At 39.1% G+C, this 65,098-nt stretch overlaps 4 protein-coding genes, 1 long non-coding RNA gene and 1 pseudogene across 10 annotated transcripts in view; 4 read left to right on the top strand and 2 right to left on the bottom strand.

Moving 5' to 3' along the window:
* Positions 1 to 1,881, top strand: part of LOC128197580 (pentatricopeptide repeat-containing protein At3g09040, mitochondrial-like) — a 5,111-nt pseudogene extending 3,230 nt beyond the window's left edge.
* Positions 1,882 to 22,982: 21,101 nt separating this feature from the next.
* Positions 22,983 to 27,788, bottom strand: LOC128197400 (pentatricopeptide repeat-containing protein At3g62890-like). Of its 5 annotated transcripts, none has more exons than XR_008249926.1 (2): positions 24,452 to 27,787; positions 22,983 to 23,691 (listed from the first exon to the last, which is right to left on the bottom strand). XR_008249926.1 is itself a non-coding variant. In XM_052879157.1 (2 exons), exons 1-2 carry the CDS (start codon positions 27,564 to 27,566, stop codon positions 23,642 to 23,644), a joined length of 2,325 nt encoding a protein of 774 aa, XP_052735117.1. In that variant the 5' UTR covers positions 27,567 to 27,788; the 3' UTR covers positions 22,983 to 23,641. The 5 variants fall into 5 exon arrangements, 3 of the variants coding, with proteins under 3 accessions (XP_052735117.1, XP_052735118.1, XP_052735119.1); XR_008249927.1 differs by having other exon boundaries at positions 22,983 to 23,629; XM_052879157.1 differs by having other exon boundaries at positions 22,983 to 23,707; positions 25,308 to 27,788.
* Positions 27,789 to 28,472: 684 nt separating this feature from the next.
* LOC128197401 (ribonuclease 3-like protein 2) lies at positions 28,473 to 29,379 on the top strand. Its single transcript, XM_052879160.1, has 2 exons — positions 28,473 to 28,790; positions 28,893 to 29,379. Exons 1-2 carry the CDS (start codon positions 28,525 to 28,527, stop codon positions 29,065 to 29,067), a joined length of 441 nt encoding a protein of 146 aa, XP_052735120.1. The 5' UTR covers positions 28,473 to 28,524; the 3' UTR covers positions 29,068 to 29,379.
* A 6,622-nt stretch (positions 29,380 to 36,001) lies between these two features.
* On the top strand, positions 36,002 to 38,243 carry LOC128197433 (uncharacterized). The gene is made up of 2 exons (XR_008249982.1): positions 36,002 to 36,038; positions 37,863 to 38,243. It is a non-coding gene; the product is annotated as an uncharacterized LOC128197433 (long non-coding RNA).
* Positions 38,244 to 38,399: 156 nt separating this feature from the next.
* LOC108346689 (uncharacterized) lies at positions 38,400 to 45,988 on the top strand. 2 transcript variants are annotated; one of them, XM_052879302.1, is made up of 2 exons: positions 38,400 to 39,589; positions 45,541 to 45,988. In XM_052879302.1, the coding sequence occupies exons 1-2, from the start codon at positions 38,422 to 38,424 to the stop codon at positions 45,612 to 45,614; spliced, it is 1,242 nt and encodes a 413-aa protein (XP_052735262.1). In that variant the 5' UTR covers positions 38,400 to 38,421; the 3' UTR covers positions 45,615 to 45,988. The 2 variants fall into 2 exon arrangements, 1 of the variants encoding a protein (XP_052735262.1); XR_008249964.1 differs by lacking the exon at positions 38,400 to 39,589 and adding an exon at positions 43,680 to 43,716.
* Positions 45,989 to 64,739: 18,751 nt separating this feature from the next.
* LOC128197538 (uncharacterized) overlaps positions 64,740 to 65,098 on the bottom strand; it is a 597-nt gene continuing 238 nt past the window's right edge. The window contains exon 1 of the mRNA XM_052879594.1: positions 64,740 to 65,098. This exon is cut by the window's right edge and continues 238 nt beyond it. Within this exon, the coding sequence (XP_052735554.1) occupies positions 64,740 to 65,098 (359 nt within the window).

The raw sequence follows: 65,098 nt of genomic DNA, 5'->3' as shown, positions 1-65,098 counted from the left end.
TCATCTACTTTTAATGGGGAACTTTTGTACACGTTCTTCTCTGCTTGCATCATGTTACAAGCGTTGAATGACATCTATGTGTCTTTCAAACTCAACTCTTTGGATAGATTAAACAGTTTATTCTGTAAGTTAGCCCCATAAACAATTATTTGCTGTGATTTGTCCAAGGAAGGATTGATGGAGGAGGATCAACAGACCAGGTTAGACTCTTATTCTCTTATTATAATGAATACCTCTATAGGTTATACTTTATTAGAGAGTCTGTGAAGATTTACATTGCTCCTAATTCATGTTAGACACACAATTATATGTTTCTCTCTTTCTTCCTGTTAGAGTTCTTTGCTCTTGTTTCTCATCATCTGTGTCCCTCATTTAAATGATCGTGTATGTTCTGCAATCTTAGTTATTCTAAATTATCTTGTATTTGGGACTGCAATTGAATACCAACACAGTCATTGCCTTTGACATTTGAAGTCATGGATGATTATGCCTATGCCTATGCCGTTATCACAGTTTGTGTTTCATTCTCTTTGGGAATACTAATATACTGCATCCCTGTCTGGACAAAGGGGTTTAACATTGACACGTAGCAATTGAATAAGGCAACCTTGTTTAGGCAACGGATTTTCTTTTTCTTTTTTGCTGAGAATGGGTTGGCAGTTCAGAGAAGCAGAGTAATGTGTCTATGCTATTCTTCATAGTGAGATCTGTCAATTTTATGATTGGCTGTTAAACGGGAATTTGAGCAGATAGGTCACTTCTTACTAATATAGATGCCATTTTCAATCCTGTAAGAAATTCATCATTAACTTGAGTTTTCACAAAATTGTGGTATTGTAGGAGTAGATACAGCTGAATGGAAGGTGTTCATGGAATCCGTATTGTTGACTATTCAATCAATTTTTCTGCATAATTAGCAAAGATGCTACAAGTGCCAATCATTCTTTGTTGGATCGTTACAATAATATCACAGGCTTTGATTAGTGCCCAAGAAATGTAATGGTATTGAGATATTACAATCCAAATGAATGAGAAATATTTGAATCACTAAAAATATGCATAGATGAATTAAGAACTGTCAAACCACGGTAGAATGATCAAATCTGCACTCAAAACCCAGAACTGGACAGCACCAGTCCAACTCTAGCGTGACAGCTTTGACAGTAAGGGTGTTCGTGTGGTCTGATATGCAGAATGGCTTTATATGCTATGCTATGGATTGAATCATGATATGAACATGCAAATAGGTTTATAACAATGCTAATGGTACTTTAAAACAGAATTTAACGAAAAAACCAAGTGCAGACTTCCTAAATTCAGAAAATCATCTAACCCAAAAAACTGGAAAATTGAGTACTAATCCTAGAATCTAATGTAGAAATAACCACAAAACATAGATTGAAACTATAAATAAGCAGCAAAAACTAAAATTGAACATTTAAACCAAAGCTAGAGCCGAGTGGCGCGAGAGTTAACTGTAAAAATTGATTAATCTGAACTAAAACTGAAATCTAATGATTGGAACAAATTTATTATTACGAAAGGAAGTAGAGGAATGCAAATTTGATGAAAAACATATTAAAGAACCAAAAATCACAAAACAGGTTGAACTTCAGCGTAGCTAAGTGTTTGCTCTAAACCAGAAAGTGAAAATCCTATTCAAGTTCATTTAACTCTCAATCTTACTTGCTAATGTTAATTTCTGAAATCCTTGGAGTATAGAAATCACTTTGGATTCACCAGTATCTCAGCATGGATCCATAACTGTTAGGACCTTGAGGGTTTATGAAAGGAGAAAGATAGTAGAGAAATAAAGATGAGTACTTAACTGTTGAGCAGTTAAGGGGGCGGGAAAAGGTCTATAAAAAGGACATCTTTTGTAGTTACAAGGAACAGTGATTTTACTCTTGAGTTACAGACTAGTTTAGACTTGGTGAGGGAGGTTAAGCTCCTGGTTTCCCAATTGTATTCTTGATTCTTTGATGTGAATACAAATCATTTCTTTTACAATTGCTTTCTGTTAGAGTAATGAGGTGTGAGAGTAAGAGAGATAGATAGGATTCTTACAAAGGGTCCTAACAATAACCGAGGCTAGTAAGGTGCAAGAATGAAAATCAAATGTTCAAGAGTAGAAAATTTATATTCTGACTCAAAAGTAAGGAAACACATCCGAGACATTGAATTACAATTGCAACTGAGTAAAAAGCATTAAGAGATTAATATGATTGAATTGCATATCAGAAAACAATGCAAAACTGAATTAAAAGCAAAATTAACTTGAATTGAATGAAACTTGATGCGAACAGTACAATCACCGAAGCCCTTTGGTGTCTAGCTCATTTTGGAGTCTTAGACAACCAGAAATCTCCAGAGAAAACTATTCTAAAAACTGAGAAATCTAAAAATATGATTCGTCCCTCTTTCAAGTTTAAGATCCAAGCCTTGTATATGCTTCTAGAAGTCCAAGCCTATAAAACTGGAAAACAGCCTAGAACTGGTCATAGGAACTGCCAATAGCAAGTAAAAATTATGTACAAACTACCTAGCCTAGCCTAGCCTAGTCTAACTATACAAGTAACTAGAACAGTACAAATCACCTAAGTAGCAAGTAACTAGAGCAGCTCTCCTCAAAAGCTACTGGCTGGCACAGGTTTCTTCAAAGTGCATAATCTGTCTATTGGAGTTCTTGACAGCTGGTAGCAGGTCATCACTTCAGGATCAGCAGGTTGCAAGTCTTGGTTAGCTTCTCTGCTTCAAAATTACCTCTGCCAACACGTTTCTCTAACAAGTCCAAACTCCAGCAGGTTAAAGCTCCCATGGCAAGCTTCTCATGTGAGCACATTCAAATACAGCTGGTCAGGTTCAGCACACTTTCTTCAACAACTTACATCACCGGAAGACTGCTCACTGTACATACTTTCATAGAATCAAAACCACCAGCTGGACATATCGTCTCAAATGTACTGCACCTTCAATTATCAGCACCTAAAATCTCAATTTAAACAATTGAATTCTACGTAAAAAATAGAAGTAAAAGCTGGCTTGAAATACTCATATTGACTAAAAAAAACACAAACTAAAATCTACATTAAAGATTAAGAATCAAATCTAACTTTTACTATTTATAAGACTACAGAAATCTATTAATTCAGAAACTAACTATCTAAAACCAGTGAGTTCAAACACTAAAATCACCAAGCTGAAAAATGATGAAAGGCTATCAAAACTAAATTCTACTAACCACAGAACTGAATTCTACAATTGCAATTAAAATTGAAGCTAAGCTAAACTGAAAGCTACACTATATTACTTACAAAGACTAGAAGTCTACCAATTTAGAAACTAAACTAAAACTCCTATCTACAAACACTTATTTAACTCATTTTAAGAAAAACTAAGAATTAAGGGAACGAAACTAAATCTGATCTAAAACTAAGAAATTAAAGACAAAAGGTAACATAAAGAGATGCATCAAACCGAGACTCATCAGCCTGTCCACAAAATTGTTGTTTAATCTTTGTTTATTTTCATCTAGTGTGTCGCAACCGGAATCGCGACGGGACGACGATCCAATAAAAGAAGCATAAATATAATTTTGAAAAGAGATTTTGGAGTCGCCACCATAGTTTATTCTGGAAAACTACGGAAAAACCATAAAATGATAAGGCATGGTCAAATAGAACCAGATTCTTGGTTCGGGAGTCGGTTACGTGTAGGGAAGGTATTAGCACCCTACAACGCCTGCCCTAAGGCAGTACCTTTAACTAAATGCGCGAATATGGATGTGGTTTTCAAAGTGTTTAACATTCCCTTTAAATAAAATTCTAAAGAAACAAACAACATTTTTTAGCTTTTTGGGCCCGACAAGGATTGACCTTGCTCCTACGTATTCTCATGCAGAATGAGAAATCAGGGTTCCGTAGTTCATTTAGAAAACTGCTTGAGAAAATTGTTTGGAAAATTGTTTGAGAAATTTGTTTGGAAAATTGTTTGAAAACTTGTTATGGATAATTTGGATTTTTGGGGAAATGAACCTGACAAGGACTGGCCTTGCTCCTACGTATCTCCACTTTTGATGGAGAATCAAGGATCACGTAGTTCTGGCAGCGATATTGTTTGAGTTTGAAAAGTAGATGTTTTTGGTTTTTGAGGATTTTTATATTTTTTTTTTGGTATTTTTTTATTTAGGAAAAAAAAGAAAGGGAAAAGGTTTTTGGCACAAGGACGATGCGTGCGATCACACATGTGCCTAAACCTTTAAAACGTATTTTTTGGTATTTTTGAAGAAAGAGAAAAGGTTTTTGGCACAAGGACGATGCGTGCGATCACACATGTGCCTAAACCTTTAAAACATATTTTTTGGTATTTTGATGTAAGAAAGAGAAAAGGTTTTTGGCACAAGGACGATGCGTGTGATCACACATGTGCCTAAACCTTTTAAAACATATTTTTTTGGTGTTTTGATGTAAGAAAGAGAAAAGGTTTTTGGCACAAGGACGATGCGTGCGATCACACATGTGCCTAAACCTTTAAAACATATTTTTGGCGTTTTGATGTAAGAAAGAGAAAAGGTTTTTGGCACAAGGACGATGCGTGCGATCACACATGTGCCTAAACCTTTAAAACGTATTTTTGGGATTTTGTCAAATTCATTATTTATTTTATTTATTTATTTTTTGTAATTTTTGTTCATTATAAAAAAAAGGGTGCGTAGTGTTTAGCAAATAAACAAGACAAATACAGTACAGAGGGATGGGGGTTACTTTACAAGGGGATTACACGATATAAATTAAAAACCAAACAAATAATAATAAAATTAAGAAACTAAAGCGTAAAAAACAAAACAAGAGAAAATTAACAAAATTAAGGGTACAGAGATAAAACCAGGATTGACGTGTGAAATTGAAGCTCCTTTGCAACTGCCAGGGGTGTAAAGATGAAAACTGGAGGAGATGCATCTGGTGAATGTGTGCCCAGGTCCAATTCTTCTTTTTTTTGTTTATTTTACTGGCAGAAAGGCTTAAACCCAAATGAAAGGGGGTTGCGGGTGAGAACCGGGGGGGGGGGGGGGGGGGTGCGGAAGGAGAAATTGTATTTTTTTTTTATTTTTATTTGTAAATATATTATATGTATTTTTTTTAAGTGAAAGTAGGATCAGAGGCAAAGGCCCAGGCCTTTTCGTTCCTTGGCTCAGGAAACCCTTAGGGGTTCTTCCATTTTTTACCTTTACTGAAACCCAGGATCTCCTTCTCTCTTCTGCCTGGCATCCTCGCCGCCGCTGCCACCGGTGACTGCATCACCGCTTCTGCGAGCAAGCTTCCGCGCCACCACCTCTTCCGCGGCGCCGCTGCCTTCCCGTCTACTTCCTCGCTGCTAGTTGCGGCCAAAGACACCGTCAGTGCATCAATCGTCGCCACAGACTCTGCCGGTTGCCACCTCCAAAACAGACCAGCCATCGCGATAGAGATGGCCACCGCTTCCTCGATCTCGTCTGCTCCCTTAGCCATCGGCAACCCAGGCCGCCACCTTCTCTTCTTCGCGCGCCAGCAGGAACACTTCTTCTTCTTCTTCGTTGCTCGAGGGATAGAGACACCGTGCTCCTTCACGTCACGACTCCACCACCACGACCAAATTCATCCTCCGTCATTGGCGCATGACTCCTTCCTCTCCCTTTCTTTCTTTCTCTCTATCTCTGTTCTGCTGTGGATTGATAATGAAAAATGATCAAATTTGGGGTCCTTTTCTTCTCTGTTTAATTGATGTATGTATTCTACTGCATGTGTGATGAACCGGAAGACAGGATTTGATGTTTCAAGAATTTCAATGGATGAAGCCAAATGATAAACTCAGTATGTGATGGAGGCAAATGGGTTGCGGTCTTTGCTTGAGTTGAATTTCTGCAGATAAAGGAGTATGTGGTTACATGTGATAGTTGTGGCAAGTGAATATGGTTGAACTGAATATGGTTGATTATTCAGGGAAGGAGACCCAATATTGAGGTTAGGCCGTGTGCTATCAGGTGTTGGAGATGAAATGTTGGAAGTGAAATGGAATGGTTGTTGGGATGGTTACGGGTGAAGGTCGAGTGTTGGAGGTGAATGAAGAGATGAAGATGATGGGCTGTTGGACACAAAGGCTCCTCCAGAGTTTGGAGTTCGGCTCTGGTTCACGGTTAAAAGGTGGATGAGGAATCAAGAGTAATGGTTAGAGGAAGTTGGCTGTGTATCCACGATGATGGCCGAGAGGTGTAGGAAATGTAGGGAATGTGGAGGTCACGGGTGAAGAGGTGAAGGAGAGTGGCTAGAGGTGAATGATGAATGAAGATGATAATGGTCGTGAGGGAAAGAGGGAAGGGATCCGTGGGCGTGAGCTTATTTGAAGATGGCTGTGACAGTGGGGAATATGGATGGTAGGTTGGGAGCCGTGAGGTAAGGTGAAGATGGAAGGGATGTGTTCATCACAGGTGTCTCCCCCAGATGATGGAAAGTGTTGGTTGTGTGAATGATGATGGTCGTAGTGTATGGGAGGATGGGTATTTAGCCGTGAAATGGTATATGGGTGAAGAAAGATGGCCGGAGATGAAAGATAAGCTTGCTGGCTAGGATGGTGATGGGTGAAGTCACTAGCGTCCCGCTCCGTTTCCCTGATGAGTGAAGAAGAAACAATTTTTATAAAAAAAAAACTTCAAAACCCGTGAGCCTCTCCTCCTGTTCAGAAATAATCCGTGAGTACACATTCCATTGCATGCTGAGCAACAGTCCTTGGGCGTGAGGAAATAGGGTAAGGGCCCCTCCATCTTGTCTTCATCTTCATACTGTGGGCATCCTTCTGTGCGTGTGGTATCCTGGATGGTGATGTTCTCGGTGATGGGTTCAAAAAACATTGGTTTATTGGTTTCGAATGGGTACTTGATGGATGGAACAAAAGGATGGAAAGGTGATGAAGCAACGGAGGATAGCACGAATTGCTCATTGAGAGGATAAAGAGGTGTTGGAGATGAAGGCCGTGAGGATAGGTTAAAGATGAATCCTGGAGGTGGTACCAGGCTGAGGATAACGATGAGCTCTCGGGAAGAGATAGATGTTGGAGGTGGTGTTCGAGATGAATATCCCGAGGTTGGAAAATGAGGATGATGATCTGGAGATAGTGCTGTTCTTTTTTTCTTTTTGCATTGGGGTTGAGCGGTATTTAAGGGGTGAGGTGGACGAGCGCTCAGGACGAGCGTTGTCTGAGGGGTGAGGTGGACGAGCGCTCAGAATGAGCGTTGAGAAAGGGGTGTTGTGAACGAGCGCTCAGGACGAGCGCTCTGGACGAATGGTAGAAGAGAAATAGGACGAACGTTCTCGCAACAAGAGAACGAACGCTCAAAGAACTCAGGACGAGCACTCAGAGGGTTGAGGTGGACGAGCGGCAGAGGATGGGAGTGATTAGGACGAACGGCTTACCACTTTCTTTGACGAATGATGTTTGCTGCTGGGCCGAACGCTAGACGAACGAACGCTGAAGACAAACACATGGAGACCGAACGTTCAAATGAGACCGAGCGTTCAAGTGAAGACCGAACGCTCATTAAACAATATAAACCGAACGCTCAAAATCAAACGTACACCAATAACGAGCCCCCAAAACCGAACGCTAATAATCAATCACACACCAAAAACGAACGTTCAAATGAGTGTAAATAACTTCAAAACCGAACGTTCACTAACACAAAACCGAACGGTAACAAATATGACCGAATGCTTGATGAGGAGGACGAACGTCCAAAATGATCAAATGGCCGAACGGTCGAATAGTGAACGTTTGATGACCGAACGGTTGAAGATGAGGACGAACGTCCTAAAAGAAACGAAATGCCGAACGGTCAAACAGTGCAATGGACGAACGGTCGAATCAGTGCAAAGGACGAACGGTCGAACAGTGCAAAAAGACGATCGGTCACTGTTCGGACGAACGGCAACAGCAACAATGGGGAAGGACGAACGGTTACTGTTTGGACGAACATCCGTAGTATCAGAGGACGAACGTCTGAACAACAGTTGGGAAGGACGAACGTTTACTGTTTGGACGAACGGTTGAACAATGGGCAAGGACGAACGGTTCAACAGTGGGGAAGGACGAAGGTCACAACAGTGGGGAAGGACGAACGGTTCAACAGTGGGGAATGAACGAACGGTTCAACAGTTGGGGAAGGACGAACGCTCACTGTTTGGACGAACGTCTGATCTTTTTTTTTTTCTTATTTTTTATTATTTTATATTTTTTTTCTTTTTATATACACACACATTTTTTTAATTTTTCCTTTTATGAGGATAAAACAATAAAACAAATTATTTAGTCAATCCGGACGAAATTGAGTGTTGACAGCTGCCCCTCTTTACTTAGATTTTACTAGATCATATGATAAACAATGTTTTCATATTATCAGTGTAAAAGATAAGTAAAGATAGAAATACTAATTTCGTCTGGATTTCAAGATAAACAAGAAACAAATATAGAACAAAACAAAACAAACAAAACTGAGAAAATTGAAATGTGACAACCTCGTGGAAGGTCCACCAATGCTACAGATGCAGTGAACGAGGAAATATTTTTTTTTTTTTTTTTTTTTTTTTTTGATAAAAGTAAATTTATTAATCAACCCGAACGAAATTGAGTGTTGCCCCTCTTTACTTAGATTTTACTAGATCATATGATAAACAATGTTTTCATATTATCAGAGTAAAAGATAAGTAAAGATAGAAATATTAATTTCGTTCGGATTTCAAAATACAAAAGGAAAAACAGAGAATTTTCAATGAAAAAGAATCAGGAACAAACAGGGAATTTTTTTTATTCATTTTTTTTTGAATTAATTAAAATTTTTTTGTTTTTTTTTTTTTTTTTTTTGTTTTTTTTTTCAAAATTAAAATCAACAAGATTAAATGAATGAGAAATTTGAATTTGATTGGGTTCGACCATTGCCATGCAGATGGTCGTTTGAAAAAATTAAAATCTGTACCTGACCATTGCCATGCAGAGGGTCATTTGAAAAAGTAAAATTTGACTTGACCATTGCCATGCAGAGGGTCGTTTGAAAAAGTAAAAATGGGCTCGACCATTGTCTTACAGAGGGCCGAGACACCAGTGACAGAAAGTAAAAATTGGGCTCGACCATTGTCTTACAGAGGGCCGAGATACCAATAGTTGAAAGTAAAATTGGGCTCGACCATTGTCTTACAGAGGGCCAAGATACCAATGACAACAAGCAAAATTGGGCTCGACCATTGTCTTACAGAGGGCCGAGATACCAATGACAAAAAGTAAAATTGGGCTCGACCATTGTTTTACAGAGGGCCGAGATACCAATGACAGAAATCAAAATTGGGCTCGACCATTGTTTTTTGTTTTATTATTTTTTTTTGGTGAAATCGGATCATCCAAGAAGTCTTGAATTGGGCCGGATCGACCCAACAAAACCCTACCCGTTTTCAGATTTTCAAAATTTTTTATTTATTTATTTTTTTTTTAAAACTCAGAAAGAAATCAGACCGACACCAGACGGTTGCAGTGACCGGAACTGTAGCTACAGTGGACAAAATTTTCGCTATAAAATGGTTACTCCTCCGCGTCGAGCGGCATTTCTCGATCTGCCTCTCTCTCTCTACCTCTCTCTTCTCTCTCTACTCCTCTCTTCTCTCTCCTTTCTGAGCGTCTGGATTTCTGAGAGAAGCATTTGTCCCCGCGTGCCTTCGAAGGCGTCTGAGTCCTCCGACAAGCTTCTGCAGCCCTGCACTTCCAGGTAAGTCCTCTGTACTTCTTTCCTTCTTGTTATTTCTTTTCTTACTCCCCTTTAAGTTTTCCGTTCCTTCTTTCTTTTCTTCCCTTTCTGTTTTTCTGTTCTTTTTTCCCTTTAGCCTTCTGTTTATGCTTTTTTTTTTCGCTTTCCATTTTTGCTTTACTTTCTGGTTCCCTTCTTCGATTTCCCTGCTTTCCTTCCCCTCTTCCCTTTTCCGTTTTTCCTTTCGTACTTTCCTTTCTGCAAGCTCTTTATTTTCTTCTGCTTTCTGCTTTGTCTGCTTTTATTTCCGTCTTGCTCTTCTTTGCATTTCTTTCTGAGTCTTCTTTTCTCTTTTCTCTTCTTTTTTTTTATATTTTAAAAAACTTAAAACACTTAAAAACACAACTGTCTTAACTTAAGGGGTATATAGGCTGGAAACCAGACGTTAATCTCCCTTCGATTGAAGGTATGGCAGAGACAATCGGGTAGAACAACGCCACGTACCCCATAAAATCAGAAAACTTAAAAAGATAAATTTATTTGAAAGAACCGAACATGGACAATATGGACAAAGACAAAAGGACATAGATCCGTTTAGGACCCTCTTGCAAGGACCGTGAAACAGATCCGAGATCAGACACTGACATAACAAGGACTGACCAGACAAAATAAACTTAAAAGGAAACAAAAACACATAAAGAAACACTGAAAAAACTTTTTTTGTTTTATGCTTTTGTTATGTTCTTGTTCTTTTTACTTTTTATTATTTGTTTTTTGTTTTAGAAAACCTAGAGAGGAAAGATGAACGAGATGGAGATGGAGAGGTACACCAGTCAGCGGTGGAGACCTACTGACGATCAAGTCAGAATGATGACCAATATTTACAATTACGGGGTCACACATCCCAGCAGAGCGCAAGTCGTCGAAATTGCGTCTCGACTAAGGGTTTTCGCAGATGTCACTGAATACAATGTGCACTGCTGGTTTAACAACCACGGCAATCGGGTCAGGCGCTGGCAAGCGGAGATAGACCCTACTGGCACTCAGTTCTCACAACTGCCGCTATACATGTATGGTAAGTACCCTGATCACTTCCATCTCCTTTCTTTTCTTTTTTTTGGTTCTTTTTTTTTTTTTTTTTTTTGAAAATTTCTCTTCTTCTTATTATTGACAAAATTTTTTTTTGTTTGTTTTTTTTTTTTTTGGAAAGAAAACGACTGGGTGATCATGAGGGCGCCGAGGCTGCTGAACTTGTTCCCCGTTCCGATCATCATTGACGACGACAGGGACGGACGACAAATCGCTCCACCCATGCATCTCACATTCCGGACCAGAGCTCCCTCGACGGAGCTCTCCCTCAGACCACCGCAACCAGCCCGGGAATTTTTTCGCTGAATTTCCCCTTTTTATTATTTTTATATTTTCATGGTCTGTAACTTAACGATCACCCGTGATCGAACCGCGAACACTGTTTATTTGCTTTTGTTTGCCTTATTTGCTTTTTTTTTTTTTGCCTTTCTTTTTTTTTTTGCTGTTTTTTTTTAATTGTGACTTTGCACCTTTTCTGTTATATCTGCTTTTTTTCTTATGCATTTTTATTTTATTTATCAAATGTTAAGATCGTATGAGTATTCAGAATGATGTCTTTGTTCAAAAACATCTCTCCGACCTTACTGTGAATCTTGCCCAAATGATGAAATAAAATTAGATTTTTATGGTCTTTCTTTGATTTCAGTCTAAACAAAATTTCTAATCTAAACGAAAAAATGGAAAACCGGGTTCATCAGAAAACAAATTATTTACGGAAAAATGACTTCGAATGAAATGAGAGCCAAAGCGAACGCCATGAGCATGAAGAACACAATTTTGAAATCATTATGCATATGAGACAAAGAAATGGGAAGAGAAGAACAAAGAAATCGTAAACAAATTTGCACAATTTGAAATTTCGACAAACCTCTTTTTTTTTTTTTTTATATATCATCATTTTTTTGTTTGGCGACACCCTATTAGGACATGATTTCCAGTAAACCTTGGAGATACCAAGTAATGAAAGTTCACATGGATGAAAGCGTGATATCAATGAGCGTAAACCTCATAGTGAGACAAATTAAAGCTCGAGCAAAACAACATCAGTTCCAACTTTGACAATAGCTTATGCTTTCCAAATAATCCGAGAGTCCTCTTTACTCGTCCATGGCATTCGTAGCGATGAACTCACGCCTCGCCACAGTGCTGGATTAACTTTCTTCAAACTTTAAATATCTTGAATGAATCAAAGTTTGCCTTCGCGCTTGAGCCACCAGTACTTTTGGAACGATCAATGGCCACTCCGTGGTAATCACCTTTTGTGTATGTTGTATCATGAGTCTTGAGGTATTGAGGTTTTAAAGGCTCTATGTAACAAGTGGAGACCCACCCTTTTTATGCATAAGACTTGGAAGCAATGTTACATAAGTTATATGAATAGGAGTGAAACTCGTAGGCCTTTTCTCTTCATCAATCGTTTTCTACCCGACAGCTTGGTGGGAAGTTGAGTTTGGGCTGAGTCCAATCTTGTCTCGGAGTACTTTCAAAGGGTAGGACAAACGGTATTTGAGCCGTAGGATGTGATTGAACTCTTTCTTCTCTCCTTGTCCGAGGCTTAGACCAGACTTGATCACATTCGTTCTCATGGTAAGACCTTGTACAATCTTCTCAGTCTTCACACCAATTTCAATTCTTTCTTGGATTATCGCAAGTTTGAGAAGCTTTAGGAAAACACTGCTCACCATGGTCTTACAGAAGGGTGATTACAGAGTATTTAGGCATGTGTCAACGATCTCGTTGTCAGTTGAAGAGAGAAAATGATGGATTAGATGGTGGAAATTGGTGATTTTCCACCATGGAAGCCCTTGGAGCATCTGCTGCAGCGTCACCCCTAGTCTCCTCTCCGTCCAGATATGCTTTTGCAACCCCTCTGAATCATCTTTTAAAGAGAAGGGTTCAATAATTGAGTTACACGAGCGTCCAATTTTCTGGACGAGCATCCCAATTCTGGACGAGCGTCCACTTTCTAGACGAACGTCCTCTTCTGGACGAGCGTTTCGAGCGTTATGGACGAGCGTGGACGAGTGTCCACTTTCTGGACGAGCGTCTCGAGCGTTCTGGATGAGCGTGGACGAGCGTCCACTTTCTGAACGAGCGTCTACTTTCTGGACGAGCGTCCACTGCGCGCTGAACGAGCGTCACTATGGAACGAGCGTCCGCTCACTTGGCGACGAGCGTCCGTGCAACACTTTCAAACTTGGCGCTTCATCCACCTTTTATGGCTTTCACAAATTTTCTAGCACCTCAAATTTGTGCCTGACAACCTCAACATTGACTTGGTGAGAAGATTTCAACTCAGGCAGCTTTGTCCTCATCGTGCTCACAATACTTGGCTTAATAATTTCCTCAAAGGACCATGCAAGTGGTTGTCCCCACCTTGTTTCCTCTCTCAAATGTGTTCTCCTTGGTCTTTTGTGGGCTTCATGACCCGAGTCTGCCTCTCACGGCGGAGTGTAATACGAGGAAAGACCAATAAGGAGGGAAAATTTGTGCCACTCAAACTCTATTGTAGTTGTGGTGTGAACAAATCTTCAAGTCATTGTAAGGCGCTTAGGGCCTCTAAGATTAAGCTCATTTGTTCCTTTAGTTGTTGGATATCGACTTTCATTCCCTTTTTTTTTGGTTCTCCAAGATTTGTGAACTGGTTCGAGTCCTTTAGGGTATCTTAGATGTTTAGCTGTATTTTAGTTTTTTTTTTTTTTTTTTTTTTTTTGAATGAAAAGAACACACAACGCAGTTTAAAATCTCTAGTCAGAAATTATAAAGTTGTGAAAATAATTGCCCCGGTATAATTTGGAAATTAACACGAAACTGAGTCAATAAGGTGATTCATCATTCAGAAGTTCCCAAAATGCGAGACATAGGAATTCTTGGTCAACCATCGCAGGCTTTAGTCATCACATTCTTCATTTGTCTGATCAGCTTCTTGCAGTAATTGAGGAATGTTTCAATCCCCTTAGGCGGGTTGATGATTGATATTACAGACTCAGCATCAACTAAGAACTTAAGGACGTTTTCAATGACTCCATTGGCAAGGGAAGCTAGCTGTGAGAGACTTCTCTTCCAATTCTTTTAACTTGTCCTTGTTCAACGACATATTCTTTCTTCATCTGACTAATCAATCTTTTATGTTCCCTCTTAGCTAAATGGAAACATTCCTTCTCTAGTTTTGTCATTGCTGCTTCTATCCACTGCTCATCATTTCGAAATTTCTTTTCGCAATTTGGGTAAGGGAAATTAATTACAACTTGATTGTCTTAACCCTTTCTATGATTCATTGGCTAAGGGAAACTTTCATTAACAGTTCATGATCTTGGGCCTTTCATTGAAGCGAACAACATTGCCCCCAATTGTCTTTAACTTAATGGAACATTTCAACGAAGATTCATTCCTCATATGATCTGCAATGTGGCGAGAGATGCAGGTGTTAGCGATCCTCTCAGGATACTCAAATTATTTTTTGCGCTAACACAGGATTGCAATTAATACAACACCTAATACCCATGAGGGGTACATTAGGATACCTCCCGCAATGATATGTAATCTGCGATCTATGCTCCCAAGGGACACACCATTTAACTTGTTCTTCATTTAAACTTGCACAAAGTTGCGCCCATTCATTTACTCTTTTCACATGTGGTTCACAAGGAACAGCCTAAGACAAGCGCAAAAGTGCCTAAAAGTCACTTCTTTTTCCAATGGTGACCCATGTTCACCTGACTGAGTACCTGTGATGGACTTTTTGTACAAAATCCAATTTTCTCTCGGGTAATCGTTTACAACGTCCTTGTAATCGATTACATACTACAATAATTCGTCCATGGGGTACAGGGAATTTAAGGCGTCTCCAGTCTCACGGGAAATGAACCACAAATACATCACTGGTAGACAACATAACATCTTTCCCTCTTTAAGTTCGTAACAACGATTAAGGGTCCCATAAACTTCAGCCAGGACGGGACATGGGTATATTGCCCGATTTAGTTGTATAGAGCTTTGGCCTCAAGACTTGCGTTTAATATTTTCCCAAATTCTTCCCCTCTGACAAACTCACCAAATTCTTATACCCCTTGACTCAAATTCCATGTTAATTTCCATTTTTAGCTTAAGGGCCTTAATCACAACTTTATAATTTTTGACTAGAATCCACAAAAATGTGACAAGACTATGAAGAAAAACAATGAGCGAAGAAAAAGGAAAAAGCAAAAGAAAGAAAGAAAAAAAAAGATAAAAAGATATGATGATATGTACAAGGTGCGTGATTTTTATTAAGCGAACATGAGGGTTATAGGAAAACACATTTCTCCCTTTTGTGCCTTATCAAAGGTTGAATGACAAAAGTTCTAAGGCCAAATATATGCACTCACAAGGATAGCTTCCTAATGCTTAAATCAGGCCACCAGAGCTATGGCTCTTTTCACTGTTTCTCCACAACAGTCAGAGTAATCAACTAGATGTGGAGACACAAATGAAAAGAACAGACTCTGGCTGGGGTTCTCACGATAGCCAAACAGGAAGTATGTCCCAAATGACACCGCTACACAACCCCTCTATTTCTAAGTTGCGCTCAGACCCGGGTATAGGGCCCCACTCATGATATGCATATTGTGTGTGTGTGAAGGGAGAATGCAATTGTACACCCCCAAACCCTCACCTGCAAAACAACCAGAAGATCCCAGGCAGATATAACATGTTTTCTACCCTAGGGTTCAATATAATCAAAACAAACAAACATACAATTATGACAAATATCAAATAAGGACAAAGAAAGAGGGAAGAGAAACACAAAGAAAAACCACATTGAAATCGCACATCTAATTAAATGGCCTGACTCTCTGGTATCCCCAGCGGAGTCGCCATCTGTCGCAACCGGAATCGCGACGGGACGACGATCCAATAAAAGAAGCATAAATATAATTTTGAAAAGAGATTTTGGAGTCGCCACCATAGTTTATTCTGGAAAACTACGGAAAAACCATAAAATGATAAGGCATGGTCAAATAGAACCAGATTCTTGGTTCGGGAGTCGGTTACGTGTAGGGAAGGTATTAGCACCCTACAACGCCTGCCCTAAGGCAGTACCTTTAACTAAATGCGCGAATATGGATGTGGTTTTCAAAGTGTTTAACATTCCCTTTAAATAAAATTCTAAAGAAACAAACAACATTTTTTAGCTTTTTGGGCCCGACAAGGATTGACCTTGCTCCTACGTATTCTCATGCAGAATGAGAAATCAGGGTTCCGTAGTTCATTTAGAAAACTGCTTGAGAAAATTGTTTGGAAAATTGTTTGAGAAATTTGTTTGGAAAATTGTTTGAAAACTTGTTATGGATAATTTGGATTTTTGGGGAAATGAACCTGACAAGGACTGGCCTTGCTCCTACGTATCTCCACTTTTGATGGAGAATCAAGGATCACGTAGTTCTGGCAGCGATATTGTTTGAGTTTGAAAAGTAGATGTTTTTGGTTTTTGAGGATTTTTATATTTTTTTTTTGGTATTTTTTTATTTAGGAAAAAAAAGAAAGGGAAAAGGTTTTTGGCACAAGGACGATGCGTGCGATCACACATGTGCCTAAACCTTTAAAACGTATTTTTTGGTATTTTTGAAGAAAGAGAAAAGGTTTTTGGCACAAGGACGATGCGTGCGATCACACATGTGCCTAAACCTTTAAAACATATTTTTTGGTATTTTGATGTAAGAAAGAGAAAAGGTTTTTGGCACAAGGACGATGCGTGTGATCACACATGTGCCTAAACCTTTTAAAACATATTTTTTTGGTGTTTTGATGTAAGAAAGAGAAAAGGTTTTTGGCACAAGGACGATGCGTGCGATCACACATGTGCCTAAACCTTTAAAACATATTTTTGGCGTTTTGATGTAAGAAAGAGAAAAGGTTTTTGGCACAAGGACGATGCGTGCGATCACACATGTGCCTAAACCTTTAAAACGTATTTTTGGGATTTTGTCAAATTCATTATTTATTTTATTTATTTATTTTTTGTAATTTTTGTTCATTATAAAAAAAAAGGGTGCGTAGTGTTTAGCAAATAAACAAGACAAATACAGTACAGAGGGATGGGGGTTACTTTACAAGGGGATTACACGATATAAATTAAAAACCAAACAAATAATAATAAAATTAAGAAACTAAAGCGTAAAAAACAAAACAAGAGAAAATTAACAAAATTAAGGGTACAGAGATAAAACCAGGATTGACGTGTGAAATTGAAGCTCCTTTGCAACTGCCAGGGGTGTAAAGATGAAAACTGGAGGAGATGCATCTGGTGAATGTGTGCCCAGGTCCAATTCTTCTTTTTTTTGTTTATTTTACTGGCAGAAAGGCTTAAACCCAAATGAAAGGGGGTTGCGGGTGAGAACCGGGGGGGTGCGGAAGGAGAAATTGTATTTTTTTTTATTTTTATTTGTAAATATATTATATGTATTTTTTTTAAGTGAAAGTAGGATCAGAGGCAAAGGCCCAGGCCTTTTCGCTCCTTGGCTCAGGAAACCCTTAGGGGTTCTTCCATTTTTTACCTTTACTGAAACCCAGGATCTCCTTCTCTCTTCTGCCTGGCATCCTCGCCGCCGCTGCCACCGGTGACTGCATCACCGCTTCTGCGAGCAAGCTTCCGCGCCACCACCTCTTCCGCGGCGCCGCTGCCTTCCCGTCTACTTCCTCGCTGCTAGTTGCGGCCAAAGACACCGTCAGTGCATCAATCGTCGCCACAGACTCTGCCGGTTGCCACCTCCAAAACAGACCAGCCATCGCGATAGAGATGGCCACCGCTTCCTCGATCTCGTCTGCTCCCTTAGCCATCGGCAACCCAGGCCGCCACCTTCTCTTCTTCGCGCGCCAGCAGGAACACTTCTTCTTCTTCTTCGTTGCTCGAGGGATAGAGACACCGTGCTCCTTCACGTCACGACTCCACCACCACGACCAAATTCATCCTCCGTCATTGGCGCATGACTCCTTCCTCTCCCTTTCTTTCTTTCTCTCTATCTCTGTTCTGCTGTGGATTGATAATGAAAAATGATCAAATTTGGGGTCCTTTTCTTCTCTGTTTAATTGATGTATGTATTCTACTGCATGTGTGATGAACCGGAAGACAGGATTTGATGTTTCAAGAATTTCAATGGATGAAGCCAAATGATAAACTCAGTATGTGATGGAGGCAAATGGGTTGCGGTCTTTGCTTGAGTTGAATTTCTGCAGATAAAGGAGTATGTGGTTACATGTGATAGTTGTGGCAAGTGAATATGGTTGAACTGAATATGGTTGATTATTCAGGGAAGGAGACCCAATATTGAGGTTAGGCCGTGTGCTATCAGGTGTTGGAGATGAAATGTTGGAAGTGAAATGGAATGGTTGTTGGGATGGTTACGGGTGAAGGTCGAGTGTTGGAGGTGAATGAAGAGATGAAGATGATGGGCTGTTGGACACAAAGGCTCCTCCAGAGTTTGGAGTTCGGCTCTGGTTCACGGTTAAAAGGTGGATGAGGAATCAAGAGTAATGGTTAGAGGAAGTTGGCTGTGTATCCACGATGATGGCCGAGAGGTGTAGGAAATGTAGGGAATGTGGAGGTCACGGGTGAAGAGGTGAAGGAGAGTGGCTAGAGGTGAATGATGAATGAAGATGATAATGGTCGTGAGGGAAAGAGGGAAGGGATCCGTGGGCGTGAGCTTATTTGAAGATGGCTGTGACAGTGGGGAATATGGATGGTAGGTTGGGAGCCGTGAGGTAAGGTGAAGATGGAAGGGATGTGTTCATCACAGGTGTCTCCCCCAGATGATGGAAAGTGTTGGTTGTGTGAATGATGATGGTCGTAGTGTATGGGAGGATGGGTATTTAGCCGTGAAATGGTATATGGGTGAAGAAAGATGGCCGGAGATGAAAGATAAGCTTGTTGGCTAGGATGGTGATGGGTGAAGTCACTAGCGTCCCGCTCCGTTTCCCTGATGAGTGAAGAAGAAACAATTTTTATAAAAAAAAAACTTCAAAACCCGTGAGCCTCTCCTCCTGTTCAGAAATAATCCGTGAGTACACATTCCATTGCATGCTGAGCAACAGTCCTTGGGCGTGAGGAAATAGGGTAAGGGCCCCTCCATCTTGTCTTCATCTTCATACTGTGGGCATCCTTCTGTGCGTGTGGTATCCTGGATGGTGATGTTCTTGGTGATGGGTTCAAAAAACATTGGTTTATTGGTTTCGAATGGGTACTTGATGGATGGAACAAAAGGATGGAAAGGTGATGAAGCAACGGAGGATAGCACGAATTGCTCATTGAGAGGATAAAGAGGTGTTGGAGATGAAGGCCGTGAGGATAGGTTGAAGATGAATCCTGGAGGTGGTACCAGGCTGAGGATAACGATGAGCTCTCGGGAAGAGATAGATGTTGGAGGTGGTGTTCGAGATGAATATCCCGAGGTTGGAAAATGAGGATGATGATCTGGAGATAGTGCTGTTCTTTTTTTCTTTTTGCATTGGGGTTGAGCGGTATTTAAGGGGTGAGGTGGACGAGCGCTCAGGACGAGCGTTGTCTGAGGGGTGAGGTGGACGAGCGCTCAGAATGAGCGTTGAGAAAGGGGTGTTGTGAACGAGCGCTCAGGACGAGCGCTCTGGACGAATGGTAGAAGAGAAATAGGACGAACGTTCTCGCAACAAGAGAACGAACGCTCAAAGAACTCAGGACGAGCACTCAGAGGGTTGAGGTGGACGAGCGGCAGAGGATGGGAGTGATTAGGACGAACGGCTTACCACTTTCTTTGACGAATGATGTTTGCTGCTGGGCCGAACGCTAGACGAACGAACGCTGAAGACAAACACATGGAGACCGAACGTTCAAATGAGACCGAGCGTTCAAGTGAAGACCGAACGCTCATTAAACAATATAAACCGAACGCTCAAAATCAAACGTACACCAATAACGAGCCCCCAAAACCGAACGCTAATAATCAATCACACACCAAAAACGAACGTTCAAATGAGTGTAAATAACTTCAAAACCGAACGTTCACTAACACAAAACCGAACGGTAACAAATATGACCGAATGCTTGATGAGGAGGACGAACGTCCAAAATGATCAAATGGCCGAACGGTCGAATAGTGAACGTTTGATGACCGAACGGTTGAAGATGAGGACGAACGTCCTAAAAGAAACGAAATGCCGAACGGTCAAACAGTGCAATGGACGAACGGTCGAATCAGTGCAAAGGACGAACGGTCGAACAGTGCAAAAAGACGAACGGTCACTGTTCGGACGAACGGCAACAGCAACAATGGGGAAGGACGAACGGTTACTGTTTGGACGAACATCCGTAGTATCAGAGGACGAACGTCTGAACAACAGTTGGGAAGGACGAACGTTTACTGTTTGGACGAACGGTTGAACAATGGGCAAGGACGAACGGTTCAACAGTGGGGAAGGACGAAGGTCACAACAGTGGGGAAGGACGAACGGTTCAACAGTGGGGAATGAACGAACGGTTCAACAGTTGGGGAAGGACGAACGCTCACTGTTTGGACGAACGTCTGATCTTTTTTTTTTTCTTATTTTTTATTATTTTATATTTTTTTTCTTTTTATATACACACACATTTTTTTAATTTTTCCTTTTATGAGGATAAAACAATAAAACAAATTATTTAGTCAATCCGGACGAAATTGAGTGTTGACAGCTGCCCCTCTTTACTTAGATTTTACTAGATCATATGATAAACAATGTTTTCATATTATCAGTGTAAAAGATAAGTAAAGATAGAAATACTAATTTCGTCTGGATTTCAAGATAAACAAGAAACAAATATAGAACAAAACAAAACAAACAAAACTGAGAAAATTGAAATGTGACAACCTCGTGGAAGGTCCACCAATGCTACAGATGCAGTGAACGAGGAAATATTTTTTTTTTTTTTTTTTTTTTTTTGATAAAAGTAAATTTATTAATCAACCCGAACGAAATTGAGTGTTGCCCCTCTTTACTTAGATTTTACTAGATCATATGATAAACAATGTTTTCATATTATCAGAGTAAAAGATAAGTAAAGATAGAAATATTAATTTCGTTCGGATTTCAAAATACACAAGGAAAAACAGAGAATTTTCAATGAAAAAGAATCAGGAACAAACAGGGAATTTTTTTTATTCATTTTTTTTTATTCATGTTAGACACACAATTATATGTTTCTCTCTTTCTTCCTGTTAGAGTTCTTTGCTCTTGTTTCTCATCATCTGTGTCCCTCATTTAAATGATCGTGTATGTTCTGCAATCTTAGTTATTCTAAATTATCTTGTATTTGGGACTGCAATTGAATACCAACACAGTCATTGCCTTTGACATTTGAAGTCATGGATGATTATGCCTATGCCTATGCCGTTATCACAGTTTGTGTTTCATTCTCTTTGGGAATACTAATATACTGCATCCCTGTCTGGACAAAGGGGTTTAACATTGACACGTAGCAATTGAATAAGGCAACCTTGTTTAGGCAACGGATTTTCTTTTTCTTTTTTGCTGAGAATGGGTTGGCAGTTCAGAGAAGCAGAGTAATGTGTCTATACTATTCTTCATAGTGAGATCTGTCAATTTTATGATTGGCTGTTAAACGGGAATTTGAGCAGATAGGTCACTTCTTACTAATATAGATGCCATTTTCAATCCTGTAAGAAATTCATCATTAACTTGAGTTTTCACAAAATTATGGTATTCTAGGAGTAGATACAGCTGAATGGAAGGTGTTCATGGAATCCGTATTGTTGACTATTCAATCAATTTTTCTGCATAATTAGCAAAGATGCTACAAGTGCCAATCATTCTTTGTTGGATCGTTACAATAATATCACAGGCTTTGATTAGTGCCCAAGAAATATAATGGTATTGAGATATTACAATCCAAATGAATGAGAAATATTTGAATCACTAAAAATATGCATAGATGAATTAAGAACTGTCAAACCACGGTAGAATGATCAAATCTGCACTCAAAACCCAGAACTGGACAGCACCAGTCCAACTCTAGCGTGACAGCTTTGACAGTAAGGGTGTTCGTGTGGTCTGATATGCAGAATGGCTTTATATGCTATGCTATGGATTGAATCATGATATGAACATGCAAATAGGTTTATAACAATGCTAATGGTACTTTAAAACAGAATTTAACGAAAAAACCAAGTGCAGACTTCCTAAATTCAGAAAATCATCTAACCCAAAAAACTGGAAAATTGAGTACTAATCCTAGAATCTAATGTAGAAATAACCACAAAACATAGATTGAAACTATAAATAAGCAGCAAAAACTAAAATTGAACATTTAAACCAAAGCTAGAGCCGAGTGGCGCGAGAGTTAACTGTAAAAATTGATTAATCTGAACTAAAACTGAAATCTAATGATTGGAACAAATTTATTATTACGAAAGGAAGTAGAGGAATGCAAATTTGATGAAAAACATATTAAAGAACCAAAAATCACAAAACAGGTTGAACTTCAGCGTAGCTAAGTGTTTGCTCTAAACCAGAAAGTGAAAATCCTATTCAAGTTCATTTAACTCTCAATCTTACTTGCTAATGTTAATTTCTGAAATCCTTGGAGTATAGAAATCACTTAGGATTCACCAGTATCTCAACATGGATCCATAACTGTTAGGACCTTGAGGGTTTATGAAAGGAGAAAGATAGTAGAGAAATAAAGATGAGTACTTAACTGTTGAGCAGTTAAGGGGGCGGGAAAAGGTCTATAAAAAGGACATCTTTTGTAGTTACAAGGGACAGTGATTTTACTCTTGAGTTACAGACCAGTTTAGACTTGGTGAGGGAGGTTAAGCTCCTGGTTTCCCAATTGTATTCTTGATTCTTTGATGTGAATACAAATCATTTCTTTTACAATTGCTTTCTGTTAGAGTAATGAGGTGTGAGAGTAAGAGAGATAGATAGGATTCTTACAAAGGGTCCTAACAATAACCGAGGCTAGTAAGGTGCAAGAATGAAAATCAAATGTTAAGGAGTAGAAAATTTATATTCTGACTCAAAAGTAAGGAAACATATCCGAGACATTGAATTACAATTGCAACTGAGTAAAAAGCATTAAGAGATTAATATGATTGAATTGCATATCAGAAAACAATGCAAAACTGAATTAAAAGCAAAATTAACTTGAATTGAATGAAACTTGATGCGAACAGTACAATCACCGAAGCCCTTTGGTGTCTAGCTCATTTTGGAGTCTTAGACAACCAGAAATCTCCAGAGAAAACTATTCTAAAAACTGAGAAATCTAAAAATATGATTCGTCCCTCTTTCAAGTTTAAGATCCAAGCCTTGTATATGCTTCTAGAAGTCCAAGCCTATAAAACTGGAAAACAGCCTAGAACTGGTCATAGGAACTGCCAATAGCAAGTAAAAATTATGTACAAACTACCTAGCCTAGCCTAGCCTAGTCTAATTATACAAGTAACTAGAACAGTACAAATCACCTAAGTAGCAAGTAACTAGAGCAGCTCTCCTCAAAAGCTACTGGCTGGCACAGGTTTCTTCAAAGTGCATAATCTGTCTATTGGAGTTCTTGACAGTTGGTAGCAGGTCATCACTTCAGGATCAGCAGGTTGCAAGTCTTGGTTAGCTTCTCTGCTTCAAAATTACCTCTGCCAACACGTTTCTCTAACAAGTCCAAACTCCAGCAGGTTAAAGCTCCCATGGCAAGCTTCTCATGTGAGCACATTCAAATACAGCTGGTCAGGTTCAGCACACTTTCTTCAACAACTTACATCACCGGAAGACTGCTCACTGTACATACTTTCACAGAATCAAAACCACCAGCTGGACATATCGTCTCAAATGTACTGCACCTTCAATTATCAGCACCTAAAATCTCAATTTAAACAATTGAATTCTACGTAAAAAATAGAAGTAAAAGCTGGCTTGAAATACTCATATTGACTAAAAAAAACACAAACTAAAATCTACATTAAAGATTAAGAATCAAATCTAACTTTTACTATTTATAAGACTACAAAAATCTATTAATTCAGAAACTAACTATCTAAAACCAGTGAGTTCAAACACTAAAATCACCAAGCTGAAAAATGATGAAAGGCTATCAAAACTAAATTCTACTAACCACAGAACTGAATTCTACAATTGCAATTAAAATTGAAGCTAAGCTAAACTGAAAGCTACACTATATTACTTACAAAGACTAGAAGTCTACCAATTTAGAAACTAAACTAAAACTCCTATCTACAAACACTTATTTAACTCATTTTAAGAAAAACTAAGAATTAAGGGAACGAAACTAAATCTGATCTAAAACTAAGAAATTAAAGACAAAAGGTAACATAAAGAGATGCATCAAACCGAGACTCATCAGCCTGTCCACAAAATTGTTGTTTAATCTTTGTTTATTTTCATCTAGTGAAACATTTATTTTGCATTTTTCATTGATCATTAGATGTCACCAAAAGAAAGTAGTATTTATTTGCGCAATAATACTCTCGTACTACATATTCTTTTAGATTTTAGACAAACATGTACAACCATGTATATTTTCTTGTGGCGTAAATAAATGAGTTCAACACAAATAACAGTTCTGCCCCCATAAGCTTGCACCTTTCGGTTTCCTCCTTCCATCTTGATCTAGGATTGGGTAAACTTCCCACCTTGGCTGCCAAGAACCACCACCAACCTTTATAGAAACCATCCCACCACCTGAAAACCTCAGTTACCTTGTTCAAATACCTCCAAACCTTCATCAGACTCCAAGAATACCACCCTTTTGTCGAGGCCCTCTTGAACCAAAAGAAAACCAAGAACTAATCCGAGAAGCCATCCTTGCTCCTTTCCTAGTCATGCCTAATCCGTGTGCTAGTTTATCAACCAAGGAACCTGTTCAAAGGGTCAGACCCACCCTCATTGGTCCAAGAAGGTCTCCATCACTCACCCGGAAAACCTATTCCATTAGTCCAAGAAACCTATTACAAGCCTAAGGAAAGAGCTTGCTTCAAAAAACAAGTACAATAGATGAGTTCCACTATAAACTCAATTGCTCAGGAATAGTCACTGAACCAAAGACAATGGAGATTGATCGAGATTTTTTGGATTTTTGCAAACTTTCCCAGAGGCCAACCGCTGAATGCAAACTCAATTAACATTGGCAGAAGTATCATTTCTCTTCAGAATCTTGGAGTGATATTATCCTGGATTGTAAGGTATTCTCTACCTGTCATTCTTTGCCAACAAGATCACAAAAATGAACAAAATTTGATTTCATAGCAAGGCAAACCAAATCGTGAAAATCTTAAATTCCACATGCTTTGATATTTGAGTCAACAATGAAAAAATTGAGTACATGTTCCTTACACGTAAAATACTCATTCACTTAATAGCCACTACGGTTTTGTTACCAAAAATCCATGCAGGAACAAGATCCACGCTTAAAGTGGTGAAAGCGATGACGATCCCTTACCACAATTTCGCGATCAAATGCTTTGGAGATTAACTTTACAACAGCGTGGCAATCATTACAAATTCGCAAGTTCTTCATAACTCTAATTGGAGTTGGTGGAGCAATCGTGATAAGTCCAAAGGCGACTGCAAGTTTCTCACTGTGCCTGAAAAGTGCAGTTTCCTTCTCTTCATCGTCTATGTCTAGTGAAATCTCACTTGTGGTTGGTACATAACCCTCAATCTTTAACTTTGCTGACACTTCATCTAACATGTGCTCAATATCACTTATTTGTGGGTGGGTCTTATCTCCAGCCAAAAATTCATGAACTATCCCATTTGCTTCAATCATGCTACAACCAGGTGTCTTTACCACCCCATGTTGTGCCATAATTCCCCGAATTTCAAGAACATTGCTCCAGTTTCCTTTTAAAGCATATATATTTGACAATAATACATGGAAACCATCATGGTTAGGCTGAAGCTGAATAAGTTTTCTTCCCACCCTCTCTCCCATTTCATTGTCATGGTGTTTTCTACAAGCCCCGAGCAAGGCACCCCAAGTGGCAACATCAGGTGCCATTGGCATACTCTCAATCAGCTCCGCCGCTTCTTTAAGCAAACCTGCCCGTCCAAAAAGATCAACCATGCATCCATAGTGCTTAATATTAGGCTCTATTTTGTGTTCGTGGATCATGGAACTAAAGTAGTGACGCCCCTCATTGACTAGGCCCATGTGCCGACAGGCCCCAAGAACTCCCATAAAGGTTATCTCATTAGGAAGTGTCTTCGTTTTTTTCATATCTGCAAACATGCGGAGTGACTGTTCTACCAAACCATTCATTGCCAACCCAAGAATGATTGCATTCCAGGTAGAAACCCCCTTTTCCTCCATCGCGTAGAAAACCTCCAATGCATTTTCCACACACCCGCATTTCACATACATGTCTATAAGAGTCGTGCTCAGAATAGTATTAACCTGTAATTTATTTATATTTATATAAGCATGAATCCATTTCCCTATGTCCAAAGCAGCCAGATGGGTGCAAGCCGAGATGGCACTAACTAAAGCAGTTTCGTCGGGCTTGACTCCATGAAGTTGCATTTCTTGGAACAATTCCAAAGCCTCTGAAAAACATTCATGTTGAGCATAACCAAATATCATGGCACTCCAAGACACAACGTCCTTCTCCGGCATGGAATAAAACAACTTCTCAGCATCTTCAATCGAACCACACCTCAAGTACCCAGAAATCATCGAGTTCAAAGATATTTGATCCAAGAGAACACCACCATCATCAAAAATTCTTTGCGCATCCACTATCTCCCCACAACTAGAGTACAAATGAATCAAAGCATTCTTAAGACTAACATAATCCTCAACCCCAACTTTCGCCGCCAAACCATGCACCAACCTCCCCATCTCAGCATTCAAAATTCGCGAACACGCGGATACAACACTAACCACAACGATCTCATCCACTGTCACCCCACTGGCCTTCATCTCCACAAACAAAACCAACGCCTCCTCACACATCTCATTCTGCTCATAACAAGAAACCATCGCACTCCACGACACCATGTCCATATCCCTCCATCGAACCTCATCAAAAATCCGCCGCGCCTTCTCCACACACCCCTTCCTTCCAAAGAGCACAATCATGGAATTCGAAGCAATGGTGTTCCTCTCCGGCATTCCCCTATACACACGTTCCGCCTCTTTCACATTTCCCGCCTGAACATACCCCGCCAAAACAGTATTCCAAGATACCAAATCCCAGACAGGACTTTCCTCAAACACCTGGCGCGCACTGGACATCCTCCCACATATAGCATACAAGTTGATCAGCGTGTTCCGGACGTACACATCTTGACGAAAACCAAACCTCAGGACATGTGCGTGCAGCTCCCTTCCCTCGAAGTCGGACACCCGGGCAGCGCAACATTGAAGAGGAATTGGGTAGGTATAGTTATCGGGTTTTGCGTGTTTCGCAAGGAAGAGCTTGTAGAGTGTGATGGCTTGGTGAGGGTTGTTTTGGAGTTCGAAGTGGGCGCGCATGATGGTGTTCCATGTGAAGGGGTTGGGGTTGTGAAGATGGTTGAAGATTCGGAGGGAATAGTCGAAGGGAACGAGAGCAGAGCGAGTAGAGAAGTTTATGAGTCTGCTTGCGGCGTAGGGGTCTGAGATGAGGCCGGTGAGGATCGTTTGTGAGAGAATCTCTCTGAAGTGCCTCGGCCATTGGCACCGCTGCAATGCTGCGTCTAACGTCCACACCTTCATGCTTCGTCTCCTGCTTCATACTTCAACTCACACGCATCTTCATTTGCTGCATAACTTCATCAGGCTGTTGTTTTCACAATAAATAATTAAATAATTTTTTTCATAAATTTAAATGTAGTATATTAAGCCAACAAATTATAAATTATTCATAATTTATAACTAACATTGAGATTTAATTAAATTTAATATTTTGTTGTCATCAAAATTATTTTGGTTTGTCTTAAAAATGGATAAATTTTTATTTTTATTTGTCTTTATATGTGTTATGGATAATGTTACATATTATATATATATATTAGAAATATATGTTAGAAAAGCTAACAAAATCACGAATATAATTTTTTGAGATGTGTAAATTACCATTCTTAACAACTTATATGGAGTGTGTTGTACAAGTTTGTACGATACAACAAAAACTTCTTAAAAATATTTTAGAATCTCATAGAAACTCTAAAGGGGTATAAGAAAAATTCGAGATTTTACTAGAAAGAAAGATAAATGAGAGAAAATGAGAGAATGAGAGATGAGAGAGTTCTTTTCTTTGTGTATTCCTTGGAGTGAATAAAATGCACTACTTATATAGCTAAAGGGAGCCACGATTCCCATTGATTAAGGAGAAATCTCGTGACTTAAGGAAGAGCGCAACAGCCAACTCAATCCTAAGCCTCGCAGGAAGAGAAGCAACCTCCACTTGCGGAAGAAAACTGAAACGACACTTTCGGGAAGAAAAAATAATGTCAATGTTCATAAACAAGATATTTTTACAATATTATATTTAATTTTTATCCCGCATATTGCAAGAAACAAAGATTGAAAAAGAGAAAAGAAGAAAATTTATTGGGTTTTATAAGATATAATGCATCAGAGCTAGTGTAACAAACTATATTAACCAGTTCTAGATTGAGAAACTTAACTCACAATATATCCGGTGAAGGAATTATTTAAAATATGCCAGAAAATGGGGAAGCTCCTTAATATTAAATCTGTGCGGAAGGAAACAGATAGTATAGCTTATGTCTTTGTTGATGGAAAGTTTATAGCCTCTGCTTCCGCTGCCAAAAAGGATCTGGCTAAACTTGAAGCTGCCAAGATTGCGTTGGATACACTTGCACCTCTGCTTCCTCCCACCAGTATGAGGCCTTCCATTACTGACATGCAGCTAAGAGCTAAACAAAAACTAAACGAACTCTGTCAGAATAAGAAATGGCCTAAGCCAGAATACAGGTACTTCTTTTAAGATGGGTTATTAAATGAGTAACATTAATTTTCAGGTTTAAAACTTTTGATATTTTGAGTAACTAATTATTTCTTGGCAATGGGTTACAGTATTGCAGAGGAGTCCGGTCCCGCTCATGGGAAGAGATTCGTTTGTTCTGTTAAGATAACTATTGAAGAAGAGGAGGGGGGTTTTCTGCTAAGGAATGGCTGCGAAAAATCTAAGTTAAAGGATGCTGAGAACTCTGCTGCTTCCATGATGTTGAGAACTCTGCTGCTTCCATGATGCTGAGAACCTTACTTGGGGTGTAATGATCACAGATAATGAGAGTGACGTTGTAATTTTTTCTGGAAAATGTTGTACTTGCAGCAGTTGACAATTGATTATGCCTGACTCTAGTTTTGCAGGGTAAGGGCCCATATATCATGAATGGGTTAAAATGTATAGGATTTAAGCTCCACCATCGTGTGGTTTTTCACGCCACACCCTATATTGGCGCAACCACTTGCGTGGCGAGATATTAGGATAAGGATAGATCAATACTAATTTTGATGTTTTAAAATATATTAAAAAATTAATATATCAAACATTAGAATATTTTGAATCTCATCAAAGAACAGTATAACCAAATTAGTGAAAAGTCTAAATTTTGTATTTATAAATCTCATCACTCTTGCATATTTTACATCTTTAAATTATTTGATAGTAAAGATATTTAAATAAAGTGGAAGTTAAGAAGTTGAGATATGGACAAGTATTAGACTTATTGTATGAACATTATTTTTTAAAATAGATTTTCTCTTTAATTTAAATTGTAACAATCGAGAAAAAAAATCTACAATGCTGTATAAAATATTTAAATCTTTAAGCTCTAGAAATGATTTTCTTAAATAAAGTGTTAAATTATAAAATAAATGATGATGCAAATAATACAAATATACATGCGTGTTTACATAGGCAAAAAGGACAGAAAAAATGAGTCATTAAGAATGTTAACTTAGCATGTGCAGCAACTAATCTGCACTTTATTTTCTTCTTCCTTATACATATAAACATCTAGATTATGTTTTTATATATAACTCAAATACAATACATTTCTACCTAGTGTGAACATTTTCTTCTCTATCTTTATTCATTCTTAAATCTTAAGAAAAAGTTACAAACATATTATTATATTTTTTCCCTATTACACATACGAAACTATAAATTAACTATTTGCCCAAGTAACGGTATAAAATTATATATTAATTATTAATCTCTAGGGATAATTTATTAAACAGGGTTAATTTACTTTTGTAAAGAGTTATTTTTTATTTTATCAAGGTGAAGTAAGTCTTACAAGTTAAAGTTAAAGACTTCAAAAGATAAATTCATCTTAAGTTATATATAAAGCAAACCTTGTATTTAACTTTACCTTTTGAAGTCTTAAGCCCGATTAAAACTTCACCTTGTTTAGTAAAATTGTAAAAATTCAACCCTTTTAAGTGATTAATATTATATTAGTATTATTAAATCTATATCAGTTAAAATGAATTTACATAATAAAATTGCAAGATACTCTATTGGAGATTCTATGTCAATTAATGATATAACAAATTTACATAATTTTGCATGCATAGAATACTTTTGGAGGAGGATGCTAAACCAGTGAGACAACCTCAAGGAAGACTGAATCCTCAACTGATGGGGGTTGTAAAGAAAAAGGACACCAAGTTGCTACAAACAGGTCTTATATATTCAAATTCTGACAGCACTTGGGTGGGCCCTATACATGTGGTTCCCGAGAAATATGGAATCACAATGGTCAAGAACGAGAAGGACAAGTTGACTCTTATTCAAGACAGAAGTGGGTCACATAATTTAGTAGTTGACCATCTTAGTAGGATTGAAAAGGGAAAAGATAACATTCCTATCCAGGATGACTTTTCTAATGAAGTCCTACTAGCATTCCTTCCACCATGAAGGAGGTAAGTTCCCTCATACTTTTTCTTTGCATTTTATATATAAGGCATAATTGAGGACAATGCATAGTTTAAGTGTGGGGGTGTGGGGAAACAATTAATTTTGTTCCCTATTTTGTTTGTCTATTTTGTTTGTTTTTAATAAATATTTGCATTGGATATGAGAGTTTGAATCAGTAACTGGAATGATCATGAATTCAAGAAGAAGAAAAAAATGAGTCATGTTGATATGAGTGGATTGCTTTTATGATTTGCTGATTGAGTTGACTTGAGAATTTCCTGATTAAATCTTTTGTGAAAGAAATTTGAAACCATGTGAGTTTTGGGCTTAATGTTAAGGATGGACCACCATGTGTCATACCTATTTTTCTTTGTGTGATTTGCCCATGTTTTGTTGATACTCTAATAGTTAGCTTGATTCTGTGTTGTGCAACTAAGGAGAATATGCATGATTTGATATGATTGAGGCATTTCTTGTTTTAGCTACTTGGCCAAATAAACTTGTCCTAACATTAATCCATTGGAACCCTCTTTGAGCCTTAAGCCTATTTTTCTTGTTTTCAGTCATTGTCAAATAAAAGAAAAAGAAGAAAAATCATATGTTCCTTACCATAGGAAAGAAGAAGGAGTAATGGATTCTGTTAGAAGTAAAGTAAGGAATAAGTGTGTGAGTGAGTACCTCACCCACAAAATAACAATTAAAAAAGCAAAAAGGAAGATGAAAAGTTGGAATTTTCAAAAAAAAAAAAACTTCCTTAAAAGAGCAAGAAATAAAGTTGTTTTTGAAATCAAGTGTCATTACTCTTTCTATATCAATTTCAAAAGCTCAGAAATTCCAAGAAAATTTCCTACCTTTGCCTTGGCTTCAATACAACCTTTAAAAAGCCCTCATGATCAATAATTGCATGTTTTCTGAAGTATGTGAATGATAGAGTCTTGTTAATATCAAGGGTGTCTACTTATATGGGTATTTTGAGTATAAACACAAGCCAAAAACACTTGAGAGAGTTGGAGAGGAATAGATACATATTGACTTGAGTGTTATCTTTCATATTTTATTTTCTTGGGAATTAAAAAAAAAGTTAACTCATGTGTGAAGAATAAAGTGATTCCATTTGCATGTCCATGACAAAGTAATGCCTAAATGATTGATCTATGTCTAGTGCTACTCATTCTTTTGATCCAAATGCAAATATGGAATAAAATGACTCAGAACAAAGTCTTGGAATTAATCAATTTTGCCCAGGAGTGCAAAAGGATAAGTGTGGGGGTGTGATGACTGCATATTTATGCCCACATTTATGCTTTAAAATTCAAATTTTTGATGGGATAATTGTGCTTAAATGGTTGATTTTAAGTGAATTTGTGATGATTGGAATTGTTGGGTTTTGGGAAATTAAGAGACTTAAAAAGTGAGGGGTGTTGCTCCCTCCACCACCACACCTTTCTTCCTTCACCTCCCCAATTTTTTTTAATTCCAATTATATCCTCAAATTAAAATTTTTTATTTTTATTATTTTAATTTATTCCAAACCTAGTTCTCCTACTTTACTCCCTGTACCCAATCTTTCCATCTCTCAATTCCATTTAACAATTTACCTTCTGTTTTACTTTACAACTCCATTTATCTTCTCCGTTTCACTTTTTCTCATCCGTTTCTTTCTTCTTCATTTTTCTTACATAATTAAAATACATTAAAAATATATTAAAAAATAATAAATCAAAACATTTAAATTAAATTATTAAAATATTTCCAAAATAAAAATAAACTAATAAAACAAACCCTAAAATTAAAAACGTAACTTGGAGTCCGTTTAAGGAAAGAACGGATGTCAACATCCGTTTATGGAAAGAACGGATGTCAACATCCGTTTATGTAAAGAACGGATGTCAACATCCGTTTATGGAAAGAACGGATGTCAACATCCGTTTATGGAAAGAACGGATGTCAACATCCGTTTAAGGAAAAAACGGATGTCAACATCCGTTTATGGAAAAAACGGATTTCAACATCCGTTTAAGGAAAAAACGAATGTCGACATCATTTTACCTTAAACGGATGTTGACATCCGTTGAAGGATTTTGACATCCGTTGAAGGATGTCACCTCCGTTTAAAGGTTACGTTTTCTATTTTAGGGTTTTATTTGAAGGTTTATTCGAATACGCACCTTGAGGAAGCAACACACGCACTGCACCACTCCACACACTACACCACGAGAGGGAGACTGCTTGATAATTCTTTCCACCATCACCAACCTTTACAATTTGTAGTATCTCACCGCGACAAAAGAAAGAGAAGAAGAAATATAATGTTAAAATAAAAGTATTTTACTCATGTACGGGGAACTAGAATAGGTTATTAGTGGAATAGGTTGTGAATGGGTAAAATTAAAAAATAACTCTAAAAATAAAATTTTACTTAAGGACAAAATAGTAAAAGGGAGGTGGAGGGAGAAAGGTGTGGTGGTGGAGGGAGCAACACCCAAAAGTGAGTTTTAGTGCATAAATTATTCTTGGATGTTCTAATGTTTATTTGTGCAGCTCAAAATATAAGTTTTATTGGTCCAAATGGCAATTCAAGGCCCAAAATCAGATTTTATTTGGAAAATTCAGAAGGGACTAAAGTGCAGATAGAGGAAATTTCAAGGTATTTGTGCAATTTTTGAAAGTCAGAAAATCTAAAAGATAAAATTCAGTTGTTGAATTTAATTTGGGAAGAAAATATCTTCCAAATAATTTTATCATTATCTAAATCTTTTAGTTATTTGGAAGATATAGGATATAAGATAATTAAGTTAATATCTATCAAATATTCTTTAAAACTAATTTAATCTAATGAATATTTGAAAGATATAATATATCAACAGAAAATATCTTATCAACAAACTATTCAGAGTCCAAGTCCAATCAAGCCTATATAAAGAGACCCAAGGGAGGTAGAAAAAGGGACTTCACTTAATTCATTCTCTCATACTCCTCTCACTTTTCTTTCATCTTGTATTCAACTCCATTCATGGAGAGCTAAGCATCTAGGGCTATTCTTCTGTAATTCCATTATGGATTCTGAGGTTAGATTGAGTTAATGCAATTGTTTACTTTGGTTATTGATTTAAGTTGTTCTATTTATGTCTTTCATCTCTCTATCTTGTTAAAAGCAAAGATTTTTGCATCATAATGTGTTTGAATCTACATGCATATTGATTATGAGTTTTAGGGTTTCTAGGTTTAAATTGAGAATCTACTTTGATTTAATTTAGGAACTTTCATATGATTAAATGGTTTTTACTATCAATTGAGAATGTACTTTGATTGATTAGTAATAATTTCAAATATAATCAATTGAGAATTTACTTTGATTGATTAGCTTTTAATTTAGTTAGGAGATTTAAGAATAGACATGATTAAACACAATAGAATTTGATTGAGAATGTACTTTGGTTGAATTTATTGTGAATAATCTAGAAAGGTTTTGCATTTGATTGAGAATTTACTTTGGTTAAATGCATGATCGCCCTCAAATTAATTAAGAATATACTTTAATTAATTTGAAACTTAAACAATAATCAATTGAACAATTATCCGTGAATAACCGATGACGAATCTACCTTGGAAAAGCAGTGGAATTAGCCTATTTCATTGTAACTGTTTTTAAGTTTCTTATTCGTTCTGTATACATTCTCCAAACATACTTTTATCCATAAGCATTGCATAGCATTCGTAAGAGTTAGATATTCAAAAGCAATTCTATGTTCTTTGGGAGACGACTCAGGATTACTTTAGCCCTATCTATTTTCTGGAATACTACTTCGCAATACTGAAATTGCCTTAAAAAGTAGTGTTAATTTGATAGCTTCAACGACAGCTTATCAGGTGTAACAGAAATACTATTCAATGTCTGGGACGGGTTCTACAATACATAAACAACAAGTAAGAAAAAACTATTCAGTTAAAATAAGATGATTAAATTGGATACCTTTTCCAAATGAAGCAGAGGGGTGGTAACAGAAATGAATTGCTGCGAAGATGGAGGTGATGTTTTCTTACTACTGACTCCACTCTCCATTGATGTTGTTGTACATGAATTGCAGTTACAAAACAGAGAGAAAAAATCGAAACTTTAGTACGATACAGCTTGTCGTGAAATTCATTAAAATATTCATTTGACACGTAATTGTTGCTTGAACATGTACGATTAACCAAATATTGTAATACTAATGATACAATTATGAAACAATACATCTCTTTATCTGATGGTGACATATTAACGCATCCAAAATATCTCTCTGTTGTGTTTGTGTCTATATATATATATACAGTTTACCCGGATAAAAGAAGAAAATGAAAATGTGCAAAACCAAATATAAATTAAGAGAAAATATTTTTATTACGTGTGAAGAAAAAGAATAATAATAAATTATAATAATATAATTGATTATATTTTTAAATATTTTATTACTTTTACATTTATATAACTGACTAAATTATAAATATTATTGATAATTTGTTTAATCATAAATGTATAACTGACTCATTGGATTTTCTCATCATTTACTATTCTTTTAAAACTAAAAATGAATTGAATCATTAGTGAGTAAAATTGTGAGGACTCAAAAAAAAAAAAAAAAAAAAAAAAAAAAAAAAAAAACGTGCGTCCACGTGGCGGCAGGAGAGCGCGCCACGTCAGTAGTGTACATGGCCGACAGCAGTGCCCGACAGCCACTGCTGGACGCCAGCCGCCACACGTCCGGTAGTGGGGAACAGTGGGTCAGCCAGCTGAACGAGCATCGGCGATGGTGGAAGACGCGTGGCAAAAGTACAGTGGTCGACCGTCCAGAGTGGGTTGGTGTAGTGCGTCCGGCCGAGCGCGCACTGGTATAGTGGAGACGTGCGTTCGGCTGAGTGGAGCACTCACCTCTTAATTTAATTCTGATAGATCTCTCTCTTCACCCTCTTTCCTTCAGTTTCTCAGATTCAATTCTCTCCTCCTTCTCTCTTCACTCTCTGCACCCTTCTCTCTCTAAGAAATCACCACTGCACCTCCTCCATTCCACACTCCGGCAAGATTGAAGGACGCTCGGCGTAGGAGTTCCAGAGAGAACGTTCGACTGGTGAAGCTGGTAGGTTCTTCCTTCCTCTCTGACGTTCGTCTTTAGCTGTGTTTGAGTTGTACGTTCGTATTTCTTAGAGTAGAGCGGTTCTGATTTTTCATTATTGGGGTTCGTCTGAACAGTGGATTAACGAGCGCTTGTTATTGGAGTTTGAGTAGAGAATCTGTGAACGTTCGTCATTTCCGGGTAAGGGAAGCTTACTTAATTTAACTGTTTTGTTGTATGTGTGGGTGTGAACGTTCGTTATTTTACTGTATAGATGCATGATGAATGATGAAATGATGGTATGAACGTTCGTTATTTCACTGTATGATGTTGCCATGACTGATTTGCATGAACGTTCGTTATTTTGAAAGTATGAGAATATTATATGTTGATTTGGATGCATGAACGTTCGTTACTTGGATGAAATGAAATATATGAAAGTTCATGATATGAATCGTTTGAAAAATGAGATTTTCTTTATGTGAACGAGTGGAACTATGAGAAAGGAACTGGAAATGAAAAATGAATTGTAAGAGGACTTTATGAACATGTACGTTCGTACTGAACAGTCATTTACCGTTCGGTTTTCCCCTAATAAAAGGTTTGAAATGTTGATCCTGTCATTTTAATAAATCCCTGTTTGAGGACGAACGTCCTCGTCCTAAATTGCCATGCTTGAGCGTTCGGCCAAGCACTGTTTTGATCTTCTCTTTGTAATTCCCATGATATTTTACGTTCGTTACTGAGACGGTCTCTGACCGTTCGGTGTTTGTTGGTCAACATGATAAATTCCCTGGTTGAGGACGAGCGTCCTCACCCTAGAATGCTCTGTTTGAGCGTTCGGTTTGGCACTGTAGAAATGTTGTACGTCTGATAAACTTCCCTCTTTTTGTACTTGTATATATATACGTAGCAGTGCATATTTCCGTTCGTATTACTTCTCCAAACTTCTCTCAGTTTATTTTCAAGACTTATCAATCTGAGTTACTGGACGTTCAGTCTTACACCAGACGTTCGCCCAGAATAGCGTTCGGTCTTACACCGGACGATTGTACTGGAAGGCGTTCGGTCTTACACTGAACGTACGCTCGAAGTGTCGTTCGGTCTCCAACTGAGCGTTCGTTATAAATAGTGCTCGGTCTCCAACTGAGCGTTCGGCCTAATAGTGCTCTTCTTTGAATTGAGCGTTCGTCCGAATAGTACTCAGTATCGTTTTGAGCGCTCGTTCTCTTCTCCCACTAAATAGCGTTCGTCCAATGAACAGTACTATTGGAATTTTCTGCAGATTTTAGCGTTCGGTCTTCGTTCCGAACGAGCGTCTTTTGGTCTCGCTTTTAGCGTTCGGTCTTTGATTCAAACGAACGTCCTTTTGGTCTCACTTACAACGTTCGTCCTCGATCTTTGGGGACAGAACGTTCGGCTTTTGGTGATTTTGTTATGAATGATGAAAATGATTATGGATTGATGAATAATGAATGATGAACAGTATTTGAGATGATATGAAAGTTATGATTATTGAACGAGCGTTCCAGGCAGGAACGACTCATGGTTGAATGTTGAAAGTTGTAAAGTATGACTGTGGATAGTTAATGCTGGCTGTTCATCCTGATGTTCCGTGAGTGCTCGTTCTCAAGTAGAGGACGCACGTCATGCGTGGGAACGGCAGGAGGTCCTTAGTCCATAAGTTAACGTGGGCGACGTAAGAACGGACTAACCTCGGGTGGCAGCTGATGAGGATGCCAGTTACCACACCACCCGGGTGCGTGAACGCCTGTAACTACGCAGATTTCATACAGTCCGGACAGTCAGTCGTGTTGAGTTTTATTTTGTACATGTGTTAAATTATGTGATGTATGATGAATGCGTACGTTGATATGTATGTGTGAAATGAACTGTTTGCTAGAAATTATATGTTGATGCATGAGTTAAATTACGTAAGCTTACCCTTTCGTTTTCCTTGTGTTGCCCATTGTACTTGTACGTCCGTCTTGTCATTGCAATGATCATCCGTGTGGGTGTGAGCAGAGGGAGATGAGCGTTTGGAAGAAGCATTGAATGAAGAGAGCCTGGTTGATGTTGAAGTGAAGATCGAGCAGTGAGATCGCTCGGCCAGTATTGTATTTAGTTGAATTGAGTGGTCGTTCGACCATCTCTTGTTTTCTTTTGAGTTAATTCGACCGTTCAGTAATTATCCTGTGTAAACCGTTCGGTCAGGTTTCTTGTACGTTTATCTTAAATTTGTAAAACTCTTATGTGTGGCGTGCGACTTTTGCACATTCGTCCGTTATGTTGGATTTGTACTCAAGGACGTTCGTCCTTGAGCGTTCGTTCGGGTTTTATTTTGTTTTTAGTTGGAAAACTGTATTGAAATATTATTAAATGTGATTTTCTGATTTTATGGTGTTATGCTGTATTTTTGGGATGTCACATTAGTGGTATCAGAGCAGTTTTGTCCTCTTAAGGACACTGTAGGTTATGAGTACACTGTGTTTTTGTTGTGTGCTTAAATTGCGTTCAATGAGTTATTTTCGACTCTTTCAACAGGGCTAACGTTCGTTTCTTTTCTCTGTTTCTCAGAGAACCAATGGCACCTAGACTTCCCCCTCCTCCTCCACCGCAGACTAATGAGCATGATGTGCCCAACAACACCAGATTGTTGGAATCAGTAATTGAAAGGTTACAAGAGCAGAACGTTGTTTTGACGCAGCAAAATGCGGCTGCCTTACAGAGTTTGGAAGCTGCTCGCGCAAGTTCTGAAGTGACTCAGAGACAGCTTATGGAGATTCTTGCATCTACCAGGGGTACACCCGGAGCATCTACTTCAAACACCACCCATCAGGCTGAGTGGAGTTTGGAAAATTTCCTACAGCATCGTCCTGCAAAATTTGATGGGAAATGCCTTCCCGACGGAGCTGATCAGTGGATAAGGGACATGGAACAGATTTACGATGCCAAGGAATGTCCTAATGATCGAAGACTGGCATTCACCGAGTATCTGTTGACTGGAGAGGCCAGTCATTGGTGGTCGACTGCGAAGATGATACTAGCAGAATCTCACAGCCCTATTTCCTGGAAAGTCTTCAAGGAAAAATTTTATGAGGAGTATTTCCCGGATAGTGTTCGATTCGGCAAAGAGGTGGAATTTCTCCAGTTGGTACAAGGTAATATGTCTGTTTCAGAGTACACCAACAGGTTCAAACATCTGGTTCGCTTTAATACCCTTGCCACCAGTGAGGTGTGGCAGTGCAGGAAGTTTGAAAATGGACTGAGAAGTGATCTTAAGGTATTGATATCCAGCCTCTGCATTAAGTCCTTTCCTGTTATGATTGAGCGAGCAAAAGTGTTGGAGAAAAATATGGCTGAAGCAGAACGTCAGAAGAAGCAGCAACAACCAACTAGAGGGCCGATCATGTCCAGGCCGAATATGAATCGGGACAGGTTGCCGTATGCTCGTCCAGCACAACCATCTAATTCTCAGGCTATGGTTGTTGCCGGACAATCTGGACAGCACGGATCAGTCAAGTGTTTCCAATGTGGAGGACCACATTACCGGTCTTCATGCCCTCAGTTATTGGGAGCAAAGTCCTGCACTCGTTGTGGAAGGAATGGTCACACAGAGCGCGACTGTAATATGGGCGGACGATCGCCAATGAGGCCGCCAAATGCTGGAAGAATGCAACAGGGAAGGGGTGGACGAGCACAGGCTGTTGGTAGAGTTTATGCGATCACGGCCACGGAAGCTGCCAGTTCAGGTACGCTCGTCACTGGTACTTGCTCATTACATGGAATGCCTGTTTGTGTGTTGTATGATTCGGGGGCAACACACTCCTTCATTTCGAAGGCGTGTGTTGAGAAATTGGGATTAGCCGAACGCGAGATGCAGTTCGACTTGGTAGTATCAACCCCAGCAGCGGGTGAGGTTAGGACGTCTACTGTATGTGTTAAATGTCCTATAGAGGTTGAAGGACGTAACTATAAGGTAAACCTCATCTGCCTACCCCTAAAGGATTTGGAAGTGATACTAGGAATGGATTGGTTGGCTGCCAATCGCATTCTCATTGACTGTGGTGCTAAGGAATTGGTGTTTCCAGACGAGTACGAAGTAGAACTATCAGTGACGCTCGGTCAGCTAAAGGAAGACATCGTGGATGGTGCTAGTTGTTTTCTGATCATGACGCACTCGGACGAACGACTTGAAGGTTTGAATCATGAGCGATCGCCCAATAAGTCGAGTGGAGAACGATCAGTTGTGGATGAATTCCCTGATGTATTTCCTGATGAAGTGCCTGGATTACCTCCTCCGCGCGAGGTGGAATTTACTATCGACTTAGTGTCGAATGCGGGTCCTATCTCTATTGCACCATATCGGATGTCGCCAGCAGAGTTAGCTGAACTCAAGGAACAGATAGAAGAGTTAATGGACAAGCAGTTTACCAGACCAAGCGCATCACCTTGGGGAGCGCCAGTACTCTTAGTGAAGAAGAAGGATGGCAGTTCTCGTCTCTGCATTGATTACAGGCAGTTAAACAAGCTGACCATCAAGAACAAGTATCCTTTGCCTCGGATAGACGACCTACTGGATCAATTACATGGCGCGACCATATTCTCGAAGATTGATTTACGGTCGGGATACCATCAGATTCGGGTAAAGGAAGAAGACATCCAGAAGACGGCCTTCCGATCTCGTTATGGACACTACGAGTATGTAGTGATGCCATTCGGTGTGACAAACGCCCCAGCAATATTTATGGACTACATGAATCGTATCTTCAGGCCGTATCTAGACAAGTTCGTGGTGGTATTCATTGATGATATTTTGGTCTACTCCAAGAGCTATGAAGAACATGAAGATCATTTGAGGACTGTTCTGGGCGTACTAAGAGAAAAGGAGTTGTACGCCAAATTCTCTAAATGTGAATTTTGGATGAAGGAAGTACCATTCTTGGGACACATAGTTTCAGCTGGAGGAATATCAGTGGATCCGGCAAAAGTAAGAGCAGTATTGGAGTGGGAGAGTCCACGTTCGGTAACTGAAGTTCGTAGCTTTGTGGGACTCGCGGGCTACTATAGACGGTTCATTGAAGGGTTTTCCAAGATAGTAGCTCCGTTGACTCAGCTGACCAGAAAAGATCAACCGTTCGCTTGGACCGATCGGTGTGAAGGAAGCTTCCAGGAATTGAAGAATAAGTTAACGAGCGCCCCGGTATTGGTCATTCCTGACACGGCTAAACTCTTCGTGGTATATTGTGACGCGTCTCATCATGGTTTAGGTTGTGTACTCATGCAAGAAAAGAGGGTGGTTGCGTATGCATCTCGACAACTGAAGGTTCATGAGAAGAATTACCCAACTCACGACCTGGAATTAGCAGCAGTCGTCTTTGCCTTGAAAATCTGGAGACACTACTTGTATGGATCGACATTCCAAGTGTTCAGTGATCACAAGAGTCTCAAGTATCTGTTTGATCAGAAGGAGCTGAATATGAGACAGAGACGTTGGCTGGAGTTCTTGAAGGACTACGACTTTGAACTACTCTACCATCCGGGAAAAGCAAATGTTGTAGCAGACGCTTTAAGTAGAAAGGTAGTTCACGTCTCCTCTATGATGGTCCGAGAGTTGAGTTTGGTAGAAAGTTTTAGAGATCTAAGGTTACAGTTTGACTTGCAACCGAATGTTATCAAATGTTGTACCCTTAGAATCTCCAGTGACGTATTCGACCGGATCAGAGTGAAGCAGCGAGAAGATGAAGAGCTGGTGAAGATCTTGAACGCACTCGGTACAGATCAAGCTAAACATTTTAACACTGGAACTGATGGTATGCTACGCTACATGAATAGAACGTGTATTCCGAATGATGGTGAGTTAAAAAGGATTATTCTTGAGGAAGGACATCACAATCGTCTTAGCATACATCCTGGTATGACTAAGATGTATCAAGACCTCAGGAAATCTTTCTGGTGGCCGGGAATGAAGAGTGATGTCGCACGTTTTGTGGCATCTTGTTTAACGTGCCAGCGAGCCAAGGCTGAACATCAAAGGCCAGGTGGTCTACTTCAGCAGTTAGAGATTCCAGAATGGAAGTGGGACAGCATTGCGATGGACTTCGTGACTTACTTACCTCGAACGGTCAGAAATCATGATTCTGTATGGGTAATTGTGGATCGACTAACGAAGAGTGCTCATTTCCTAGCAGTCAACCTGAAGATGTCAATGACGAACCTGGCTAAGCTTTATATCCAAGAAATTGTCCGCCTGCATGGAGTTCCATCCAGCATTGTTTCAGACCGAGACACGAGGTTTACTTCTCGGTTCTGGAGATCATTACAAAGTGAGCTCGGTAGTAAACTTCAAATGAGTTCGGCCTATCATCCTCAAACAGACGGTCAGTCCGAGAGAACCATTCAGACGCTTGAAGACTTATTGAGGGCGTGTGTCCTAGATCACATGGGCGTCTGGGATGAAGTCTTGCCTTTAGTGGAGTTCACATACAACAACAGTTTTCAAGCCAGTATAGGAATGGCTCCTTTTGAAGCTCTATATGGAAGGAAATGTCGAACACCTTTGTGTTGGTTTCAGGAAGGGGAAAAGGTGTTAACAGGACCAGAGCTCATTCAGCAGACGACTGAGAAGGTGAAGTTAATTCAAGAGAGGCTTAAGACGTCCAGGAGTCGACAGAAATCTTATGCTGACAAGAGGAGAAGACCCTTGGAGTTCGATGCAGGAGATCATGTCTTCCTTAGACTACATCCGACCACTGGTGTAGGGAGAGCCATCCGACCAAAGAAGTTATCTCCCAAGTTCATCGGACCTTATCAAATCTTGAGAAAGATTGGGCCAGTTGCGTACGAGTTGTCTTTACCGCCTCAGTTATCAAACTTGCATCCAGTCTTTCACGTTTCTCAACTCCGTAAGTACGTATCCGATCCTTCTCATGTATTGGAGTTGGAGAATATTCGTCTTCGTCAAGATCGTACGTTGGAAATGCAGCCGGTACGCATTGAAGATAGCGACACCAAGTACTACAAGAGGAAAGCCGTCAGATTGGTGAAAGTCGTCTGGGACGAGAAGACGGGCGACTCTACGTGGGAAGTGGAAGATGCTATGAAAGATTTATATCCCCATCTGTTCGAGACTCCGTCCTAATTTTCGAGGACGAAAATTTTTGTAGTTGGGGGGAATGTGAGGACTCAAAAAAAAAAAAAAAAAAAAAAAAAAAAAAAAAAAAAAAAAAAAACGTGCGTCCACGTGGCGGCAGGAGAGCGCGCCACGTCAGTAGTGTACATGGCCGACAGCAGTGCCCGACAGCCACTGCTGGACGCCAGCCGCCACACGTCCGGTAGTGGGGAACAGTGGGTCAGCCAGCTGAACGAGCATCGGCGATGGTGGAAGACGCGTGGCAAAAGTACAATGGTCGACCGTCCAGAGTGGGTTGGTGTAGTGCGTCCGGCCGAGCGCGCACTGGTATAGTGGAGACGTGCGTTCGGCTGAGTGGAGCACTCACCTCTTAATTTAATTCTGATAGATCTCTCTTCACCCTCTTTCCTTCAGTTTCTCAGATTCAATTCTCTCCTCCTTCTCTCTTCACTCTCTGCACCCTTCTCTCTCTAAGAAATCACCACTGCACCTCCTCCATTCCACACTCCGGCAAGATTGAAGGACGCTCGGCGTAGGAGTTCCAGAGAGAACGTTCGACTGGTGAAGCTGGTAGGTTCTTCCTTCCTCTCTGACGTTCGTCTTTAGCTGTGTTTGAGTTGTACGTTCGTATTTCTTAGAGTAGAGCGGTTCTGATTTTTCATTATTGGGGTTCGTCTGAACAGTGGATTAACGAGCGCTTGTTATTGGAGTTTGAGTAGAGAATCTGTGAACGTTCGTCATTTCCGGGTAAGGGAAGCTTACTTAATTTAACTGTTTTGTTGTATGTGTGGGTGTGAACGTTCGTTATTTTACTGTATAGATGCATGATGAATGATGAAATGATGGTATGAACGTTCGTTATTTCACTGTATGATGTTGCCATGACTGATTTGCATGAACGTTCGTTATTTTGAAAGTATGAGAATATTATATGTTGATTTGGATGCATGAACGTTCGTTACTTGGATGAAATGAAATATATGAAAGTTCATGATATGAATCGTTTGAAAAATGAGATTTTCTTTATGTGAACGAGTGGAACTATGAGAAAGGAACTGGAAATGAAAAATGAATTGTAAGAGGACTTTATGAACATGTACGTTCGTACTGAACAGTCATTTACCGTTCGGTTTTCCCCTAATAAAAGGTTTGAAATGTTGATCCTGTCATTTTAATAAATCCCTGTTTGAGGACGAACGTCCTCGTCCTAAATTGCCATGCTTGAGCGTTCGGCCAAGCACTGTTTTGATCTTCTCTTTGTAATTCCCATGATATTTTACGTTCGTTACTGAGACGGTCTCTGACCGTTCGGTGTTTGTTGGTCAACATGATAAATTCCCTGGTTGAGGACGAGCGTCCTCACCCTAGAATGCTCTGTTTGAGCGTTCGGTTTGGCACTGTAGAAATGTTGTACGTCTGATAAACTTCCCTCTTTTTGTACTTGTATATATATACGTAGCAGTGCATATTTCCGTTCGTATTACTTCTCCAAACTTCTCTCAGTTTATTTTCAAGACTTATCAATCTGAGTTACTGGACGTTCAGTCTTACACCAGACGTTCGCCCAGAATAGCGTTCGGTCTTACACCGGACGATTGTACTGGAAGGCGTTCGGTCTTACACTGAACGTACGCTCGAAGTGTCGTTCGGTCTCCAACTGAGCGTTCGTTATAAATAGTGCTCGGTCTCCAACTGAGCGTTCGGCCTAATAGTGCTCTTCTTTGAATTGAGCGTTCGTCCGAATAGTACTCAGTATCGTTTTGAGCGCTCGTTCTCTTCTCCCACTAAATAACGTTCGTCCAATGAACAGTACTATTGGAATTTTCTGCAGATTTTAGCGTTCGGTCTTCGTTCCGAACGAGCGTCTTTTGGTCTCGCTTTTAGCGTTCGGTCTTTGATTCAAACGAACGTCCTTTTGGTCTCACTTACAACGTTCGTCCTCGATCTTTGGGGACAGAACGTTCGGCTTTTGGTGATTTTGTTATGAATGATGAAAATGATTATGGATTGATGAATAATGAATGATGAACAGTATTTGAGATGATATGAAAGTTATGATTATTGAACGAGCGTTCCAGGCAGGAACGACTCATGGTTGAATGTTGAAAGTTGTAAAGTATGACTGTGGATAGTTAATGCTGGCTGTTCATCCTGATGTTCCGTGAGTGCTCGTTCTCAAGTAGAGGACGCACGTCATGCGTGGGAACGGCAGGAGGTCCTTAGTCCATAAGTTAACGTGGGCGACGTAAGAACGGACTAACCTCGGGTGGCAGCTGATGAGGATGCCAGTTACCACACCACCCGGGTGCGTGAACGCCTGTAACTACGCAGATTTCATACAGTCCGGACAGTCAGTCGTGTTGAGTTTTATTTTGTACATGTGTTAAATTATGTGATGTATGATGAATGCGTACGTTGATATGTATGTGTGAAATGAACTGTTTGCTAGAAATTATATGTTGATGCATGAGTTAAATTATGTAAGCTTACCCTTTCGTTTTCCTTGTGTTGCCCATTGTACTTGTACGTCCGTCTTGTCATTGCAATGATCATCCGTGTGGGTGTGAGCAGAGGGAGATGAGCGTTTGGAAGAAGCATTGAATGAAGAGAGCCTGGTTGATGTTGAAGTGAAGATCGAGCAGTGAGATCGCTCGGCCAGTATTGTATTTAGTTGAATTGAGTGGTCGTTCGACCATCTCTTGTTTTCTTTTGAGTTAATTCGACCGTTCAGTAATTATCCTGTGTAAACCGTTCGGTCAGGTTTCTTGTACGTTTATCTTAAATTTGTAAAACTCTTATGTGTGGCATGCGACTTTTGCACATTCGTCCGTTATGTTGGATTTGTACTCAAGGACGTTCGTCCTTGAGCGTTCGTTCGGGTTTTATTTTGTTTTTAGTTGGAAAACTGTATTGAAATATTATTAAATGTGATTTTCTGATTTTATGGTGTTATGCTGTATTTTTGGGATGTCACATTAGTGGTATCAGAGCAGTTTTGTCCTCTTAAGGACACTGTAGGTTATGAGTACACTGTGTTTTTGTTGTGTGCTTAAATTGCGTTCAATGAGTTATTTTCGACTCTTTCAACAGGGCTAACGTTCGTTTCTTTTCTTTGTTTCTCAGAGAACCAATGGCACCTAGACTTCCCCCTCCTCCTCCACCGCAGACTAATGAGCATGATGTGCCCAACAACACCAGATTGTTGGAACGTAATTGAAAGGTTAACAACATTTAAAATTAACTTATTTAAAATTTATTAAAAAAACTTTAATTAGCAATAATTTGATAAATAATTATTAGATAATTCTTTTGTCCATGGAAAAAATTTGGACATTCCACGCCCACTTGAAATTTGGAAAGTGTAGACTAACGTTTAGCACCTTTTTTTTTTTAAAAAGAAAACAAAAATTCCAACACAGATATATAGATATTTTATGATAAATTATTTATCTTAAAGGACATCAATGTCATTATACTTTAATTCAAATAGTCTACAATACTTTCTTTTTCTTTATCACATGATATCCTTCATCTGTTTTTTTTTTTATTATTATTGTGTGGGATATATTCCGATCTCCTACTCAAACCATTTTTTTAAGATCAAAGGTAGATTTCGATTTCGATTTAAATACTCAATAACTTTTAATTTTTATTAAATAATACGTCCATATGTTCTACACTTTCATTTAGATCTAGCTGGAAGCAAAATTAACGTCAAACTTTAATTAACTTAAATCTATAAATAGGAAAATTTCAACTCCAACTAAATTTAACTCGGCTTAATTTTCCAAACTAAAATTCAAACAGATTCTTCTGTTCTCTGTACTCTGTAGGTGATAGATTCCTTTTATATTTACAATTATCTTTTCCAAAATATTATCATACTAAAATAGACTAGAACAGACACTTTGTAGAAAAATTTATTTCTTAAGAACTAAAGCCAGAAATCCATGTGAAATTGATGGGAAATGATAAGAGAGAATAAATAAAGATTGCAAGGAGCAACAAAACCATGATGCAACATTGTTAATAGTACAACATTTATTTTCTACCACATGAGTAACACAATAAGGGAACACATGTTATCACCGTACATCTAACTGAGACTCATCATTGCCACGACAAGTATTGCAAAATTAGACGGTCGAGTATCCTGAATCAAATTTCTATATGAAACCCAAAATGCCATTAAAAACGGCTAGCACCATATTTACATCATGCAGGTGATCCTCACTCGTCACCACGAATATGTTTTCATCCCAAAACTCATCAAATGTTAGCGGGAATTGGCATCCCTACCGCAAAAAGCCTCAACTTTACCTACAGAGGCATGCAAATTCAACATGAAAAATCATTTGTATATGAGGGCATCACGTCCAGGTCCAACACCAATGTAGTGAATAGGGACCCCACAAGTTCTTCTACCCTTTCCACGTATTGCCGTGCAGCTTTTGGAAGGTCAGAGTAGTTTCTTACGGAAGAAATATCAGACTTCCATCTTGGAAGTACTTCGTATTCCACCTACAAACAGCGACCCGATCATGCATTTAACCAAACGTTCGGTAATGCAATGGCATTCTATACAAACAGCGACCCGATCATGTGCAGATCCTTCGCATTGTCACTTAAGGAAGAGGCATTGGAATGGTATAACACTCTCCCTCCCAACACAGTGGATTGCTTCGCTACTGTGGAAAGCTTCTTTAGGAGACAATACGCATCCAATCAGAAACAGGAGGTAACACCGGCAAATTTGGTAAATACAGGAGAAAGGAGAAACCTCCAAAACTCTATTAATGTCATGGTTAAATTTAGTTTCATTTGATTTAGACTTTTGTTATTGTCCTACGCTTTCATTATGGAATAAATAAGACCAGGTAATTGATGTCCAATCAATCGTTCCTAAAAGTTGCTAAAGAAGTGCATATCCAGCGAAAAAAGTCTCTTGAAGAGTCTTAAGAAAAAGACCGAGCGATAAATCCTGCTCGGCCGAAATGTAAATCCCTCTCGTCAAAATTGAAGATAAAGACCAAGAGGTAAATATACGTATGCAATGTCAAAATATATCTTTCCTTTTCATTCAGACGACTAGAATGTACTAAATTTGTTCACTCCTAAAAGCTCTCAAACTTCCAAAAACACTTACCTGCTACCATGATCACCAATCTGAACTAAGAAGTTTCCATCATCATTGAAGATGTTTATGATGTTGCTTGCAGAGTTTCAATTGTTGGTCCAACAAAAGACAAATCAACAAGGCTCTACCTTTAACACTAGATTAATCTTCAAGAACTTAAGAGTATAGCTATGATGTTCTCACTGTGGCATCCACAACTACTTTGATTGGGATACCCACATGCTGACAGAGTTGGTCGTACAATTTTGGAACAACCTGTAATTTAAACCGAATGACCTTGTCTCGAACGTCATCAAACAAGAGATTATGGTCAATCTCCAAACTATTGTTGTTGCCTTACAACTATGCTCCTTAATTGTTTAAAATGCTGAAAGCTCTATGATTAATTTTCAAAATTCAATTAAAATAATTGATTATATGTTTCATACAATCAATAAAAGCGTAACTTTGTATTTTAAATAAGTGTTTTAAAAACTTCATAAATAGACATTCAATCTCAATCTTTGAAGTAATTTTGCAATTATTTTGACTGAATTATATTAAAATTAACAAAGTTGTTTCATATTTTGAAAAGTGTTTTCTAGCTTCAAATAATCAAAGTTGTGTTGAGTTATAAAATCTTTATGATTATTTCTATTTGTATTGACAAACTCTTTTTAATTTGTTATCATTTATTTGTTTCAATGTTGTCTTATGGTAGTTGTATTAAGAATTGATAAATCATATATCTTTTTTAAAAGTTGATGGAGACTGATATCTTTTTGAAAATGATATCTTCTTGGGTGTTTCAACATTCAACATTGATTGTTGTATTAAATTTGTAATTGTTGTTTGCTTTCTACAAACTCCATTTGATAGTTGAATAATTTTTTCATCAGTGAGAAACTAAGGATTGAATATCAATATTTTGTGCAATATTTTCTATTATTATCAAAAAGACACATTAATACTGAGTCTATTATAAAAAAGACACATTAATACTGAGTCTATTATCAAAAGACATATTAGTTATTGATTGTATTCATTTTGTAGCAATTTTTCTCATATAAAGTAATTTGGGTTTTTTTATAACGAAAATGAATTAAAAACATAAAACAAAGATTGAAAAATATAAAATAAGAAGATAAAAAAGTCAATTTACAAATTGAAGCTCCATACAATTCACCTTATCATAATTATCTAAAAATTTAGATATAAATTGAAACAATTAACCAATTAAATTAATCAAATTAAAATATCATTTAATCTAATTTTTACCTAATTATCAAATAAAGATTCAATTGATTTCTAAAAATAAACACATTAGATTACAATCACAAAATAAATTTAAATTAGAAAAAGAAGAACAATCTCATAGCATCAATTGATTGATGCAAATTTTAATCTGATTTGTATATATTGAATTCATAAATTAGTTTTCAGTAATTACTTTTCCATATATAAAAAAATAATATCACAACAAGAGACAGAAAATGAAACAACAATTCTAAATTTGAGAGAAAAGGAAAGAAAAAAAAAACAACTTCTAAAATTATAAAATTAAACAAATGATTTATGTCTAAATGTTTAGAGTACATTTAGACTGTATATGACATATGTAAGGTGTCAGGCCTCAGAAAATAACGTGCGTAGTGGAGTCCACGTGGCAGCAGGAGGACGCGCCACACCAGCAGGGCACATGGACGACAACAGCGCCTGACAGCCACTAACGGACGCCAGGTGCCGCACGTGGAGGTGAGTCATGAACGTTGGTGGAAAGCTGACTGGTGTCGCAACCGGAATCGCGACGGGACGACGATCCAATAAAAAGAAGAGATATTTGAAAAATAAAGAGATTTTGGAGTCGCCACCATAGTTTATTCTGGAAAACTACGGAAAAACCATAAAATGATAAGGCATGGTCAAATTGAACCAGATTCTTGGTTCGGGAGTCGGTTACGTGTAGGGAAGGTATTAGCACCCTACAACGCCTGCCCTAAGGCAGTACCTTTAACTAAATGCGCGAATGTGGATGTGGTTTTCAAAGTGTTTAACTTTCCCTTAAAATAAAACTCGAAAGAAACAAACAATATTTTTTAGCTTTTTGGGCCCGACAAGGATTGACCTTGCTCCTACGTATTCTCATGTGAGAAATCAGGGTTACGTAGTTCTTTTGAAAACTGTTTGAGATGTTGTTTGAAAATTGTTTGAGAATTCGTTTGGAAAATTGATTTGGATTTTTTTGGGAAAGTGAGCCTGACAAGGACTGGCCTTGCTCCTACGTATCTCCACTTTTGATGGAGAATCAAGGATCACGTAGTTCTACAAGGCGATATTGTTTGTTGTTTGAAAAGTAGACGTTTTTGGTTTTTGAAGATTTTTATATTTTTTTGGTATTTTTGCTGTAATATTTATTTTTTTGCGTAATGAGTACTAGGCTGATGCGTACGATCGCACGAGCACTCACACGGCTTTCTCTTTTTATTGTTTTGCGTAATGAGTACTAGGCTGATGCGTACGATCGCACGAGCACTCACACGGCTTTCTCTTTTTATTGTTTTGCGTAATGAGTACTAGGCTAATGCGTACGATCGCACGAGCACTCACACGGCTTTCTCTTTTTATTGTTTTGCGTAATGAGTACTAGGCTGATGCGTACGATCGCACGAGCACTCACACGGCTTTTTATTTTTATTGTTTTGCGTAATGAGTACTAGGCTGATGCGTACGATCGCACGAGCACTCACACGGCTTTCTCTTTTTATTGTTTTGCGTAATGAGTACTAGGCTGATGCGTACGATCGCACGAGCACTCACACGGCTTTTTATTTTTATTGTTTTGCGTAATGAGTACTAGGCTGATGCGTACGATCGCACGAGCACTCACACGGCTTTTTATTTCATTAAATGTTTTTTTAAAGTTTTATATATTTTTTATTATTTACAATTTTTTATAATTTTTGAAATTTATGTAAAACAGCACAAATAAGTTTACTATATTCATAAAAAAAAAAAACAAAAAGATGAAGGTTACTATACAAGGGGTTACAAAGAGAAAAGTTTTGTTTTTTATCATCCTTTTTTTGACAGGGGGTGCGTGAGTGAAATATGGGGTGTGCAGGTGAAAAATGGGGGTGCCAAGGGGACTCGGCCCGAAGTGTTTATTCAGAAAGAAGCGTTAGGGGTCCCTCCAAGTTCAACTCAGTATCAGCATTCCATTTTATCCTCTGAACGAAAGACTCATGAGACACCTACCTCGTCCGAAGCTTCGCCGGCACAGTTGTCTCATGGCACAGTGAAGAAAGTGGTTTCGGGGGTTGCTTACGGTGACTGTCACTGTGGTGTAGGGTTAGATGGGAATATGATGGAGATGGGTGAAGATAGATAGTGGACGGTTACAGTGGTGCAACGGTGATGAGGGAGCTAGACGGTAGTGTTGAGGATGGCAATGGCGGCTGAAGAATGGCGGCAGCAACTTGTTGGTTTGGATAGAAGGCTTCCGAGGAAGATGATGACGGTGACAGTGAGTGCCCGAGAGTGGCTAGGACAGTGTTTCAACTACCGAGAAGCTCCTGGTCAGCCTGCATGCATGAGAGTTGCTGCACCGACTTCTGGAAGTTGCAAGGGTGGAGAGTTTCTTCCAGGCCGTGAGTCTTCTTTTAAGCTTGGATGGGAACTACTTGGTGGAACCCTTTTTCGGCGTTTGGTGGATTGCGGTTGAAGCTGGCGGTGAGTGCATGGTTCACGTTGACCGAACGGGATAGATTTTAAGGGCCGAGAGATTGAGATCAGTGATGACTAGTGCGAGTATAATGGTCCTTGTTTTTTTTGGTGGTTTCGTGCCAAAGAAAAGGGTAAGGGTGAAGGGAGTCAAAGGTTGAGGTTTTTATGGGTAGGAAGAGGCTAAAAAGAAGAATGAAGATGATGGATGCGGGAAGCCGTGGGCGTCAGAGATGAAAATGGAGAAGATGAAAAGGCTGACCGTGAGTTGTGGGCTGTGTATGAATATGAAGGATGGGAGTTTGGCCGTGTGAAGTTCAATGGAGGATCATCATCAAATGTTGGAAGTGAATCGAAGTTGGAAAGTGATGAGAGAGTCAGATGATGATGATCATGGTGGAGATAGCGTGGGGATGGTAAAAAATATGGAGAAGGTCCTGTGATGGTTGTGGTAAGATGAAGATGAAGATATTGGCTGGGAGTGTGACTGTGACTCAAAGATGGATTCCTGGTGGTGGTCAGAGGTGGCGATTGCAGGCAATGAAGAAAAGGTTGAAGAGGAAGTGATGATTCCCGGTAACATCGGTTTCACGGTCGGGGTATGGTGGGAGGTAACGGTGATGAACCAGTAGTCTCAGTGATAATGGCGCAAGGTGGCTGGGTGATTTGGTTGTATCAAGGTGGCCCGGGCAGTGAGTGAATAAAGAGGGTGGGCAGTTACTAGTAGCAGTGGTCGTGGGGATGAAGAGATGGATGCTGGAGGTGAGGTGTTGTAAGGTTGAAGATGATCGATATCGTCTGCGATGAAGATCGTATATTGGTCGTGATAAAAGGGGTGAGGATGAGGAGGTGATGTCGGGAGTGGCATATGGATATGGTTTAATGATAGAGAGATGAAACAGTGAATTGGTGGATTATGCATGAATCTTCCAAATTCAGATAGAGAAAAGGGCATGGGAAAGATAACATGAACTCAGTGCAGCATTATAATTCACAGTAACATCAACACACAAGATGATCTTTGACATGCATTTCAAAATCATAGCTAAATAGATTTACGTATTTCAGAGATGCCTAACAACAATGAATACAATCAATTTAAACACACACCTCTTGAAGCCTCCTTCTATTTCTTCCGCTTTCCGTGGCCTTCTTCAAGTGTCCTTCTCTCTCCGGTAGCTTCCCCAGTGGTTTCCTCTCTCTCTTGAAGCTATCCTTTTATTTTCCTTTTCGGTTTCAGCTTCAACAAACCCTGGTCCAGTAGCCTCTGGTTTTCATTTTCGCTTGTATTTACTCTCCAGCAACTTCACTTCCAGTCCTCCTTGCTTCAGTCTCGTCCCCTCTTTTCAAAACTCCTCCCTTCCAGCATACGTCTCTGATTTCTGCATCACATAGCACCGTTGCCGGGGAGGGTCCGGATGCGTGAATGGAAGATGGGAAAATGATAGGTGTAGTGAGTGTTGGTCGTGTGATTATGGGGTGACCCCGTGAAGTCAGTGGGCGGCTGTGACAGTGGGTGAAGCTGGATGAAGGGTTGTGCCGTGAAGGGATAATGATGTTGGTGGTGGAATTCGGTTTGGTCAGGGGATCGGTTTCTGAGTGATGGTCGTGAAGTGATGAGGGGAAGGAGTTGCTATGGTGGCCGATGGCAATGGGTGAATGTGCAGAGGTGAGGATGCTGGAGATTCTGTCTGGCTTTTTGTGAGGATGATAAGTGTGGAGAGGGAAGAGGATGGGTGATGGTATGCGGTGATCGCCACTGTAGTGTTGGGTTAGATGGAGAGGGTGATGAAGATGGGGGTGATGATGATGATCATGCTGAAGGTTGAGTCTCGTTTGGTGAGGTGATCAGAGGAGTTCGGTTGGGAGTTAGTCAGTGAGTGTCGAAGGTCAGTGGGAGCCCCCCTGTTGCCTGCATTTCAGAGGCCATACAGAATCAGCACCGAAGAGCCAGATGGGCACTCGTGGGAGACAAACTCAGGTGGACCTCCAGCAGATTGATTCTCCTCACCCATACTCTGAGTGGTTTTTCGACTGGCTGCGTGTTTGTTTTACCATGTGCCTCCAACAGTTGCCCTGCTGCCTTGGTGTTGAGTGGAAGCCAAGGTGTTGAAGGTAAGTGGGAGGCAGATTCAGGTGCCAGCGAAATGATTCTGATTCCTCCTTTATTAATTCCCGAAACCCATACAGTGAGTGGCTTCACAGACGTTAATGGCAGACAGCTGAGGCTGGAAAGCTCAGACAAATTTAAAATGCAGCCACCAACTATTGGACGCTCGGCCAAATACGGGAGTGCCACCAAAACGAACGACCGTTAACAACAAAGAACGAACGCCCATACCGAACGTTCAAAAAAAAACAACCGAAACAAAGCCGAACGCAAACAGTAGAAAAAGTGAAACCGAACGCACATGGAGGACGAACGTTATATGACGCACGATCATATGATTGCCGAACGTCCATGAGACCGCGTCTGTGATGATCTAGAACGAACGGTCGAATAATGCAAAGGACGAACGTTCAAAAAGTAGAGACCGAACGTTGAGAAGCGAGGACGAACGGTTACTGTTCGGACGAGCGGCCAAACCAAAAGTGGACGAACGGTTACTGTTCGGACGAGCGGCCAAACCAAAAGTGGACGAACGGTTGAACAGTTTGGACGAACGTCCACAAAGGGAAGGACGAACGGGTTGAAACGAACGTTCGCATAAAGGCGAGGACGAGCGCTTCGAAACAAAGGACGAACGTCCCAAATTAACACATGGCCGAACGGCCAAATAGTGGAATACCGAACGCTCAAGCAGTCGATTCTGGGCGAACGGTCGCAGAAACAGTGTGTGAGGACGAACGACCACTGTTTAGACGAGCGGCCACAGTAACAGTGGGAAAGAACGAACGGTTGAACATTTTGGACGAACATCGGGGAAGGACGAACGCTCACTATTCGGACGAGCGCCCACAGCAACTGTTTGGACGAACGGCCTCATAGAGGACGAACGTCTGATCCCCCTTTTTTTTTATTTATTATTATTATTATTTTTTTCTAATTTTTGTTATTATATACCCCTTTTTTTTGTATTTTTGATATTTATTCCTTTTGTTGGTGAAAATAAATTTTATTTAAACAACCCGGACGAAATTGAGTGTTGACAGCTGCCCCTCTTTACTTAGATTTTACTAGATCATATGATAAACAAAGTTTTCATATTATCAGAGTAAAAGATAAGTAAAGATAGAAATACTAATTTCGTCTGGGTTTCAAGATAAACAAGAAACAAACAGAGAATAAAACAAACAAACAAAATTGAAAGAAATGAAGTGTGACAACCTCGCGGAGGGTGTACCAACGCTACAGATGAAATGAACGAGGCAATATTTTTTTTTTTTTTTTATGAAAGTAAATTTATTAAACGATCCAGACGAAATTGAGTGTTGCCCCTCTTTACTTAGATTTTACTAGATCATTTGATAAACAATGTTTTCAAATTATCAGAGTAAAAGATAAGTAAAGATAGAAATATTGATTTCGTTCGGATTTCAATGAAAAGGAAACAGGATCAAACATGAATTTTTTTCATTTTTCTTTTTTCATTTTTTTTTTATTAAGAAAATTTTCTTCTTTTTTTTTTCTTTTTTTCTTTTTTTTGTTTTTTTTTGAGTGCATGAATAAAATGAACAAAATTAAATGAATGAGAAATTTGAATTTGATTGGTTCTGACCATTGCCATGCAGAGGGTCGTTTGAAAAAAGTAAAAACTGGGCTCGACCATTGTCTTACAGAGGGCCGAAACACCAAAATTCAAAAGTGCTTTCGATCATTATCTAGCAGATGGCCGAGATAAAACAAAAGAAAAGTACGCCCGACCATTATCTAGCAGATGGCCGAGATAAAAACAAGAGAAAAGTGTGCTCGACCATTATCTAGCAGATGGCCGAGATAAAACAAAAGAAAAGTGCGCTCGACCATTATCTAGCAGATGGCCGAGATAAAAACAAGAGAAAAGTGCGCTCGACCATTATCTAGCAGATGGCCGAGATAAAAACAAGAGAAAAGTGCGCTCGACCATTATCTAGCAGATGGCCGAGATAAAAACAAGAGAAAAGTGCGCTCGACCATTATCTAGCAGATGGCCGAGATAAAAACAAGAGAAAAGTGCGCTCGACCATTATCTAGCAGATGGCCGAGATAAAAACAGAACAAAAGGTGCTTTCGACCATTATCTAGCAGATGGCCGAGATAAAAACAAGAGAAAAGTGCGCTCGACCATTATCTAGCAGATGGCCGAGATAAAAACAAGAGAAAAGTGCGCTCGACCATTATCTTAGCAGATGGCCGAGATAAAAACAAGAGAAAAGTGCGCTCGACCATTATCTAGCAGATGGCCGAGATAAAAACAGAACAAAAGGTGCTTTCGACCATTATCTAGCAGATGGCCGAGATAAAAACAAGAGAAAAGTGCGCTCGACCATTATCTAGCAGATGGCCGAGATAAAAACAAGAGAAAAGTGCGCTCGACCATTATCTAGCAGATGGCCGAGATAAGAACAAGAGAAAAGTGCGCTCGACCATTATCTAGCAGATGGCCGAGATAAAAACAGAACAAAAGGTGCTTTCGACCATTATCTTGCAGATGGCCGAGATAAAACAAAATGAAAAGTGCGCTCGACCATTATCTAGCAGATGGCCGAGATAAAAACAAGAGAAAAGTGCGCTCGACCATTATCTAGCAGATGGCCGAGATAAAAACAAGAGAAAAGTGCGCTCGACCATTATCTAGCAGATGGCCGAGATAAAAAATGACAGAGAGAAAAATGCGCTCGACCATTATCTAGCAGATGGCCGAGATAAAAATGACAGAGAGAAAAATGCGCTCGACCATTATCTAGCAGATGGCCGAGATAAAAATGAGAGAGAGAAAAATGTTTGATTGCTTTGAATTTGAAAATTGGAATTGGTTGAAATTTTGAGATGTTGAAAATTTTTTTGATTGATTTTTTTTGGAAAATTTTGAAATTAAGAAAGGTGTTGCATTTTTGTACACGTATATGGAATCTTGATATGCAAGAGAAGCTTGGTTGATGAACATTTTGAAATTTGGAGAAGAAAACTTTGATGCATGCTGATTTTTTTGTCTTTTTGAAGGAAGAAAAATTTGATGTAATGTACATGGAGGGGAATTCAAAGTTGATGAAAATATGTACATGATGTATTGGAAGATTATGAACCTATGACATTTTTTTTTTGAGAGTCAATTTGTTTCCTTTGAAATCATCCAATTTATGACGATCTAGACTTCCAATTTCCTTTCAATGGATGTCCAAATTCTAAAGTCAACTGTTCAAAATGAAGCTTGTATGCCACACATTTCTTGACGAGATACTAGTGTGTACATGCTTGATATCAGGGGTTGAAAAAATATGTGGAGGATGATTGGAAGGATTTGGAGAGTACCGGGATGGCTACTTGGGCCTCTTACTCCTTAAAAACGGCTACAAGGGCCAATGTGAGGTAGTAGATACCCAGAAGCTGCTCCAGTTTGAAGCATGGTAAAAGTATTTCCATGGATAAATGTATCTGTGAATTGTGAGGGAACAAGTCATGAATCAGGGAGTGAGAATATCATGTGGGATTTGCAAATTGCCCCAAATTTGGTTGTGATGGATTTTTGAAGTTCGGGGCGAACCAAGATCATGCAAGGCCCAACAAGGGATGCCCCAGTCTTTGTATGAACTTTGAATGTTCAGATGAAAAAAATTTGAGATTTAACAAAATTGCTCAATACTCTGAATGGGCTAAAGCATATGAAAGTCACGCCTTGGTTTTGGGCATGAGTCAATTAAGCGAGGTTCCAAAAGAAGTTGCCCCCCACGAATGATAAGATGGCTCAAAATCATACAAAGCCCCAAAGCGTCTGCCCCTGTTTTGAGGGTGGATCTATGAATTTTGATGCGGACAAAATCTGAGAGGCCCAACAAGGGATGCCCCGGTCTTGGTACGAACCTTGAATATACAGATGAAACAAATGTGAGATTAACAAAGTCGTCCAATATTCTTAATGGGCCGGGCCGAAACATATGAAACTCACATAGTTGCCCAAAATTGTCCCCCAGATTGGGAATCGGGGGAAGAGTTGAATGGAATTTGAATGTGTTCAGGAATTTGTGATGGATATGAAAAGGATTGGCTTGAAAAGATTGCCCCAAATGGTTTGATTTTCCTTTGATCAATAGGGAGTTCCCTTCATCTGAGGACATTTATTTTTCATCATTTTTCATTTTTTTTTTTGCATTGTTGGTCATTTTTGTCTTGTCTCAAAATTAAGCTTTATGAAAATTTAAGCAACCAGTATTCAATCTATGTGGACTTTTATTGGGCTTGTAATGTGGCTTGGGCTAAAGAGGGTGTTGAAAGAAAGGATATAAAGGTTCAAATAAATTTTTGTGGGTATTTTTTTTTTGAAAAACAAGGGTTACCATCTATACTTTGTATCAGTTATTCGTCAAAACTGTTCTGACTATTTTGCCCTTTCTCAAATTTCATTCCTTGCTTGCCATCACTTTGTGATTCTTTGCATTTTTGCTTTGTTTTTGAGGAATTTTTTTTTGATCACTAAGTGTGTTCTTCCTGCGATTTGAGTCGACTTCTACTGTGATGGTAACTCTTGTTCAGGTAAAATTTTGAAAAGAAAATTCTTATTGGCTCAAATTGGGTATCAAAGGATATATTTTTTGTTTTTTGGATGAAGAAAGATGGCCACACATCATTTCAAAATTTGGTTGTTTTATTTTCAAAAGATTAATTAAGAGACAAAGACTAAATGATCTCAACAGAGTCATTTTTCATTCTTTTTTTTTTATCATCATTTTTTTTTATTTCTTTTTTTTCGGATTCCAGGATCTCCCAAATGAAAGCAGTGGAGGTAATGGAAAATCTGCCCCAGTGTAAAACTTGGTGTTTATTATTTGGGCTCAAGAACATGATTGGGCCAATTTTGGTTTAATGAAGGCTGAAGGACGATGATTTCAAGCAATGCACACACAAATACCTCTTAAGGATATGTGATTTGATCATTTGACTCCAGGAGATTATGACATCCATTAAAATTTTTTTTGAAGTCTCATAAAATGGATGATTTGCATCGAAAACAAATGACTCAACTTTTATGTATTTTTTTTTTGTTTTATGCATGAAGAAAAGTATATGAAATGAAAATGATGATGCTAGTTGAAAAACAGATTCTTTTTTTTTTTTTTTTTTTTTTTTATTTTTGAAAATTGGGCTTCGCGGACCAGCCTGGAAACTGGACCTTAAGGGACGATATGGAAAATAGGCTTTGTGAGCCATTGGGGAAATTGAGATTTTTTTGGAATCTGGGCCCTGCGGGTCAATATGGAAACTGAGCTTTGCAGACCAGCATGGGAAAGGGGCTTTCTTGGCCAATGGAAAATGGAATTTTATGAGTTATTGTGGAAATTGAGATTTTTTTTTTCTGTAGAATCTGGCCTTGCGGGTCAGTATGGAAACTGAGCTTTGCAGACCAGCATGGGAAAGGGGCTTTCTTGGCCATTGGGGAAATGGGATTTCTTGGCCAATGGAAAATGGGCCTTGCGGGTCAGCATGGAAGCTGGTCTTTGCAAGCCAGTATGGGAAATAGGATTTGAGAGCTAGAATGGAAACAAGGGCTTGGGAACCAGTGCAGAAACTAGGCTTGGTGAGCGATGCAAAAATTGATATGAGTAAACTTGATTTAGAAAAATGTTTGAAAAATGTTTTTTTTTTTTTTACTTTTTGACACGGGAAAATCCAGATCGGATCGAACCCGAGGAGAAAAATCACAGAAGGAAGGTGGACTTACCAGGTACATTGACCCAATGGATCAGATGACCTGAGCCGTGTGAACTTGTCACAAGAAGATGACAATGAAAGCATTTTTTTTTTTTTGCACAAATAATTGTTCACACAAATGAAAAGGGAAAATATGAATTGAAAACACAAAATCAACACAAACAAGGATTCTTATTTTTCGGAAATTCAGATGCACTGGTTCAGGAGAAACCACATATGACAAAGGGGCCTAATGGGCTCAAAAACTGTTCACCTTTCATTCTCAGATTTTTGTTACAAATTAAAAGAAAATCACACAAGACAGTTTGAACAAATGCACAAAACATCATTCAACAGCAAAAATGTGAAAACAAAATACTTTTGACATATTTTCAAAAGAAGTATACTCGAGAGAAAACCACGAAGGTCATTGGACCTAATGGGCTCGAGCACTGTTCTTTTTTTTTCAGATTTTTTTTGTTTTGTTTGTTTTTTTTTTTTTTACCAATTCAAAGAAAATCACACAGGACAATTTGAACAAAAGTACCAAACATTATTCGACAACAAAAATGTGAAAACAAAAATATTTTTGACATCTTTTCAAAAGAAGTAGGCTCGAGAGAAAACCACGAAGGCCATTGGGCCTAATGGGCTCGAGCACTATTCCCTTTCAATCTGAGATTTATTCAAAATGTAGAAGAATAAGGAATAAAAATCAAACAAAATGGTGTGATGTAAAATTACAAACATGCCAAAATAATTCTTCACTCAAATTTAAATTTCAGAAAGAATTGGGTTCAAAGAAGGCTAACATGGTAATGAGGCCCAATGAACCTGAAAATGTCCTTTATCAAGCAAATGAAAAACAATTTTGAACACTTCAAATTTTACATCACTCCATTTATTATATTTTTTTTTAGAAAAATTTTCTATTTATCATATTTTTTTGATTTTTTTTTTGTTTTATTATTTTTTTTTGGTGAAATCGGATCATCCAAGAAGTCTTGAATTGGGCCGGATCGACCCAACAAAACCCTACCCGTTTTCAGAAAAAAAAAAATTTATTTATTATATTTTTTTTTTTGAAAACTCAGAAAGAAATCAGACCGACACCAGGCAGTTGTAGCGACCGGAACTGTAGCTACAGTGGATTTGCTTGGCTATAAGTCGAGAGCTCCTCCGCGTTGGGCGACATTTTCTGATCTCTCTCTCTCTCTTGCTCTCCCTTTCTTTCTCTTCCTTGAGCGTCTGGATTTCTGAGAGGAGCCTCTGCCCCCGACTTCCGAAGCGCTTGAGTCATCTGAGGTACTTCTCCTTGTTCGCATTCCACTTCCAGGTAAGTCTTCTTAGCTTTTAATCCTCTTTCCTTCTTCTCTCAAGTCTTCTGCTCTTCCGATCTTTCCTTCATGCTTTCCCACTTTCCCTTTTTTTCCTTCCCTTACGCTTTTCTGTTCTTGCCCTTTACTCTTTAGCTTTCTGCTTCTGCTTGTCTTTTTATACTTTCGCTTTCCATTTTTGCTTTCCTTCCCCTCTCCCCTTTATGTTTTTTTTTCTTTTCTGCAAGCTCTTCTATTCTTCTGCTTTCCGTTATGCTGTTCAGTTTTTTCTTTTAAGCTTTTCTGCTCTCCTGCTTTTATTTCCATCTTGCCTTTCTCTGCCTTTCTTTCTGAGTCCTCTTTTCTCTTTTCTCTTTTTTTTTTTAATTTTTAAAAAAAACTTAAAACACTTAAAAACACAACTGTCTTAACTTAAGGGGTATATAGGCTGGAAACCAGACGTTAATCTCCCTTCGATTGAAGGTATGGCAGAGACAATCGGGTAGAACAACGCCACGTACCCCATAAAATCAGAAAACTTAAAAAGATAAATTTAAATGTATGAACCGGACATGGACAAATGGACAAGGACAAAAGGACATAGATCCGTTTAGGAACCTTTGCGAGGACCGTGAAACAGATCCGAGACCGGACATTGAAATAACAAAGACCAACTGGACAAAATAAACTAAAAGGAAATAAAAACGAAAAAAGAAAACACTGAAAATACTTTTTTTTTTTTGTTGATTTATGCTTCTGTTTTGTTTTTTGTTCTTTTTATTTTCATATTTTTTTTATTTTTTTTTTGTTTTGTTTCAGAAAACTTAGAGAGGAAAGATGAACGAGATGGAGATGGAGAGGTACACCAGTCAGCGGTGGAGACCTACTGAAGATCAGGTCAAAATGATGACCCATATCTACAATTACGGGGTCACACATCCCAGCAGAGCGCAAGTCGTCGAGATTGCATCTCGACTAAGAGTTTTCGCAGACGCTACTGAATACAATGTGCACTGCTGGTTTAACAACCACGGCAATCGGGTCAGGCGCTGGCAAGCGGAGGTAGACCCCACTGGCACTCAGTTTTCACAACTGCCGCTATACATGTATGGTAAGTACCCTGATCACCTCCATCCTTTTTTTCGTTTTTTTTTTCTTTTTTTGAAAATTTTCTCCTCATCTTATTATTGACAATTTTTTTTTTTTTGTTTTTTTTGGAAAGAAAACGACTGGGTGATCATGAGGGCGCCGAGGTTGCTGAACTTGTTCCCGGTTCCGATCATCATTGACGACGATAGGGACGGACGACAAATCGCTCCACCCATGCTTCTCACATTCCGGACCAGAGCTCCCTCGACGGAGCTCTCCCTCAGACCACCGCAACCAGCTCGGGAATACTTTCGCTAAATTTCCTTTTACTTATTTTTTCTTTTGGTCTGTAACTTAACGATCACCAGTGATCGAACCTTGCACAATCTTTTATTTGCTTTTGTTTTATTTTCTGCTCTTTTTTTTTGTTTTCATTTTTTTTTCTTTTATTTGAATTTGTGACTTTGCACTTTCTTTTTTCTTTTTTTTTTTTGTTATATCTGCCTTTTTTTTTTTGCATTTTATTTTAATGTTAAGATCGTTTCAGTACTCAGAATGATGTCTTTGTTCAAAAACATCTCTCCGACTTTTACTGTAAATCTCTCTTTTGATGAAATAAAATTAGATTTTTATGGTTTTTCTTTGATTTCAGTCTAAACAAAATTTCTAATCTAAACGAAAAAATGGAAAATTGGGTTCAAAAGAAAATAAAATTATTTACAAAGAAAATACGGAAAAAAGACTTCGAAAGAAATGAAAACCAAAGTGAACGCCATGAGTATGAAAAACAAAATTTTGAAAACCTTATGCTTGAGACAATGCAGAAATGGGAAGAGAGGAACAATGAACTCGTAAACAAAATTTGCACAATTTGAAATTAGACAAACCCTCTTTTTTTTTTTATATCACCATTTTTTTTTGTTTGGTGACACCCTATTAGGACATGATTTCCAGTAAACCTTGGAGATACCAAGTAATGAAAGTTCTCATTAAAAGTTCATGAATGAAAGCGTGATATCAATGAGCGTAAACCTCATAGTGAGACAAATTAAAGCTCGATCAAAACAACATCAGTTCCAACTTTTACAATAATTTATGCTTTCCAAATAATCCGAGAGTCCTCTTCACTCGTCCATGGCATTTGTAGAGGTGAACTCACGCCTTGCCGCAGTGCTAGATTACATTTCTTTAAACTTTAAACATCCTGAATCGATCAAAGATTGCACTTTACGTTTTAGAGCCTTGCATGCCTCTATTGAATGTCCACGCGCCCCTCCATGATAATCACATCTGGCATTTACGTCATAGCTCCTTGGATACGGAGGTCGTATAGGCCTGGTTGGACAAACCTCTATGAGGTTACTGTGGAGAAGATTTAGCAGTAACTCTGCATAGGTCATAGGGATTGGAGTGAAGTTGGCAACCTCCTCAATGAACCAAAAGACCCGTTTTTCCTTCGCGTTTTGAGGTTAAATAGATACATCTGCAAACGTCGTGCCTGACACCTTCTCATTCGCGCCCGGGCTTGAAGCTCTCTGGAAAATCGCGCACGAGAATTCACTGAAATTTTAACGGACCGATATCTTGACGAGCGTCAATTGAGCGCTTCTCTCGAGGAACATCATCTTCTCATTGGAGAACGAGTGTCCTCTTCCATCTCGTCAATGAGAGTTCTCTTCTAAAGGCAGGCGGAGCGTCCACTTCTGTTCGGATGGACGAGCGCGTTAGAGGCGAGTCAAATTCAGCTTGGACGAGCGTCTATTTCGCTTGGACGAGCGTCCATTTGTGCTCGAGCGAGCGTCCGTTTCAGCATAGACCAGCGTCCGTTTCAGCCTGAAGGACGAGCGTCCACTTATAGGACGAACGCCCTGGACGATCACGTGCAGGACGAGCGTCTAGTTCCATTATAGACGAGCGTTAACTTCTTGGGCGGGCGTTCTACTCAGTTTTACGGACGATCTTCCAATTGTGTGTGCTGGACGAGCGTCCATTTCTTCAGTTTGTGGACGAACGTCCACTTGAGCGTCCAATTCTCTGTATTGGACGAGCGTCCACCTCAGTGTGCTGGACAAGCGTCCATTTCTTCAGTTGGTGGACGAACGTCAGCTTGGACTGGACGAGCGTTCACTTCAGTTTGGACGAACGACTGCCTAACTTTGGACGAGCGTCCGCTTCTTGAACGAGCGTCATCTACTAGCCGAAGGACGAGCGTTCGCTTTCACAGGACGAACGTCCACTTCTGTGCACTGGACGAACGTCCACTTGTGCTCTTAGTGAAATACTCTCTGTCGTCCATAGGGTGATTGTCCGTGTGCTTGTATCGAGCGTTTCTGTACTTTGGTTCAGCTCCGCACCCTGTCAGAGACTCTTTCACCTTCAACCTCTCATTGCTTATCATGTGTTCATGATGGTTGTAGAGTACAGTAGTGACCTTCTTGTTGCTCAGACGCGGTTCTACTTGAGCAGCTATCTCTCTCCACCCTTGGGCATATTCTCTGAATGATTCAGATTCTTTCTTCACCATGTTCTGCAATTGTGCTCTGTCAGGTGTCAAATCTTTATCATATCCATACTGCCTTAGGAATGTCTCAACCAGACGCTTCCATGAGTAGATGTGAGTAGTATCTAGGTGCATGTACCAAGTTAGAGCCTCGTCAGTTAAACTTTCTTGGAAGAAATGAATCAAAAGTTTTTCATCGAGGGCCTAAGCTGCCATTTTCCTGCAGTACATGCTTATATGGCCCCTCGGGCAAGTATTTCCCCGATATTTCTCGAACTCTGGCAGCCTGAACTTTGGAGGTATCACCACATCAGGAACTAAACATAGTTTTTTAGCATCTCCACATTCAAAACTTCCTTCACCCTCTACGGCTCTCAACCTTTTTTCAAGGACTTCTAATATGCTCTTATCATCCTTAAAATCTGCTGGTGTAATGACAGAAGATGGAGACTTCGTCTCAAGTTGTTTTTTCATTATCGTGCTCTCAATACCTGGTTGGATCGTCTGCCCAGGAATTGTGAAAGTGGTTGCCCCAGGCTCGTCTTCTACTTCAGCTGCATTAC

Source organism: Vigna angularis, chromosome 6 (genome assembly GCF_016808095.1).
Source record: "Vigna angularis cultivar LongXiaoDou No.4 chromosome 6, ASM1680809v1, whole genome shotgun sequence".
In the NCBI taxonomy this organism is placed as follows: Eukaryota; Viridiplantae; Streptophyta; class Magnoliopsida; order Fabales; family Fabaceae; genus Vigna; species Vigna angularis.
Note: the sequence above shows the minus strand (reverse complement) of the source record. Positions and strands in the feature narration are given on the sequence as shown.

Excerpts from the sequence above, each read along its gene's own strand:
- LOC128197400 (XM_052879157.1), bottom strand. The coding sequence starts at position 27,566 with ATGAAGGTGTGGACGTTAGACGCAGCATTGCAGCGGTGCCAATGGCCG. Across the intron at positions 23,708-25,307 it reads CATTTGATCGCGAAATTGTG|GTGCTGATAATTGAAGGTGC; the intron begins GTAAGGGATCGT and ends TTGAGATTTTAG.
- LOC128197401 (XM_052879160.1), top strand. The coding sequence starts at position 28,525 with ATGGGGAAGCTCCTTAATATTAAATCTGTGCGGAAGGAAACAGATAGT. Across the intron at positions 28,791-28,892 it reads TGGCCTAAGCCAGAATACAG|TATTGCAGAGGAGTCCGGTC; the intron begins GTACTTCTTTTA and ends AATGGGTTACAG.
- LOC108346689 (XM_052879302.1), top strand. The coding sequence starts at position 38,422 with ATGGCACCTAGACTTCCCCCTCCTCCTCCACCGCAGACTAATGAGCAT. Across the intron at positions 39,590-45,540 it reads CACGGAAGCTGCCAGTTCAG|AGGGAGATGAGCGTTTGGAA; the intron begins GTACGCTCGTCA and ends GGGTGTGAGCAG.